The sequence below is a fragment of the Diceros bicornis genome, chromosome 4 (assembly GCF_020826845.1).
Source record: "Diceros bicornis minor isolate mBicDic1 chromosome 4, mDicBic1.mat.cur, whole genome shotgun sequence".
Taxonomy (NCBI): Eukaryota; Metazoa; Chordata; class Mammalia; order Perissodactyla; family Rhinocerotidae; genus Diceros; species Diceros bicornis.
This window is the reverse complement of record NC_080743.1, coordinates 73157313-73229401: the sequence shown is the minus strand read 5'-3', so window position 1 is coordinate 73229401 and position 72089 is coordinate 73157313. Positions and strand designations below refer to the sequence as shown.

Sequence of the window (72089 nt, the reverse complement as noted above, 5' to 3'; positions counted from 1 at the left end):
TAAAAGCAAGGACATATAAAGGAAGATGGACTAAGGAATTAATAAAGAAAATAAATTAATAAGAAAGGAAAAAAGAAACAATAGAAAAGATAAGTAAATCTAAGAGCAGGTTCTTCAAAGTGGCCCATTAAAGCAAACAGAACTTGGCCAGTTGTAATTTCACAAGACAACAACTCTGGAAATACACATGAATGAGAAAGGAGATATCACCATACATATGGAAGAGATTTAATATTTTCTAAAAATACTATATCTTCTCTATCTTAATGAAGTTGAAAATATCCATAACGTGTGCCATTTTGTAGGAAAAATACAATTTATCAGGATGTACTTAAAAACAGGTAGATCAGCTGATAAACCCTTATCTGTTTGAGTCTCTGTTTTCAATCTTTCTAGATATACGGCTAGGATTGGAATTACGGGATCAGATGGTAAATCTATGTTTCACTTTTTGAGGAATCACTGAACTGTTTTCCACAGAGGTTGCACCATTTTACATTCCCACCAGCAATGTACAAGGGTTCCATTTTTTCCACATTGTCACCAACACTTCTATTTTCCATGACATCTTTTATTAATTTCTGTTACTTTACTAAATTATCATATAGCTTGTGGCACTTCTCTGGTTGATTCTCAGAACATCAAGGAAAAAGATGAGACTCAAAAATGTCCATAAAGCATTGGGGGAAACCCAGATAACATATAAAGATCAAGAAGCAGAATGGCATCAAACATTGCAACAGCCAAATTAGAACTAGAAGACAGTGGAGCCATGCCTTAGAAATTCTGAGGGCAAAGCATTTTCCATCCAGCTATACCCATGTGGAGATAGAAGACATTTTCTTTTTATTTGTTTATTTATTGATTGATTGAGGTCACATTAGTTTATAATATTATATAAATTTCAGGAGTACATCATTGTATTTCAACTTCTGTATTGACTGCATCTTGTTCACCACTGAAAGACTAGTTTCCATCTGTCACCATACATATGTGCCCCTTTATCCATTTGACCTTTCCTCCACTCCTTTCCTCTTTAGGAACCACCAATCTGTTTCTGTATCTATGTGTTTCTTTGTTTATCTTCTATATATGAGTGAAGTCATATGGTAATTCTCTCTCTCTGACTTATTTTGTTTAGCATAATATCCTCAAGATCCATCCATGTTGTTGCAAATGGCACATTTTCATCTTTTTTATGGCTGAATAGTATTCTATTGTATATATATACCACATCTTTGATATCCATTCATCCATTGATGGGCACTTAAGTTACTTTCAAGTCTTGGCTATTGTGAATAATACTGCAATGAACATAGGGGTGCATATATCTTTTTGAATTAGTGTTTTCATGTTCTTTGGATAAATACCCAAAAGTGGAATAGCTGGATCATATGGTAGTCCTGTTTTTAATTTTTTGAGGAATCTCCATACTATTTTCCATAGTGACTACACCAGTTTGCATTCCCACCAGCAGTGTATGAGGGTTCCTTTTTCTCCACATCCTCTCCAACCCTTATTATTTATTGTCTTTTTAATAACAGCCATTCTGACGGGTGTGAGCTGATATCTCATTGTAGTCTTGATTTGCATTTCCCTAATAATTAGTGATGATGAACATGTTTTCTTGCTTGTTGGCTATGTGTGTATCTTCTTTGGAAAAATATTTGTCTATATCCTCTGCCCATTTTTTGATTGAATTTTTCACTTTTTTGTTGTTGACTTGTATGTGTTCTTTATGTAATTGGGATTTAACCCCTTATCAGATATATGATTTGGAAATATTTTCTCCAGTTAGTGGGTTGTCTTTTTGTTTTTTTGATGGTTTCCTTTGTCATGCAGAGCTTTTTAGTTTCATGTGGTCCCAATTTTTTACTTTTTGTTTTGTTTCCCCTGCCTGAGGAGACATGATATTCAAAAAGATACTGCTAAGATTGATGTCAAAGAGCATACTTCCTACTTCTAGGAGTTTTATGGTTTTCTTCCTACTTCTAGGAGTTTTCTTCTAGGAGTTTTATGGTTTCAGGTCTTACATCCAAGTCTATAATCCATTTTGAGTTAGTTTTTGAGTATGGTATAAGACAATATCCTACTTTCATTCTTTTGCACGTGGCTGTCCAGTTTTCCCAACATCATTTATTGAAAAGACTTTCCTTTCTCCCTTGTATGTTCTTGGATCCTTTGTCAGAAATTAGCTGTCCCTTGGGACCGGCCAGGTGGTGTAGTGGTTAAGTTCGTGCACTCTGCTTCAGTGGCCCAGGGTTCACAGTTTCAGATCCCAGGCGTCGACCTATGCACTGTTTGTCGGGCCATGCTGTGGCAGGCATCCCACATATCAAGTAGAGGAAGATGGGCATGGATGTTAGTCCAGGGCCAATCTTCCTCAGCAAAAAGAGGAGGATTGGCAATGGATGTTAGTTCAGGGCTAATCTTCCTCACACACACACACAAAATTAGCTGTCCATCCATGTGTTGGTTTATTTCCAGAATCTCAATTCTGTTCCATTGATCTGTGTGCTTGTTTTTAAGCCAGTACCACGCTGTTTTGATTACTATAGCTTTGAGTATATTTTGAAATCAGGGAGTAATACCTCCACCTTTGTTCTTTTTTCTCAGGATTGCTTTGTCCTTTTGGGATCTTTGGTGGTTCCATATAAATTTTGGGATTCTTTGTTCTATTTCTGTGAAAAATGTTGGGATTCTGATTGGGACTGCATTGAATCTGTAGATCACTTTAGGGCATATGGACATTTTAACTATGTTTATTCTTCCAATCCATGAGCATGGAATATCTTTCCCTTTCTTTATGTTTTCTTCAATTTCTTTCAATAATGTCTTATAGTTTTCAGTGTATAGGTTTTTTATCTCCTTAGTTGAATTTATTCCTAGGTATTTTATTATTTCTGTTGCAATTGTAAATGGGATTGTATTCTTGACTTCTCTTTCTGCTAGTTTTCTGTTAGTGTATAGAAATATAGACTGATTTTTGTATGTTGATTTTGTACTCTGCAACTTGATTGTATTCACTGATTATTTCTAACAGCGTTTTCGTGGATTCTTTAAGATTATCTATACACAGAGTCTTGTTATCCACAAAAAGTGACAGTTTTACTTCTTCCTTTCCAACTTGGATCCCTTTTATTTCTTTTTCTTGCATAATTGCTCTAGCTAGGACTTCCAATACTGTGTTGAATAAGAGCGGCAAGAGTGGGCATCCTTGTCTTGTTCCTGTTCTTAGGAGAACAGCTTTCAGTTTTTCACTGTTAAGTATGATGTTGGCTGTGGGTTTGTCATATATGGCCTTTATTATGTTGAAGTACTTTCCTTCTATAACAATCTTATTGACAGTTTTTATCACAAATGGATGTTGAATCTTATCGAATGCTTTCTCTGCATCTATTGAGATGACCATTTTATTTTATTAATGTGCTGTATCACGTTAATTGATTTGCAGATGTTGAATCATCCCTGCATCCCTGGAATTAATCCTACTTGATCATGGTGTATGATCCTTTTAATGTATTGCTGTATTTGATTTGCTAATATTCTGTGTAAGATTTTTGCATCAAATATAATCAGCGATATTGTCATGTAATTTTCTTTTTTTTGTGTTGTCCTTGTCTGTTTTTGGTATCAAGGTAATGTTTACCTCATAAAATGAACTCGGAAGCATTCCATCCTCTTCAATTTATTGGAAGAGTTTGAGAAGGAAAGGTATTAAATATTCTTTGAATGGTTCATTGAATTCACCAGAGAAGAGGTCTGATCCTGGACTTTCATTTTTTGGGAGGTTTTTGATTACTGTTTCAATCTCTTTACTTTTGATAGGTCTCTGAAAATTCTCTATTTCTTCTTGATTCAGTTTTGGGAAGTTGCATGATCCTAAGTATTTCTCTTTTTAAAAAATTATTATCACAGCTATCCTAGAAGGTGCAAAGTGGGTTTGATTTGGATTTCCCTAATGACTAATGATGTTTAGTATCTTTTCATGTGTTTATCAGCCATTTGTATATCATCCTTGGATAATGTCTATTCAAGACCTTTGCCTATTTTATAAATTGGTTTGTTTTTTGTTTTTTTTGTCGTTGAGTTGCGGAAGACCTTTATAATTTTGTTTATTAAACCCTCTTAGATAAACGATTTGCAGATATCTTCTTCGAGTCTCTGGGTTGTCTTTTCATTCTCTTGATAGTGTCTTCGATGTTGACTGGGGCTGCAGTCATCTAATAGCTTGACTGGTGCTGGAGGATCCACTTCCAAGAAGGCTCATTCATGTGGCTGTTAGCAAAGACTTCGGTTCCTCACCTCAGGGGCCTCTTGTAAGGGCTGCTGGCTTCTCCTAGATGAGGAATCTGAAAGACATCATATTGCCTTTCTGACCTAGTCTTGTAAGTTGCTCACTATCCATTACATTTTATCTTATTCACCATAATCAAGTCACTAAGCCCAGCCCATATTCAAGAGGAGAGGAATTAGGGTCCAGAACTTGAAGGAAGGTACATCAAAGAATTTGTGGGGCATATTTAAAGCTACCACAAAGAAGTGCCTTCAAATAAAGAAAATGGCCCAGTTTTTTAACTTCTTTTAAACTTCAAGAAATAGATAATAAAAATATTATGTAAACTGTTACAAAGCACAGAAACACAATTATGTCCATATTAAAGTTTGCCAAAGATTGCAAATAAAACAAAATATATCTCTGGCTCATTTTCTAATATAAATGCTAAAATCCTAAATCAAGTGTTAAATACAGTCATGCATCACATAATGATGGGGATATGTTCTGAGAAATGTGTCGTCAGGCGATTTCATCATTGTGTAAACATCACAGAGTGAACTTACACAACCCCACATGGTATAGCCTACTACACACCTAGAATATATGGTACTAATCCTTACGGAACCACTGATTTATGTTCTGTCATTATGCAGCACATGACCACAAAATATAAATAGAATTATGCAAAGTGAACAAGTAGGGTTATTCCAAAAATGGTTCAAAATGAGGAAATCCAAATTTTGTTTTATAATATTATAGAAAAATATATCTTTGTTTAAATGTCATATAAATATACTCTACGATGCCAAAAAAACCCACATTATGATTAACGGCTAAAATCTAGAAGCATGCTTGAGGCATATACTAAAGTTAAGAGAAGGAAAAGAACACTTCACATCCTTCCTATTTTTCAAAGTTTTTGAAATTCTAACTAATAAAATGACAGATCTCTCTATAAGTAGATATTGAGAAAAAGAAGAAAAAGTTATTATAGTAGATGATGAATGTTTACCTGAAAACCTAAAGGAATTAACAAAACAATTATCAGACCTAATTGGAGGAATTAGTAATATGTCTAGTAAAAAATAAATATTCACAAATTAATTAATTCTTTATATAGTTAACAACCAAGCGGGATATAGTGGGAAAAAATACCATTCACAAAAGCAACAAAATCATCTAGAAACAAATTTAACAAGAATTATGTAGGACATGTAAGTAGAAAATTTAAACATTTTTTTGGGAGACAAAAACATGCTTGAAGAAATGGAAGATAAAAATTTTATTTAAAAGAGGGCTTAATGTTGTGGAGATGTTAATTATCTCAGAATTAGTATGCGTTATACGGTAATTCCAACCAGAATTCCAATGGCATTCTTCTTTTAATTTGACAAGATGATTGTAAGTGTCTTGTGACTGATGAACAGAATTTCCTGAAATAGTAACAAGAGAGGTGTTTACTACTAGAACATATTGCAAAACTGAAGTGATGCTAAAATTTATTTGAAAGAATAAAATAATTGATATGATGCAGGAATAGAGGCATAGATCCATAGAGCAAAACACAGAGCCCAAGAAATAGCACAAGTTGTTGTAAGAATGTGGCTGTGATAAACATGGCATTTCAAGTCATAGAAAACCTGAATTATTCATTAATAAGGCAAACATCTGAAAAGACAAGTTAGATCCCTGCCTCATGTCATACATGAAAGCAAAGTCCATATGGATTAAGGGTTAAATGTTAAAATTAAACTATGAAGGAACTAGAGGAACATTTAAGCAAATATGTTTCTGATTTGAAACCTCTATAGGTGTATAGTAAGGAAAAATTCTACCATGGACAAGATTGACAAAAGTGAATACTAAGAAAAAACACCTTTGTACATACAAAAATAATTTAAGGATTAACATCAAATAGGAAAAATATCAAAATAGCTCTTATACATCAATTATAAAAATAAATACCCAAGTAGAAAAATGGTAAAGAATCATGAACAAATAATTTACAAAAGAAAAATGGAAAAAGTCAAATAAACATACGAAAAAGTTTAGCATCACTTGTAATATGAGAAATACACTTTAAAAATGGAATTCTGTATTTGCCTATTAGGCAAATTGACAAAACTCACAGTAATATAGGGACAGAGAAAGGTGCACTGCCATGACATACGAGTAGGTCATGGTCAAAGTTTTGTGGAGGGCAATCTGGAAATATGTACCAAAAAGGCTTAAAGCTATGCATAGTCTTTCACCCAACTCTACAAATCTTCTCTCTTTGGTGGCCCTTAAGATCTGAATCCTCAAGCTTTCTTTGAAGTCTTTGAAGTCAGTGAAGTTTCTGTCTCATTTCTTTTTGCGTGTACAAGAATGTGCATTGTCGTGTTTTTTCCTAACAGTCAAAATGAGAAATTAATTTCCAGCTAACGATAGGAAATTCGTTAGATAGATGATGGTCCATTCAAGTAATAACCAACAAACAGCCTCTAAAAATGATGTTGTGGAGTAATAAATACTAATGAAGAAATTTTTCACAATATACTCTATAGTTATTAAAGAAGTTATAAAACCATGTAGAGTATGAGTTCAAAAATTTGGGTTTAAACACTAACTATAGATGTGTAAAGGTTTAAAGAGGTTAAAATCTTACCTATTCTCTTAGGAAAGGAACTCCGTTCATTTGGGAAACTACTTGGAGAAAAAGTGGGAACTAAATATAGGTAGAACAGTTCTGTGACAGATAGGTGTAAGATATTTAGTATTCCAGAGAGGGAGGCTTAGGGAAAGAGGAGCCAAAAATATGGCTAGAGACGCTCTTCAAAATATGACCCCCTCCAAATGTTCAGTAAAGGAAATAAAGTCATAAAATACTTAAATGTGAGTGGATTTTTTACAGAAACGCACAAAAGGATTTGGCTTTGCAGCTGAATATTGTACATAGAATCCTGAGCCACCAGATGAGGCTATAGAGGCATAGAAACAGAGAGAAACATGAGGAAGTCAGCCCTAAGAAACCTGAGAACTCCTGGTTGGAGGGGTGGTGAGGGCAGACGGGAATCTGTACTTTACAGATATGGAATTGGTGCTTGAGTCCAATTTAACCAGCTCTTGCTTGAAAGGTAACAGCCCAGCTGACATCTGGATGACATGTATTTTTAGATAAAAAGGCTAGAAGGATTCATAGCAAAAACTTAACCATGATGAGTGGTAGACTATGGATGGTGAATTTTTTGATCTTTGGGTTAATCATGACTTCTAAATTTGTGTAGAATGAATATATGTTAACTTTTATAATCCAATAAAATTCTATTTTAAATTTCTTTACATAAAAGAGGCCTGTTGCAGAACCATATCTGTGAGCTACCTTTAATAATCTGCAGCCTATTAAATGTCTTCATCGATTCCTTCTGTTGGAAAAAGTTCAAAATGCACAGACAAAGGGAAAAGATATATATGGCACCACATCCAGCCCCTAATTCTCCCATCCAGACCTTTACCTAATGGGCTGTATATGTTTCGGTATACTTCTCCACAGTGTGTTATGTTGCCTACAAGCAAAGGAATCTCATGGCTCTTCTTGGACATTGGTTTAGCTTCATGGTTACCCAAATTTCTAATGCCCAGGGGAGCTAAGAAGTAGACTCCAATGAAAGAACTTCACAGAGATGGGAAATCAGGTCAGGAGAAATTACAACATAAACATTACTGTGGCATATCACTGTCTTACAGCACCTTGAAAAATATTTACTGTTTTTTCCGGCTAAATACAGGCTAGAAACTGCTTTGCATTTTTCCTCCAACTGTCTACATTAGACATAGTGAGCATGCTAAGGGCAACCTCTATAAGGTCAAAAGTCAGAAAACATCCATAATCCGGTGCTCCTAAGACAACTTTTAAATGTATGATAGGAGACAGACAGAAGGAAATATATACGTAGTGGAGGGATTATTATCTTCTTTCTCACTCTAGTGGATCTCAACTTGCTTGTTTGCAGAAATTTTAAAGATTAAATATTTGCTTGCCCCTTGAAAAGATTTTACAATACAGCCAATAAGAAAACAAGTTAACAATAAGTAAAATTCAATCACTACTTAAATACAAAATAGACTCAATGTGTCTACAAAAATATTCACTGTCATTGCTATACCCACATGGTTCCTGTCATCTTTATATCACTGTTTTGGGAAGAACTGATATATAAGTTAGGATTAGATTAAAACTATAAAAGACAGAAAAACACAAAATAACAGGAGCTTAAACAAGATAGGAGTTTACTTCTATCTCAGGTTAAGACCCAAGGACTGTCCAAGGCTCATATGCTGGCTCCATGATGCACAGAAACCTGGGATTCTTCCATCTGACTCATCTCATCTCATGGTCCAAACTCCAGCCAGAAAGACGAAGAATGGAAGAAGGGAACACTCATCCCTTTAAAGACACTTTCCAGACACTCCACTTACATATCTCTAGCCCTGCTGTTGTAGTCACGTGGCTATCCGAAGTTGTAAGGGAAGCTGGGAAATGAAGCCTTTACTGAAGGTAGACATTGGCCCAGTAAAATAATACAGAGTTTTGTTATTAACAAAGAAGAGGAAAGTAGATACTGGAGATACCAGTAGTCTCTGCTACAAATGGTTACTGCCCTGATCACGTCTTAGGTAATCAAGAGGCAAAGTTAATACCTGTTCCAGTACCTACCTCACTGTCATTGACATTGCACTATACCCCTTAGCTTTTACTTGATCAAGTTTAGCCCTGCTGTACACTGGAACATGTGAATAGCTTAGCGCTGCATGCTTTGTGACATTTCTCACAGTAACAGTATAGATACCTAATAAATAAAAAATAAGTGATGATGAAATGTTCCAAATTTCGCAGCGTATTTTGAATGATTTTATGGCACAGTGAGTAAGTATTCCTACCTTTTACATTTCAAGTGTAAAGATGATTAGCTCTTTCCTCTGGCTCTCATTTACTGAATCTTCAGGGTAAGGTGACCCTTCATTTTTACAATCAACAAATATTTTTTGAGCACCCCACACTTGAAAGTCTCTAGGCGAGGTGCTAGAGAGTGTATGTATTTCAATAAGACATCTTCCCTGCTAATCAAGGAGGTTATAATTTCCTGGATGGAAGTACACATGGATAAAACAACTCTGTGAGGTTCCCTAAAGACAAGTACAAAAATGTCCCATCATGAATAAGAGAACTGTTGCATTGAGTTGTGAGAGACTTGGAATGAAGATAGGTTAAAAAGGTAAGAATTTAAGCTTGTCCTTAGAAAGAAAGGACTAATTTGCAGATGGAGATGGGGTTGCTTTCTTGAGGTCTCCCGTGTTTTAATCTGTCCTGTAATTTGTAACATCTACCTGCTATTGTTTTTCTAGTGGTGACTTAAGTGTGAAACGTGTGTAGAGTACAATCATTTTTCTTTCTTTGCTTCTAGGTATTGCCTCATTGGCTCCCCATCTGCTGCTTGTCTCCTCTCAGGCAATCAGGTTACTTGGGATAAGGAGGCACCTCTTTGTGAGACTGAGTTGAAATACTTTTCCCCATAATTCCCTCCATTTGATCCAGATTTGCCCCTGGAGTTACAAAGAAGAAATCCAACCCATTTCACACAGAGTCGTCTCTCAGATATCTGAAAACTGGAGTCATGTGCTGCATGGTTCTTCTGGTGTTTTTCTATTTTAGGAGGTAATTTATCTGAATCTGTGGACTTGAACTCAGACATAATTGCCCTACTTTCCTCTTTTGATAGTAAACTCTTTCCAGTATCAAGATCATTCTCCTAGTGACTAAACTTAAAAGACATCAGAGAAAACTAAATTTGTCTCTGCCACCTCTTAATAGTACATTATAATTCCAGGAAGTAGATTGCTTCCTTCCTTGTTATTCTTACTCTGAATGATGAAAGAAGATCTTATAATTCTTAGCGATTCCCTCAAGCCTCTGGTCATTCTGCATTTCATTCTTTCATCAAATTCTTCCAGGATCATGCCCTAGTTGTATTTGTTCTTCATTAGTTGACCGTCCATCTTGTCAATGAGATATTGTAAAGTGAACTTCAAAATATTGAGGAACATGGAAGAATGACTGATTACAAATTAGTACAGTGTTAAGGCTGTGACGAAATCAGCATCATACGCAGAGTTGATGCCAGTAAAACTGAACAGAAACTTCTGGAAGGCTAATGAACAATATATACCAAAGCCTTAATGTAAATACCCTTTGACCTAGCAATTCCATTTCCCAGAATTTATCCCGAGAAAATAATCATGGAATTTTCCCATGATTTTGGTCCAAAGACACTCAATGCAACAATATTTATGACAATGGAAAATGTTAACAATTGAAATGTTCAGCATGGTTTGAAAATAACTAATGGAAGAAATAAGGCTTATTAAAAATGGGTATGAAGAGTATTCTTAACAATTAAATTGTTAAGAATAGTTATTTTGGGACCACTATAATTTCTTCTTTTTATTTGTCCATATTTTATCAATTTCCTACAATGAATGTGCTCATTGTATTCACAAATATTCACCAAAAGAAGCTAACATTGGCTTTTACAGATTCAAAGAAATGAATGAGAAGCTCTACAAGCTGCCCCCTTTCCCTGCCAAAAATTTAAAATTCCCTGAAAAAATTCAAATTAGCAAGGTATTATTAGTTTACTATAAAAATTTTTCTAGGTTGGCACCTTCTTTAGAGGTTTACCTTCAATTAAAAATGTTTCCGCTTCTCTATAGGTCCATAAACATTTAACCGAGTCAATATTGGTTATATATGTTTATGTGAATATGTGTCTAACCAATTATACGAATATTTTAAATTTATTATATAATGATAGAACATAGTTTTCATTTATAATTTTATTACCCCAAGATTTATTAGATCTATGATTATTTAATTTCTCATGCCTTATCTTTTACATTTTTCTTTTCTCTATTTTTCTTGCTGAGTAGTGCCAGAGGTGGTATAATTAACCTGCAAAGATCTTATTAAATGATCAATAAAAATCAAAGAAAAGTAGCCCAGCAGTGAGTAAATAATTTAACAATCTATGATAAAATCACATAGATTATCCACTTAACATCACAAATATGCAATCCATAACAAGACATAGATATTTTTACATAAAATAATTATTATGGACAGAACCCCCATATCACACACACCTAAATTTCAACTATGTAGACAACATGTCTGATTATTAGCAAATATTAGAAGAAAATAACACTATTGTAATTAGTTATAGTTTAGGAAGTCATTTGATTCTTTGTTATTTAAATTCAGAGTAAAATAAATTCACAGTAAAAAAATAATTCTGGAAAAGGCAAAACTATGGAGACAGTAAAAACATCAGCAGTTTGACAGTGGTTTGGGTGGGGAGTTGGGTTAATAGGCAGAGGACTGAGGATTTTTAGGGCAGTGAAAATACTCTGCATGATACCACAATGTTGGTTACATGTCATTATACATTTGTCCAAACCCACAGAATGTGCAACACTAAGAGTGAACCCTAATGTAAACTATGGACTTGGGTGATTATGATGTGTTAATATAGGTTCATCAATTGTAACAATTATACCACTCTAGTTGGGGATGTTGATAATGGGGGAGGCTATGCAGGTGTAGGGGCCGGGGGATACGGGAAATCTCTGTGCCTTCTCCTCAATTTTGCTCTGAACCTAAATAGCTCTAAAAAATAAATTGCTGGGGTCTGCCTCATGGACTAGTGGTTAGGTTCAGCACGCTCCACTTTGGCGACCCAGGTACGCTTCCCAGGCGCAAACCTACACCACTCGTCAGCGGCCGTACAGTGGTGGTGACCTACATACAAAATAGAGGAAGATTGTCACAGATATTAGCTCAGGGAGAATCTATCTCAGCAAAAAAAATAAATAAATAAAAATTGTCTTAAAAAAATTAAAAGCTAGGCTATTGTTTACTACACTCTCCCTTACTCCAGGTGTATCTTGTGAACCACCCCCAGCTGTATCCAATGGAGACTACTACAGCAGCAATAGAAATGTCTTTCAATATGCAACAGTGGTCACTTATCGGTGTCTCACTGGGCCAGATAGAGAAAAGCAGTTTGACCTTGTGGGAGAACGGTCAATATCCTGTACCAGCAAAGATGATCAACTTGGTGTTTGGAGCAGCCCTCCTCCTCGGTGTATTTCTGCTAGTTAATACACAACTCTAGAAGTTGAAAATGGAATTAGACTATCCAGAAATAGGAGTTTATTTTCCTTAAATGAGACTGTGAGATTTAGATGTCAGCCTGGCTTTGTCATGAGAGGCATTGTGCAGTGCTGGGCCAACAATACACGGGTGCATGAGCTGCCAAGTTGCTCCAGGGGTGAGTTTCATCCACTGAGACTCTGCTGGGGACGTGAGGGGAGTGTAAATGATGAGAGTTGTTGAAATTAAGGAAGAGCATGTGAGAGTGTGTGTGCTTGCACAAGGACTATTAAGCTGGTATAAACACTAAACATAAAACTAACTCTTCTATGTTATCTCTGATAATAATAATTGTCAAGAAGTAATGATTCACTCTGTGTCATCTATAACACGCACATTTTATAGGCATTCTTTAATTTAGTACTTAGAGCAAATATATGAGGTAGGAACTATTCTTATTCCCATTTTACATTGAGAAATCTGAGTCTTAGAGATGTTAAATAACATTTCCCAGGTCACAGAGCTAGTAAATAATAGAACAAAGCCTGGAATTCAAGAGCATTTCTGATTGCAGAGCCTACGGATAATGTACAGCAAAATGTATGATGAATATAATGTATGATAACAATGCCATACATCTATCATTGGAGGGGGTCAGTAGGCAAATGAGCCCTGGGACCTAAACAATAGCATCAGATTAAAAAGGCCTTAAGCTTCAGTCATTCTCTTCCAAACTCCCCATGTTATTACTGAAAACTCTGAGGCTCTGAAAGGGGAAATGACTTGCTCACATGCAAGCAAAGATTTTTTTCATTTTTATTCAATTATAGTCATGCATCACATGATGATGTTTCAGTCAACAATGGACTACATATATGATGGGGATCCCATAAGATTAGTACCATACAGCCTGGGTGTATAGTAGGCTATGCCATCTAGGCTTGTGTAAGGACACTCTGTGATGTTCGCACAACAACGAAATTGCCTATGACACATTTCTCAGAACGTATCCCCGTCATTAAGTGACTCACGACTGTATATATGGCTCAGATTGAGGCTCAAACGTGTTCTGATACCCTGAGCACACATCCACGGGCTATGGATGGAGGTAGCCAAATTTGAGCCAAAATATGCTCTGAGCAATATGTTCTCTCTTCAGAAATTCTATGGCTTTCTTTTGAGGGAATTTTGTTCTTGATGTCTTCTCTTGTCTTCTTGTGCTAAAATGGCTGGCTTAGCAGTGGAGTGGGAAGAATTCACGCTGGCACATAGGGACTGAGAGGAGGCTTACAGTTCTGTAAAGGGAGCTGAGAGGGAAAATGAAGAGGGACGTGTCACTGACTGTACAGTAGGCTAGGTGAGGGGGTCTGTTTGATGAGACTTGGGCAAAGGAGTCGCTTGTTGTTGCCAGAGAGGCTACCTTTCTAGGAAGCGTAAGAGCAGAACAAGCTGCCAGCATTCATTGCTCTGTACTGGATGGCAGTACTGGAAAGCAAAAAGAATATTCTGCTTGTAGTCTTAGGAACTACTTGGTTACTAATAGATGGGTCACTGTAGTCATACTTCTTTGTTTAACTGAATGTCTTTCCTTGTGTTTTGGGGGGAACTTTTCCTTAGCATGCCCACATCCACCCAAGATCCACAACAGGCATCACATTGGAGGACACGCATCTCCGTGTCTTCCTGGGATGACTGTCACCTACACTTGTAACCTTGGCTACCTGTTGTTGGGAAAGGCCTTCGCTTTTTGTACACAGCAGAGAACCTGGAGCCAATTTGACTATTATTGCAAAGGTAATTCTCTTTCTTGCTGGGTTTATGGAAAATTGATGCACGAGGCTAAGAAGGCTGAGAGATCATATCAGAGAGGATCGTGAAATGAGTATCAACAGAAGAGCAGAAAAGCAGAACAAAAATAAGGAAGGATCCTCAACTCTACTGAACAAGTAGGAAGAACTAATGGAACGTCCAGTAATATGATAGACATCAAACACCAATTTAAAATGCTTTATGAGCTTTTAACTAATAAAAGGTTTCAGCTCTAAAGGACCTCAGAGGGTCACAGGTGACCCTCACAAATAGCCGTAGAAGGGAAATCAGAGACAAGAAGCGCACTTTGCTGTGAGGAAAATTGAAGCCTGAAGCAAGGTTGAGAGCAATTAATTCCTAGAATTACTGGATATGGAACCTCACTATAATCTCCAAGCCCAAAGGTGAGGTGATTATTTCATCTCTTCCTTGGACTAGTCCCAAGGAATTACTTTATTCCTGTCTATGTTGGTGAAAATGGCACCTGACTTAAAAATCTCTGTTGGCATTTTTCTCAACAGCTACAAAATGTGAATATAAAAATAATATTCTCTGACTAGGCCTGGTACTGAGGTCTTTACAAAAGTTCTTTGTGTTAGTCTCCAAAAGAATCTGATGAGGTGGGATTATTATCTTGCCATCTTCCAGAGGAGGACACTGAGGTTTAGAGAGATCCAGTAACTAGTCCATGGTCCACAGCTCACGAGTGGTGGTGCCAGGATCAGAGCCCTGCTCGGCCCCTGCTTTTGAACACGGCACTGTGTACTGTCCCCTTTTAAATGTGGTTCTTTTGACTTTGCAAAACTACAAGTTAGTGTGTGCTTTGTATCTTTCCTTCTCTATTCTTTGTTTTTAAAAATACTAGGCTTCAGGCAGGGATGAGGGAGGAGAGATTTCAGACCTGCCTGTGTTTCTAATGTTAAGGAGCAGTTAGTCCTATAGCTGTTTCAATTACAAGATCACAGGCCCCTCCCCAACCTAAACATCTCAGAAATCCTTCTTGTCCTCAGAGCGCTCCGATTTTAGAGACAGAGAAAATGAGGCCCAGCACAGAGATGGTAAGTGACTCCTGTGTTTATTCGCAAGATGGGACTACACACACTACAGAGTCCCTGTGGCTCTGCAGACACCAGAAAGCTCACCCCTCCTTGCTTTAGTTACATAAAGAAGCATGAAGATTCAGGGAAGAGTTCAAAGATCAATTTACATAAACTAAGACTCTAGGAAGGTTCTTCTGAAAACAAAAGAGTAAAATTCTATTCTCTTGTCAGCTGTTTTGAAAGTCAAACCATAGAAAAGCTAAAGTAGGAAAAAAAATATATATATATATATATGAAACAGCTAGAAGAAGGCCAACTTTTTAAAGTTTGTGATATGATAAAGAAAATCATAAAAGGCAAGCAAATTTGACTTAGAACTTATGTACTTTGAAAAGTAAATATGCAGGCAGCAGACAGATGGGAGAATATGTGAAAAATATAACGAAGGGTTAATAGTGTTATCATACAAATAGCAGGAGTGGTGGTTGTGGTGGTAATAGTCATACAAGTTAACATATATTGAGCACTTAATGCCACTGTTCAAAGTTTAGATACAGAGATTCTAATTTAATGCACACAGAAACCTATGAAGAGGATAATCTTTTTATTACCCCCATTTTATAGATGTGGAAACTGAGACACACAGGGTTTAGGTAATTTGTCCAAGACCACAAAATAGGGTAGCCTGGGTCCAACCAGGCAATCTACCTATCTGTAGAGCCTGTGTACTTTAACAATAAATCAATGGACAAAGGCCTTAAATACACAATTTAACAAGAGAGAAAATTCCAGTGTTAGTCATGAAGAAATGGAAAGCTATTAGGCCAAGGTCTCACACACCAGACAATAAGCAATTCTTCAGATTCATGAAGGAGATATACACAAAGTATTAGAATGGGTGAAAAAGCTGTTAACCAGCAGATTCCTGGAACTCAGACCTTAGTGTAGACTCTTCAGGAATTGGGCTCGACCACATGTGAACTCCTTTGATCCCTCTGGGCTCAGACCCAGACTAAAAGCAGGTCCCCATGCACTCTTTTTCCTAGTCTCTTTACCCTACCTAATCTTGGTCCTTGAAATCTTACCACTCTGTAGTGAGAAGAGGTAAAGAAAGGTCAGACCATGCAAAACAGAGAAAAAAGACAGTATTTTCCCCTACGGCTTAAGACAGATTGCTCAAAATACCAGTCCTAGGCCTTCCTAAAAAGGAAGCTGAGGAAATAGATTGGGAAGGTGTTCCAGGCTTGGAATAACACACTATATGGAGTTTTGAGAGAAAATAGCAATCCAATAAGAAAAAGAACCTCTGAGTGCTAGCATCATCAGGGAATGAAAAATATCTTGGAATTCTCAAATACGTCACAACCCTTATTTCAATGGCCCAATTATGCAAGAGGCCTGACTCATAGCAACATCTTCCTCAGAGTAAGAGGTGATCTCAAGCTCCCCGTTAAGACTAGAACATGCTGCTAACAATATATATAACCCATATTTAACTGTGCTGTCTCAAGACTAGCATACCATAGTATTACCTGATGGCTAAATAAAGTCAACTCCAGAAATAATGTAAAAACTAAGAGAAGACTTTATTGGAATATATCAAAGAGGCTCAGAGAAGGATTACACTATGTGACACTCATAAAAATGTCCTAAAATCCACTTTACCCATTTTCAGGTAAACCCCAGTGTTCCGTTCACTAAAGCAACTGCTTTTCTAGACCCTAGCTTCTCTCTCTCCCACCCAGACTCTCTCTCAAAAGCTCCAGCTCAAGTCAGCTTGTCTGATTTCTACTACTCCCCTCACTGTCTGGATCTCCTAGCTCATGAAAGTCTCCATGACATTTCTAAGGTAAATGGAGTTTCTTCTGCACAGTTCAACACAGCACAACACTGAAAGAGGAGCAGTGTAGATGCTGTCTTAGAACGCAGGATTGGGAGAAAGGGTGTAAATATATGTTTACCCTGTACATAAATGTCTAGAAATGTTTAACCTCACTAAAACTGAAGAAATGGAAAAGAAAACAAGGCACCATTTTTTTGCCCATTAAATTAACAACAATAAAAAGTTCCTATTTGAACACCCAATAAAAAGCAATGTGTGATGGAACTGATATCCTCATATGTTGAAGGTACTATTATAATTGGCCATAACCCTTTGAAGAAAAATTATGCCATGTAAGTGAGGAGTAATACAAATAGGCATGCCAATTAGCCCTCCAGGAATCCAATCTCATGAAATAATGTAAAATATGAAAAATATTTCATGGATTTTTATCAAGGGTTTCATTACAAATAGAAATAGAAATGGGCTGGCCTGGTGGCACAGAGGTTAAGTTCGGGCGTTCTGCTTTGGTGGCCCCAGGTTCTCCGGTTTGGATCCTGGGCACGGACCTACTTACTGCTCATCAAGTCATGCTGAGGCGGCATCTCACATAGAAGAGCTACAACTCTAGAACTATGATACACAACAATGTACTGGGGCTTTGGGGAGAAAAAAAAAATAGAAAAAGAGGAAGACTGGCAACAGATAGTAGCACAGGGCCAACCTCCCTCAAAAAAAAAAAAAGAATATTTTAAAAAAACCTGGAAACAACTTAAATATACAATAGAAATCTTGGACTACACTATGACACATGCACTAGAATAGTTTACATTAGTTTGCCTCTGTCATAATTTGCATTTTTATTGTATAACTATATAAAAACTTAGATGCATGGGAAAATGTACCAAAAGGGAATGTACCAAAACATTTCAGGGTGGTAGGATTATGGGTGATATTTTTCTTTTCTTCTGTTTTATAAGTTTTCTGCTGTAGTTATATTACTTTTATGATAAAATATTGTTAAAAAGAAAAAAAAAAACAGGGGGCCAGCCCCATGGTGCAGTGGTTAAGTTTGGTTTGTTCCACTTTGGCAGCCTGGGTTCATGGATTCAGATCCTAGGCACGCACCTACACCACTCATCAACTACGCTGTGGCAGTGACCCACATATAAAAAATAGAGGAGGGGGCCATCCTGGTGGCACAAGTGGTTGGGTGCATGCGCTCCACTGTGGCGGCCCAGGGTTAGCCGGTTTGGATCCTGGGTGCACAGCAGCACACCGCTTGTCAAGCCATGCTGTGGCGGTGTCCCATGTGAAGGGGAGGAAGATGGGCACAGATGTTGGCCCAGGGCCGGTCTTCCTCAGCAAAAAAAAAAAAAAAAAAAGAGGAGGGTTGGCAGATGTTAGCCCAGGGTCTGATCTTCCTCACAAAAAAAAAAATACAGGAAGATTGACACAGATGATAGCTCAGGGCTAATCTTCCTCAAACAAAAAAAGAGGAAGATTGGCATGGATGTTAGCTCAGGGCTGATCTTCCTCACAAAATAAAAAAAGAGACTAAAGTGACCACAGCAGAATCATGCAGCTGAGCCTTACAACCAGCTGGCCCAAAGACCAGCCTAGCCTAACCATACACTTGCAGCAATAGCAACCCCACCACAACAGAAGGGCACATGTAGCCCATATAGGGGACACTTCTCGAACATTTGGAATAGGTGAGAAGAGGGAAGCACATTGCTGGGCACCATATGGCATCTCTTACATGAGGCCACATTTCCAAGATTGAGAGACATAGCTAATCTACCTAATACAAAGATATAAGCACAGAGAAGTTGGAAAAATGAGGAGACAAATGAATATATTCCAAATAAGGGAATAAGACAAATCCTCAGAGAAAGAACTAAACAAAACAGAGATAAACAGTCTACCTGATAAAGAGTACAAATAGACATTAGGATGCTCAGTGATCTTGGGAGAGGAATGGATGAACACAGTGAGAACTTCAGTAAAGAATTGGAAAGTATAAAAAAGAACCAATCAGAATTGAAGAATACAATAATGGAAATGAAAAATTCACTAGAGGGAATCAACAGCAGAGTAAATGACACAGAAGAATGGATCAGCAAAGTAGATGAAAGAGTAGAGGAAATCAACTAAGCTGAACAGGAAAAAGAAAAAAGAATTAAGTCTATCCAACTAGTGGGACAACATCAAGCGCACTAACATCCGTATTATAGCTGTCCCAGAAGGAGCAGAGAGAGACAAAAGGGCAGAGAACCCATTTGAAGAAATAACAGCTGAAACCTTCTCTAATCTAAGGAATGAAACAGATGACCAGGTACAGGAAGCACAAAGAGATCCAAATAAGATGAACCCAAAGAGGCCCACACAAAGACACGTTATAATTAAAATGTCAAGAATTAAAGGTAAAGAGAGAATCATAAAGCTGCAAGAGAAAGGCAACAAGTTACATACAAAGGAAACCCCATAAGGCTATCAGCTGACTTCTCAGCAGAAACCTTACAGGCTAGAAGGGAGTGGCAATGATATATTCAAAGTGCTGAAAGGAAAAAACCTACAGCCAAGAGTACTCTACCGGCAAGGTTACCATTCAGAAAGGAAGAAGAAATAAAGAGTTTTACAGACAAGCAAAAACTACAGGAGTGTATCACCGCTAAACTGGCCATAAAAGAAATGTTAAAGGGACATATGTAAGTGGAAAATAAAAGAATAATAGGAATAAGAAAATTATCAAAGAAAAAAAATCACTGGTAAAGGCAAATATACAGTAAAGGCAGTGGATCAACAACTTATAAAACTAGTATGAAAGTCAAAAGACAAAAGTACTAAAAATGTCTATCTCCATGTTAAGAGGATAAGGGATACACACACACACACACAAGAGGTAAAATATGATATCAAAAACAAAAAATGTTGGGGGAGGGGAGTAAAAGTGTGGGGCTTTAGTAAGTGGTCAAACTTAAGAGACCATCTACTTAACATAGATTGCCGTTTACGTAGGTTATTATATATGAACATCACGGTAATCACAAACCAGAAACTTATAAGAAATACAGAAAAAATAATGAGAAAGGAACCCAAACATAATACTAAAGAAAGCCCTCAAATCACAAGGGAGGAGAGCAAGAGAGGAAGCAACAGAGAAGAACTACTAAAACAACCATAAAAAAAGTAACAAAGTGGCAATAAGTACATGCTTCTCAATAGCCACTTTAAGTGTGAATGGACTAAATGTTCCAATCAAAAGACACAGGATGGCTGAATGGATAAAAAAACAAGACCCATATATATGCTGCATACAAGAGACACACTAGACCTAAAGACACTCACAAACTGAAAGTGAAGGGATGAAGACACTCCTTGCAAATGGAAATGAAAAGAAAGCTGGAGTAGCAATACTTATAGCAGACAATACAGAGTTTGAAACAAAAACTGTAACAAGAGACAAAGAAGAGCACTACATAATGATAAAGGGAACAACCCAACAAGAGGACATAACACTTGTAAATATCTATGTAACCAACATAGGAGCACCTACATATATAAAGCAATTATTAACAAACACAAAAGTAGACATTGACAGTAACACAATAATAGTAGGGGGTTTTAACACTCCACTGACATCAATGGATAGATCATCCAAACAGAAGATTAATAAGGAAAAATGCTGTTATCTGCGCATTTGATATTTCACTGTGTATTTACTACATCAAGAACTCATGACAAATGTTAAACAAGATAAGTCTGCACACATGACTGAGGAATAATACCATTGGCCTCCTCCATTCAGAGCCCATTTATCCTTGCCTCTTGTTCCTGCCTCTCATCCATTCCCATTTCTATACAAAACAGCCTTCTTGTTCATAGATAAAACTTGAAAGACGTCACTGGTATGATGCTTGGAGTGACAACACTATTACATCCACTCTCTGTAAAGCCTCCCTGCATTAGCCTGTGTCCACACTAACCACCATTAACCAACCGAAGGGCCATTTCTTCAGCATCCACTCATTAGGGTGGTATTCTCACACCCCTTGTACCACTCATCATCCACGGCAGCTTTCAAGACATTCCTCTTGGAACCACTTAGTCACTGTTCCTTGGAAGCCCATGCCACCTGGCTGCACAACCCTGTACTCTGCCTCATGCGTGGATCTCAAGTTTGCACTTCCTCATGCTGTGAACACCGGCTCCTGACTCACAGTCTTCCTCTGTCTCAAGTGGTGCTGTCCTTCTAATGTCCCTGGTGGGTAGAGTGACCGAGTAATGAGGAGGTACTGGCAAGTGGTGGAGTGAGTTAGCTCTTTGTGTCTCCATTCTTAAATCCCTAAATCCAACGCATACCTGAAATCTAAATGTATTTGTATTCTATTGTTTATCATTTCATTTATGTAAAATGAAGTGCTTATTAAATAACACCCACAGAGGCAGAGTAGCAGACCAGGTAAGACCATGGCCTTTGCAATCAAGAAGACCTGTGTTCACACTCACTCACTAGTTCTGAGACCCTGAGCAAGATACTGATCCTCTCTAAACTTAATTTTCCTTGCCTGTAAAATAGGGATAATAGCTCCTACCTCACTTGCACAGTGCCTCAATTATGATGAATGTCAGAAAATGTTAGCTGTTGTTATTTACACGTGAGTATTATTACTGACATTTAAAAGTAATTAAATACTTCCTTTTACTGTCAGTTCTCATTTACTTCATGACAACTTCTGCTGCTCTCCTAACTGTAGGTTTTAACTGTGCAGAAAACAGAACTTATATCTTCACTACAACGGAAAAGGAAGCCCTGTGTAAGACTGCAGTGCAAAGCTACTTATATTGTGAAGCTTAAATGTCACAGTCTTGTGGTAAACAACATTTACTAATCAAAATTTTTTTGGAAATGGTGAAATGTGTTCTTTTAAGTCACGGACACTTGTCTATAAGCAATTTAGAGTCTTCTGACACAATGTATAGAATAGCATTATTTAGCATTTAGTATTATTTTCTAATCTAAGTTTTTACTTAGTCTTGAAAGGTGGGATTTGGTTATATCTTTCCTTTTAAATACTCCCAAAAATTTCAGAAAATTGAGGCAAATTATGCCCTAAATTTCAAAAGGAAAGCTACTAATTTCTTTCAAAACTGAAACTTATATAATTAAGATATTTTCCAATATTTTTCCTCTATCAATTAGCAATAATAGAGATGAAAAATCTAAAGAAGTGATTATCCGTTTACATCCCCAAGAAGGCAGCTGTGTTCATCCTCAAACTCCGCAAACAAATCAGGAAAATGACAGGTACCTAATACACATATTAAATTTAAAATGTTTTCAACAGCTGGAATATCAAAAATGGAAACAGGATTTGACTATGGTATTGCACTAGTCGGATCATTGATACCAAAGAAGTTAGAAAGTACTTCAGGAGCTGCACACGCCTTGTTTTTTCTTGGATTATGTTGTTTCCAGTGATTTGAGGTGATGACTCTGTCAGTGCTGTGCACAGGCACTGTTTTTTCAAAGCCTCCATATATTTTCGTGCATTTATGCTGTAAACATTTGAGAAGTAGCAAGCTTTTCTTTTTCTGGTGGAACCCAAGCATTTGCCACGTGGCTGTGCCTCCAAGGCCTCCAGCTCCCCTTAGATGTGCAGCATCTCTTAGGGACCCTGGGGAGACTTTGACTTGACCTCCTCCCCTGCTTTCCCACTTTCACGGAATTCTCGACCTCACCCAGCCTCCTATGACTGCTTCTCCTTTCTCTCCTCCTCCACTTGGATTTGTTCCCATTCCTTATCCCTTCATTACACCTATCCACAGCAGCCTTACCACAAGCTGTTGTGTAGTAAACGTTTAGCTGTTTGCTAAAGGTTTGGAGTGAAAAGGGAAATTATACTTCGATCCAAGTGGCACACAACATGGAATTGAATATTAGAAATCACTGAACTAAAAAGTAACTGTTCTGGAAAATAAAGTTTTACTGGACACAGCCACACCCATTCGTTGACCTATAGTCTGTGGCTGCTTTCACACTACAACAGCTGAGTCGAGTAGACGCCACAGAGATGCACACACCACATGGTGCACAAAACCAAAGTACTTACTATCTGGCCCTTAAGAGGAAAAGTTTGCTGACCCCTGAACCCTATCACACTCTGAGGATCTTCTCACTGCTGGTCCCTCTTTAGGCCTTGGCGTTCCAGCCTTTCCCAGGCCTCTCTCACGTTAGACACTTGTCCCTTTTGTTCAAACCTTTAATGCACTCTCAGGGTATCTCACTTCCACTCTGGGTTTTCTTGTAAATTCAGAACTTCATTTTTCTTTATCATACAGAGCAGATCACCTGGGCCTTCCTGATTCTGGCCATGCTCAGAAGTCCTAAAATTCCCATCCAGAAGATCCTCAGGGCATTGTCAGAAACAACAGCACAAAAAGCCCTCGAAAGAGATTAGGTCGCTCCTGTAGAAAGCAGAATCAAAAAAAACCCCATATTTTTTGGTAAATTTCCTTTCTTTCTGTCCTACCTCTTTTCCATATCAATGTGCATTAACATTAACCCTGCATTTCATATCTACACACATGTCAGAAATCTGAAATTCAACAGAGTACAGTGGCAGTGGCCACAGAAAAAGATAAGAGGATGGGAGAGGCATTGGAGAGTTAACCAAGATATAGGCAATTCAAATTTTTCCAAGCAAACAAAAGGACAGATTATGTCCTATTCTCTCCTAAAAAGAAATGAATTTGCAAAGCTCTATGTTTATTATCCGGCTTTTAGTCACTTTGCTTCTGTCTAATAGCTTGTTTTTCATGATTGTTTATGAAAGCAAATGAAATGTGCATTGCTTTTTAAACATTCAGAATTGGTAATTTACTTTTTGAAGGTTTAATGATCATCTAGCTTGATCCTTCTCAAAGGGACATTTGCATATGTCTGGGGATGTGTGGCTAGTTTACCAAGGAGATATAAAAGTCTTGAGTGAAAATGGCATGGCTTCCTAGGAGAACATTTTTTCTAACATTATTCCAATAGTTTGAAGGGAAAATACCGTTATTTCTATATTAACACAAACACATAGATAAGTGAGCAGAAGGCAAATAATGCAGGAAATTTCAAGATAAAATCAGGCAGAATATTGTGCTTTCAGGGATGCTTTAAGTTCTGCCTCCAGGGTTCCTGGGGTGATGCATTTGCTTCCCTTTACTAGTGGGGTCTATGATGGAAAAGCTGTGCAAAACTGACTCACAGCCGGCCGTGCCGCCACCACATATAACCAGACACAACAACAGCAGGCTGTGAGGGCAATGGTTGTCTTTACAAAACTTCATCTAAAAATATTCCATATCACTGGCTTTCACCTCATTCCTGCCAGGTTACCTGCCGAAAACACTTTGCCCCCTTTCTTCCCATGCAAGTTGCATTAACCCAGCTCAGATTCACTCTCCCAGGAGCTCTCCCGAAGAACTCCAGTCCAAAAGGACGTCTCTGTGGAACTCACAGCACTTCCTGTCTGTACCATTTTTTAAATAACCATTTTTTTTAAGAGTAATATGTGCTCATTATTGAGAATACAGAAATTACAGAAAAATATAAAGAATATTAAAATTACCTGTCATAGCCTCCACCCGTGCTTAGTATTCTTAAGCTTCTTTGCATATCACTGGACATTTGCAGGGCTGTACCTTCAGATTATATTGTCTGTGTAATATTAAATCCTGGTTTTATGTCACCAAATGACAACCATTTCCTCCATCATTAAAAGCTCTATCTAAACACAGCCCATAATAGTCAACATTTCATGTGTTGTTTTTTGCTTATTAACTTTATTGCATTCATTCACTTGCTCATTCACTCATTCTTCAAAGGTCAATTAGTCACTTATAATGTACTGAACATTGTGCTTACGTGTTTTCATTCCCATGAAAATTAACTTACAATAAGGACCACTTAAAAAAAATTTTTAAAGGCATCAGAGAGAAGGTAACTTATATCATTTTGCTGGCAAAGATTTGCCCTGAGCTAATATCTGTTGCCAATCTTCCTTTTTTTTCCTTCCCCAAAGCCCCAGTCCATAGTGGTGTATTCCAGTTGTAAGTCCTCTACTTCTTCTATGTGAGCCATCGCCACAGCATGGCTTCTGACAGGCGAGTGGTGGCACTGCAACCAGGAACCAAAGCTGGGCCACCAAAGCAGTGAGAGTGTCGAACTTCAACTACTAGGCCATCAGGGCTGGCTCTTTTTAAATTTGCCAAAATTTCTGAGTATAGACTTAATCAAATGAGAAGCATATATTCAATATTTGAGAATGAATTTATCAAAATTTCATTTATCCTCAAATTTTTGGAAACATCAAAGTGCATCTCAAATGGTGTACATCGTTGACCACCTTTTAATAAAAGGAGGAAGTTCTTAAGGAATTTGTCTCAGATTTCTCTTTTAAGATTGGAATTTTGTCCACACTGTTCCACAGGAGCAAGATTAAGCATTTGTGGCTACATATGGCAGACAAGGAATGAGCTAGAGACTGTACCAAGCTTAAGACCTGTGTGCCCAGGCCAGGTGCAGCGGAAGAGAGGGCGATACAGGTAAAGAGGCAGACTCTGAAGACACAGCCGTGTGCTGAAGGACATGGGAGGGTTCAAAGATGATGCAGGTAACAGACAATGTTGGGAAGTCCTGTGAGGCAGAAAGGGAACAATGATGAGGGATCAGGTAGCAGTGACAACTAGGGGTGCCAGGTGAGCTGATTGCCTCATCAGGGGTCTGTCCATTGGTGGAAGGACAGAGTTCCTGGCCTTAAGGAAGAAGAGAGGCTTCAGCATGGCCAAGGAAGCATTGGGATATCTTGGACTGTACAATCCTTCTTTCCATCTTGACTGTGATTAGGGGAGGAGGACATGCTATCTGAAGCTGACCCTCCTCCAAACCACCAGCTCTTCTTTACAGTCCCCTGTCACATCCATAGTACGGAAAAGAGACTCAAGGAAATATTTTTTGTGTTATGAGGGACTTGTATGTTTTCTGGAACAAGGCTCTTTTTATTTGGTTGCTCAACTCTGAGAACACTTTTCCTTTGGCAAAAGAAGCAATGAGGAAAGGTCAAGTTAGTCATCAATCTCTCTCTTAAATAATCGATGTCTCAATTTGTGCCATAATTTCTTGTGCCTAACAAAGCAACTACGACAGAGATCAAGAAACACTTCTTTTGAATTTGTAATATATGTGTAATGCTAACTTGATTATCAGCATAAAATTCTAGGTAGTTCAGTTGTCAACCATGCTGTCATGTAAATTAAAATGTCCTGTTATTTCAGTGTCCTTACTCGAAAGTGCAATATAAGGCTGGAGAACATCTCAAATTAAAATGTTAGCCGGGGGCTGGCCTGGTGGCATAGTGGTTAAGTTTGAGCACTCCGCTTCAGCGGCCAAGTTAGTAGGTTCAGGTCCCGGGCGCGGACCTACACCATTTATCAGCCATGCTATGGTAGTGACCCACAAACAAAATAGAGGAAGATTTGTCACAGATGTTAGCTCAGGGCGCATCCTCCTCAAGCAAAAAGAGGAAGATTGGCAACAGATGTTAGCTCACGGCAAATCTTCCTCATCAAGAAAAAAAAGAAAAGAAAAGAAAAAAAATGCCGGGGCCAGCCCAGTGGCGCAAGTGGTTAAGTGCGCGTGCTCCACTGCGGCAGCCCGGGGTTCGCTGATTCGGTTCCTGGGTGCGCACCAAGGCACCACTTGTCAAGCCATGCTGTGGTGGCATCCCATATAAAGTGGAGGAAGATGGGCACAGATGTTAGCCCAGGGCCAGTGTTCCTCAGCAAAAAAAGCAAAAAAAAGAGGAGGATGGGCAGATGTTAGCATAGGGCTGATGTTCCTCACACAAAAAAAATAAAAATAAAAAAATAAAGTCTCCTGTTAAAAAAAAAAAAGGAAAAGAAAAGAAAAAAATGTTGGTTGGAATGGAGCCAATTCATTTCAACAGAAGATCTGAGACTCATAAAATCTTTGAAGTGACTTCACAGAGATGCAAATATGCGCACTTGAAAATGCTGAAGCTCTCCCACTATCTGGAGAAGCTACCTTATCCTTGTTAGGATATTGTCACTCCCTCACCCTCTTTCCTTGTGCTGAAAGCACACAGCATCTAGTCAGGTGAAAAGATTGCGCTTAGGATATATAAATAGTCTCCATTACTTCAAGGCAGAAGCTGTTGCCTAGGATTTCTTTTTACAAGTTTGTAATTTTTTCCCCTTATTTTAAAAGCTTTATAATATGGAATGGCCTTATTAAGGAGAATTTGGAAAATGCAGGAAGAAGATAAGAAAAACAAATAAGTCACATATAATTACACTACCCAGTGGTAACAACTGTTAATATTTTAATTCATTTTCTGCTAATCTTTCTTCATAGATGTTTCTTTATGCACAGACACGTCTGTCTTTCTTAAATAGTCTCTTTTTCTTTTATAGGGCAGAATCCAATCTTATTAGATATTTTGGAGTAAAATATATTCTATATCAGTTTTCACTTTCTCTAGGAGAAAAGTAATTTCTGTTTATTAAAAAGGCATTAAATGATTACGGAGGAGAGGGGTCAAGAGAAATATCTGGAAAAAAATTAAGCTTTGGATATTTCCTAAGCTCTATTTCAAAAACACTGGTACTATGCTCTGTATAAAAAACATACTAAAATATAAATGAAAGAATAATTTTTATAATAAAGTAACTAGCCTACTTTCCTATGGATTCAGAATACACCAAATTAACTAAGAAAGCATGACTTTTAAGAATTTATAAAATTAATAAAAATATATTGACACTTTCTAAATAAGTGGTCCTGGAGTCTTTAATGGGCCCACATCTTTACAGATTAAAAATTTATTTGGTACATGGGCCGGCCCCGTGGCTTAGCAGTTAAGTGCGCGCGCTCCGCTGCTGGCGGCCCGGGTTCGGATCCCGGGCGCGCACCGACGCACTGCTTCTCTGGCCATGCTGAGGCCGCGTCCCACATACAGCAACTAGAAGGATGTGCAACTGTGACATACAACTATCTACTGGGGCTTTGGGGGAAAAATAAATAAATAAATAAAATTATAAAAAATAATTTTTTGGTACAATATTATGCGCCACACTAATGATCACTAGAAAATATCAGAATTTTTCCAGATATTTAATAGATTTGTACATGACTACTGCTAACTTCTGTGTAATTCTGGGTTTTAATAGCTGCTTTTACAGTGTATTCTGTCATATTTACCTTGATAAATATAGAGTGAGCTGGATATCAACTGGAATTTCAATGAAAAATCACGCAAGATAGAAAAAAAACAGCATAAGCAAAGTCGACTTATTTCCTGGATTTCTGAAGAAGTAACTGTGAAAGGTGCCATGAGGGGAGCCATATTGAAGAAGAGCCAGAGCAGCCATTTCAGATGAGTTGCCTTGTACTTTTTTTATCTTCTAAACTGGACCAGACCACCAACATTCCAAGAAGTCAGTGAGCACAAGAATATCCTGTTCATAAGGACTGATGAAACTGGACTTTGCTGATGACCAAATGGCTAACCAATCAATGAAGTACAGATCTAGCCCTTTGCCTGATGACTGAATCTCAAGCCAATCTATGAAGTACAAACCTGGCCTTATCTCATCCAGGACCAATGAACTCTTCTTTAATACAGCTTACCTCATCTTCCTTTCTTTTTCCCATTAAAACCCTGAGCCCCTCTTCTGTAATCAGGACACTTATTTGGGTTTCTACCTAAATCTGTGCTCTCCAAATTGCAATTCTTTAATCCCAAAAATGCTTGGGAATTGGCCTTTCTTAGAATTAAATTTCTCCATCACAAGAAAAAATCTTGGCTTTTTTTTTCCAGAATTGAGTATGTCACTGATCAATATGATTAACAAATATCTGATGCCTGTGACTTCTTAATTACAAGAAATCCATGAGATTTTTTTTTTTCTATTACTACAATTATCTATGGGAAGTACTGTTTATACTAACTAGATGTAAAATCCTATATTGCCTAACTTAACTTGCATATTTGAGCAATTCTCTTAATTTCTGGCCTTAACATTTTTCATCTGAAAAGCAGGGGCTGGACAAATGGTCTCCAAAACTATTCCTAGTGCTAACATTCTAACTTTGTTTGTTTTGTTTGCCTATTTGTACACTTAAGGGTGAAATGTAAGTTAGTTTAAGTCTATGACATTTAAATGAAACTTGCAGTCTCCACCATGATAAAGAGAAAGAAATAAAAGGTTTTATCTATGCAAATCTACTTCTCGAGTACGGTTTGTAGTCTATTTACTTTTTACTATTTACTTTTTAAAGCCTTCAAGAGCTAAGAGGAAATAAAATGAATATGTATTCCTTCTGAGAAATGCCCTCCTTTCTGTACTTCATTGGTTTCAGAATCCTTGCATAGGGTGTGGCATACCACAGTAATGCACTGACTGGGAACAGCTAAATATGAAGGTCAATTGGCTGTCAGGGGCTTACCAGGTGTAAATAGAGATGGCAGGGCTCCCAGGGCCAACATCAAAAAGTGGCTTAACTATCCTCTGTTTAGCCATTCTCTTTCAGGTTTTCACAAATACCTAATGCGTAATTCACCATGACAGTGGAAAGCCTTTTCTGAGAGCATTCACAGGCCCATTCATTCTGCTACCCCTACCTCTGAAAAGCATAATGTAAATATACTAATTGAGGAGGCAAAGAATCATCTAACATTAGGTTTTATGTGAAAGAAGTTGGCCTCCGTTGAATGACATCCCCACACACCTACCTCACCCTCCTGCCATTCATAAAGCCTAAGGAGATCCACCACACAGCTCAAAACCAGGTCTATAAACATGCGTATTCTCTTCTCTCCTCATTCTCTCTTTGGCAGTTTGACAATATCTTGAGGGGGAGTTGGCTGAACCACTAGTATTTACTCCCCTACTTCACTCAAAGGCTTGACTCTTGAGTTCTACTCATGTCAGGACCTTAGGAAGTTCATGGTGTACACTCTCCCTCTGAACTCAGTCACTAAAATGATCTAAAGTCTAAAGGAGAGACAGTAGCTCCACTTCATAGGTCAGCTTACAATGCCTGGTTTAGGAGAGCTTTCTGTGTAGACAGCTGTAGCTCATTCCTTTCAGAGACAAATCCCACTTTGTTCCTAGTGCCTAAAAGTACTAAAATCAAAATCTCGCAGAACTTTCCCAGCGTTTGGTAAATCTATGCTGGGGTTGAATTGTCAGAGACACGTTAAATGCACTTGACAGCAACATCCATTTATTTCACTCAGGATTTAATACATAGTGTTAAAAAACAAAATTCCACTAAGTAAATGTGAAGATCTAATTGGTTTTATGAAATGATTCATGAATCGAGCAGCATTCCATCCAGAAAGTAGAAGGGTGCTCTGAGGGGTTGTACAAAATGGAAATTTTTTATAGGAAGAAGGGTGGAGCAAAGGAGCTACTGGCAAAAGAAAAGAAAGGACATTTTCTTTTTGGGGGGAAGGGAACTGTCAAGGGTTTTATCATGCAGATTGTCTCTTCTTCCTCTGAGGGGTGGAGAGGGTCTACTTGATGGATTACTTTACTGGTATTTGACCAGAAAATTCCAGACTGGTAGATTCAGATGTCATTTCTGGGAGCAGGTGAAACTGCAGTGAGATCAGTCATTAAATCTACATTTGGTATTGTTACCACACCAAGAGCACGATCTGCTCCCCCCGAGACAAAAGCCAATTGTCAAGAGGCAAGGAGGTAGGAGAAAAAGGACTTTTTTATTATAGCTTGCTAGCAAGAGGGAAGATGGCCAACTCATGTCCAAAAGAACCATCTTAAGGAGGCACAAATTCTTAAAGCAGCTATATAGGCCGGTGGGTTATAGGGGAGGAGGTTAGGAATGTTGACCTTCCGGTGTTACAGACTGGGATTCACCACACCACATCTTTCAGTTTTCATTGATGATGGCCATCAGCATAGACTCTCTGTTCGGGGGTCACCACATTCCTCGGGAACTCAAAAGAACAAAGTTATCATCTTATGGCAGCTGGGAGGTACATGCACAACCAGGGGTCATAAACTACAGGGCAGTTAGATCTCCTGGAGGGTGCATATCCAGCTGGGTTAGTTTGTCAGAGGGCATTCAAAGTTACAATGGGGTTTCTTTTCTACAATATGGCTTCCCTTAGGTCAACCTTGTCTTAAGCCGGTATCAGTATCATGGTCTTTTGGCAAGAGTGACACCATTTTGGGCCTTTGGTTTTCCTTTTAACAATAGGTATTTAATATGAACCTACTACAGGTCTATATCAGTCTCCTCACTGGAGATACAGTAAGAAAACTCTATGTCTGCCTCATGGAGCTTGTCCAGAAAAATAAGGAACAAGGCTCAGAACCTTTCAAATGGAGCCTCAGTTGGGTCAAGTCAAAATCGTTAAAGAAATCAATGCGAAAGTCTTCAATTACATTCAGAATGGCTTGATGAACCAGGTATAAACATTTCCAACTCCAATCCTTGAATCTAATCTAGCACTTGTGACTAGGAAATCAAACACTAGCCATATTTCTCCTCTATTTTGTAAATTTTCTTATAAGAAAAATAAAACTTACTTCAAGTCTAGAAATAGACGAGAAAGGTTTTTTCAGCTTTATTGGGATATAATTGACATATAACATTGTTGATCGTTGGTAGCAGAGAACAATAAATAGATTCTCTGTTTTCACAAATAAGTGCCAACATTGAGCCCCAGAACTTTTCTGTTCTATCACTCTTTTACAACTGTAAGAAGCAACAGAAATAATTCCCCCTCATTGAGTTTCCTATTTGCTGTCTCCTTAATTATACCTCCTTCAATTAAGTGTCATCATGGCGTGTCTGGATTTTATAGTCCAAGATACTAAGGTGTTTATTTTATACATCACATCCACAGTTCGTGTCTATATGCTCTACCAAGAATTCAAACACGGCATTGGTCTGGGAGGAAAGGGAAATTCCATGGTTTTTGTAACCCAGAAAGACTTTAGTACATCACAGATATAGAACTGTTTATATATATATAAAATTTTATAATTACGGAAGACGCATTTGAGGTTTATTAGGCGAGCTTCCATTTCCTCACCATCCTCGCATACCTGAACCCTGTGAAATACAGGCTCTAGCTTCGCCATTCTATGAACAAAATAGCAGTTGATATACAGGATAGATTTAAAAATTTTTTTTCTTTACCTGATCCCAAAGGTAATGTACTGTCACTATAGAAAACTTAAGAGCACAAAGCAAATGAAATACCCATAATCCTATCAACTATTACTTAATTTTGGTATATTTCCATCTGATCTCTTTTTGTGTGTATCAATAAACTACTTTTAATAAAAGGAATGCTAAAAGGCACATTCTGATTTGGAACTGCTTTTCCCACTTACGAATATATCATAGTTTCTCACATTGCTATTTTTTTTTTTTACACCTCTTGCTGCATAGAATTTCATCCCATAAAGCCATCTATCAAAAATTCCTTATATTTTTGCTACACACTGAAGAGTTTATATTTTTTCCTAAATTATACATCTATGCTCACAGCTCTGATGATTTCTTTGGAATAAACTCTAAATGGAACTGGTGATTTAAAAATCATGTCACTTTTAAAACTTTTAATACATGGAAATTATGTTAAAAATCCCAAGTCGGAGGGGGCCTGGCCCCCAATGTGTTTACTCACATTGGCTGACGTTTTTATTCTTTGCCAACTAATAGGAAGAAAACGTCGGCTCCTTTTGTTTGTTCTTTTAATACCAGTCACGTTACCTTTTTTTTTTTTTTCACTTTTGTAGTCATACAGGTTTACTCACAACTCTACAAATAAATCTTGCTCTTTCTTAATTTTCCAGCACTGAGAGACTGTTTCACCACAAAACTTCTCCCTCTTACCAACTCCTACCCAAGCCAACAATAATGGCATTCATTGCTTCCAGAAATTTGGCGCTTAATACACCCTCGTCCTTACCTTTTTCATACATGTATATTTCTTCTTCATAAACATTTAGTTGCTGAAGGGCAAGGGCCCATCCCATTGAGTTGAGGGGCAGTACCTAAGGGCCCAGTGTTCTTTAATAATTTACCTTCCCGGGCATCCCTTCAAGCGAGCAGGGGGAGAGTAATTTGCATTAGGGGCTGTGAGTGCAGAGGCCAAGTCTTTGTGGATTTGAAGTCTAGCAGGCCTTGATGGGATTCAGGAGCAGAGGCTCAACCACGGTTCTCAAGTGTTGTCCCCAATTATGCCTGATTAACGCCGAATAGTGACCAAGGGCCCAGGCAGTCCTGACACATGGAGCGCCCTGGACAAAACTGAAGCCCTGAGGGGTGTTGGCCCGACGGTGACCCGCTCCTGGGCGCCGGGTTTCTATTTTCAGGTCGATGCGCTTTATTCTTCCATCCAGCGTTGCGGAAAAGGGACAATGATGACCCCGCCGCTCTTGTTTCCTTTCCACCCTTCCTGAGTGGGGTGTTAACCGTTCTTGAACGCGGCGGTGACCCAGCGTTTCCCGCAAGCCTCCTCGGGCTTCCGGGCAGGTCTGCGGAGGGTACGCCCAGAGAAGAGTCCGGCTCACGCGGGAGGGGCCGCCCGCCAACGCCAGTCCGTCAGATGCCAGTCAGGGTTACGCCGCGTCCCCTCCGGGCCTGACGCCCCGTCCCCGCGCCGACGCCCCGCCTCGCAGCCGCCAGATCGGCCCCGCCCGCGCACACCCCCGGCCCCGGTAGGTCGAGGCACTTCCGGGCGCGGTAGAGGCCACGCCCACCTGCCGTTCCGCGCTGGACTCTGTGCGAGTGTGGGAATTGTTGCGTCCGGTGACCAGACTCCAGAAGGTCAGCTCCGCCGGCTCTCAGGACTTCCGCGGATCTCCCCGAAAATGACGGCGTCTTGCGCGCCGCGCACGGCACCTCCCTGCCGCCCCGAGAGCCACTTCTCTTCTCGGGGCCTCGTTGGGTCCTTTTGGGGGCCCTAGTGCTCCTGCTGCCCGTGTTCTCCGGTAGGAGCCTGGAGAGGGTGTGCGCTCCGGCGGCGAACGGAGCGGGTCGGGGAGCGGGCGGACCGGAGCCGAGGGCGGGGGAGCCTCGCTCGGTGGGTCGGGTGGGAGGCGCGGGGCTGGGTCGAGCCGGGCCGTGCGGAGTTGGCGCTCCGTGGCCAGGCTTCCCCCCGGGTGGTGCTGTGCGGGGCTCCGGGGGGGTGAGGACCGCGTAGTGCGGGGGGCGGAGGCGTGCTTGGTGGTCGGCACTGAGCGGGGCGGGGTGGTGGGTGCTGCCGGCGTTTACCGGGGCCAAGCCGCGTCCCTGGCCAAAGCTTGCAGGGCGGTGCCCGCGCTGAGCCAAGTCGGGATGGGCGCGCGGACCGCTGCTTGCGGCGAGGGCTTGCTCTTAAGTGCCCGGGTGCGCGGGGGTGTTGCTAGGACTCGGGCTGTGCCCGTGGGCAGGGTTTGTCCTTGTTCCCTGGGCAGGGTGGTGCCTTGTTGAGAAGGGTGTTTGTGCCCCGCTGGGCTGGGCTGGGCTGCGGAAGCCCCGGCGCGTGTTATCGGGTGTGTGCTTTATGGAAGTGGCCAGCCCCGCGGTGCCGAGTGTGGGGCAAGGAGGCTCACTGCTCGCTGTGTAAGGGGGCTGGGAAGTGCATGGTGTGCCTGTAGCGCTGGGGTGAGAGCAGGCTCTGGGGGCCTGGGGTTTAGAGGGTTTGGAAAGGGCGCTGTGCTTTTGTTCCTGACGTTCACAGGCTCCTTGTTGCCCATGATCTTATTGGTATCCATTTGCAGGCTGTTGCTTTTTTTGCCATGTAGTTATCTTCCTGTTCCCATCCAGTACAGACAGTATCCAGTTCTATTACCAAATGGCTTTTTGACATTGTTCCGTTCTTTTCATTAGGTTGGATCATATTTAAGGGGAATTGGAACTAACCTCAAAAACATTGGTAGCCAAACCTAGTAAGAAATAATTATCCTAAGAGATGAACGATATATAGTATTAATCTGGTTTTCCCCTTCAGCTCAAAAACTATAGCTGAAAGCCCATCTACTAAGTTTGTTTCGTGTTTCATTGAATGGAAATAAGTACTTTAAAAATATGTATGGTAAAAAAGACATGTTATTGTATAAAACTTACACAATTAAAGGACAGCCATTTTTAATACTGTGGTATATTTCCTGTGTCTTTGTATGCAGGTGTGTTGCTATGCCCAAGTTATTTTCAGCGTCCTCTGACATATACTGTTTGTATGCTTCATTCTTTATTTGTCTGTTTGCACACACACACAAACACACACACACACACACACGAATATAAGCAGGGACTGTGTTTTGCTCATTGTTAGATCCCCAGTAGGTAATCAAGAAATAGTTGCTAAAATTTATTGTGAGTGGCAGACAATTACCAAAACATAATACTAATGAATATGTTATAACCCAAGAGAGGTGCTCTGGAGGAAAGGAGCATGAGTCTCTGAGAGTAGTTAACAAGTGACTGGAGGCAGGGAAGACTTTTCTGCTCTTTACACAGGCCGACTCTGCCACTTTGGGGCTTCTGCACTTGTATTCCCTCAGCCTTGGAACACTCTCCTCCTGCCTCTTGCATAAGTGGCTCCTTGTTATTCTTCAAATTCATTTGAGATGCTACCCCCTCAGAGGGACCTTCTCTGACCACCCTGTCTCCGGTAGACACCCACACACACTCCAGCTTAAACTCCTCCTAACTTGTAGTCACCCTTCCAAAACTATCTTTTCTGTTTTTTCCACACTAGAATGCAGAGATCTTGTCTGTCACACTTGTGGTTCCAAATGCCCACTGTTTTTGCCTCCATATCAACACTCTTTTATTACTATTAAATACCAGAAAAGTGAATATGCTGTTCAGTGGGGGCTTAGAGCTCAGGCTGATATTCCTCCGGGAGGAAGGTTCTTTAAAGTGCCATGCTTAGGATGGCCTTTCAGTAGTGCCTAAAAAGCTGAGGCTGGGACAGCCAAGGGTCAGAGAAGTTCTGTCTTCCCTGTTAGTAGACTCACCAGGGCTCACAATATCCCAGTCTTGCTTGTTACAGATCATTAAAAACCTTATTTCTATGTAGGAGGGGGTGGATGGTGGAACAGTGGTGGTAAAAAGAAAACAAAAGGAATTTTTAAAGAAGAATAATTTTTAGAATAGGCTTAAAGCTAAGAGTTTAAGGAGACTCTGAAAGCTAATTAAAATAGAGGAAAATAGATAAATGAAATGAATAGGACGCATCATGGACGCATCATGGAAGGTAACAAAACTAGAAATGAAGAGGAGGAAAAACAGGGTTAAGGTTAAGGTTGAAAGGTAAAATCAGGAGATGTATGAGAATTGGAGGAGTAAAATGAGAATTCACTATGCTGGGCAGGGAAGAATGCGGATAAAATAAACATTTCACTTTAAAAGCTGCTTATGAGGAGAAGGTTTTGTAAGCAGACACTGTCGTGCCTGGGAGGCTTGTCATCTCAGAGGTAGTTGCCAAATGTTACGAGGTCACAGAAGGGAACATTTGTCGACTTCTGGGAGCAGTCTCACTCCTGCAGAAGGACAAAAGCCACAATTTCCTATAATGGATGGTTTTTCCTGTCTACTTTAGGTCTTTTTTTCTTGCCAATGAAGAAGCCAAGATCAATAAGTGCTTACACAGTAGTTACCTAGTTTCCTTCCTCTGCATATTACAGTGCAGAGAGCAGTCCTTATCTGGTCAATTGCTAAGTTACCAGAATCCTGGGAGATGGGCAACAAAAGAAATTATGTAGTCAAATCTCTCTCCAGTGCATAAAGCTTTAAGATGATTATCTTCGCCTCCAGAAGATGACAGTTGAGCAGGAGTTGCTGCTGAGCAGGGAGGAAGGGTGTTCCAAGCAGAGGGAGCAGTGTGAGCAAAGACTTAGAGATGTGACAAGGTTCAGGGATTCATGGACTGCCAGGCTACCCAGAGAGGCAGCAGTAGGGCCAAGGAGGCGAGAGAAAGGAGAGGACTAGATCACAGAGTGAATAATTGTGAAAAGCAGCAGGATAGTCAGGAATGAACAATCACCATCATAAAATTCAGACACGATGTTACTACCTGTCCTTTTAGGGCTCCTGGAGCCCTTCTGTTTGACTTAGCACAACGCAGATCTAGACTAGGGTTGCTTTAATTTCCCAGGCTCAGTAGAAGACCGTTTCTTGAGGACTAACTTGCAGACAGAGTGTGTTGGTGTAAGCACGCGAGGGTCCAGATGGGAGGCCGGGCCGGGAAGCAGTGTTGGTAGGAACCAGGCTGCCTGGCTTGGCTCCTGGGTCTGCTCCTACGGGAATGTTTCTTGCGCAAGTTACTTCACCTTACTGTGCCTCAGTTTGCGCATCTTAAGGAGGGGGAAATAGGACCTGTGGAACTATTATGGAAGAGTAATCTCAACTCATAGGATGATTATGAAGATTAAGTTAGTTTAAAAGCATTTAATGGTTGGCACAAGTAGTGCTTAAATTTGCTATTTCTAAAATTATTACTGTCATCACTATTGTTGTAAGAACCAACTACTGGAATCTTGCATTACCATACTTTAGGCAAAAATATAACCCACAATATTTGGAGTTTACCTTTGATAATGTTAAAATACCATTTCATATAATAGCAGTAATGAAGAATGGGTTCATGATAAAATAATACAGTATAAATATTTTGACATGTAAGAAATATAAAACTCAGATAGAGGGATTTTGCTGTAACTAAACCAATGAAATAAAATTTAAGACAGGCATAGAAACAGCAAAGAAAAAAGTCATGGTTTGCAGATTCATCTGGATCAGGTTGGCTGACCAGTAAAGAATTTGAATTTGGCCATTAGAGTGTATAGAACTGAGACCCGTGCTCAGTCAGCTCTCACCCGACGTCCTAGAAATGGCAGTGATGAGTGAGACATGGTCCTCAAGAAGGTGACAGTCTCGCAAGGAGTGTCAACAGTAAAGAATTACAATATGAAAAGTGCTATGAAAGAAGTAAGTTAGGGCAGCATGAGGACACTTAGCCCAGTTTTTTGATTGAGAGTCGTCAGGAGGTTCAAGGAAGAAGTGGCGTCTAGGATGAAACTGATGGCTGAGTGGGGTGGGAGGAATGGCAGGGTCTCTGGCCAAAGCTGGAGTAAAATGGTACATGGAGGCCAAGAGTGCTAATGTCCTTCAAGTAACTTGACGGGCACTACGTGGAATGGAATATGGCTTGAGAATAGTGTGCAAGAGTGAGCAGCGTCCTGAAAGTGACAGGTTTTAAAAGTCTGTTAGCCGTGTTAGGGAGGCTTAGACATTATCTTGAGGGCAATGGGGGGCCATTGACAAGCATCTGACTTGGAAGAGTGTTGGTCACTGTATCATATCAATATTATTCTAGTTGCAGTGTGAGGAATTGATGAAGTAGAAATGTCATTATTCTAAGGAGAAAAAATCCCACTGCCCCCGGAAAAAAATCAAGAAGTAAAAAATTCATCTAAAAGCATAGCAATATAGTAGCTTTACTGTAGGGATATATTGGATAAACAGCTCAAACAGGCACCTCAAGGAGATTCTGAGGGAATGCATGATCCATAGATCAGTAAAGGAAGTTTAAATTATATAAAATAATGTCCAAGAAAACAAAATTTTTTACATGTAAGGCTATCAAAGTAGTACATTTTGATATTTACATGGCATCTGTTCACTTAAAAAATATTCAATTCACTAACATGAAATGAGTTCTTATATTTTGAAATACTTCAGTCCATATTCATTTTGATCCATGAAATCCACGATGCTCATTTCATCATCGCCTCTTACCGTAGCATTTCGTGAGCACCCGCTGGGTACAGGGTGTAGTAGAAAAAGAAGGCGTGTGGTCCCTGACCTCTAGGAACTTGCCTTCTGAGAGGAGACTGAGCCCAAAGTGACAAGTGATCATGAGTTTGTGTTTCCATCTATGGAAGAGTAATCTCAGCAGAGTGTTACATGCTATAGAAGACTTCTTAGAGGAGCGGTGAGTTTTAGAATGAATTTAGGAAAAGTGGAGAAGGATGCGTACCTATAAATATATTTTAAAACCAAAACCATTGATATTGTCTCTTCAATTTACTGTTGAATGGAAATTCACCTTATTCCCCAACAAACCAAAAGCTAATGGGATGTTATTTAAAATGAGCAAGAGACATCCTCCACAATTATCACCAGTTGGGTAAAAGCCTGGGACAATCATTTAATGTCTTGCCAAGAACCTTTCCATTTATTCTGTACTACCTACCTGCTGCCAGTCTCGTGAAAGAGATAAAGTACTTTATTTTCATGTTCTTATTCTCTTCTTCCTAGATGCCTGTGATGATCCACCAAGATTCAATTCTATGAAGCTGAGGGGTGTCGCTCAAGCCACTTATAATCCTGGGGACACAATAGAATATGAGTGTCGTCTAGGATACAAGCTCAAGAGACCTCCTCTTGCCACCTCTGCTGTCTGTCAGTCTGATAGCACATGGACGCCTCTCCAGGAGGCTTGTACAAGTAAGCAAACAAAACTTTTTTTGTTATTTTTTGTTGCACTACAGATATTCACACATTTTATGGTGCATATTCCACTGCTACACTCATGGTTTTCTTATGTGAATGTAGTTTTTAGAGAGCAATGTATTTTTTCAGGCTTTAAAAATCTCCAGGGAATCATTTTCTGGGTAGTTGGTTGCCTAGGGACATGTGAATCTTAAGTCTGGCCTTATATAGTTAAAGAAAATAAATAATAGTCCCATGAATTCAAAAGAACAATGTAGAATTTTGATTTTGATTCAAATCTGTCTTGAAATTCGTATAAAACAATGAACTTGAAAATTATCTTTTAGGAAAATTATGTCGACATCCAGGAGAACCCACAAATGGCCAAGTCAAATATGTAAATGGAACTTTAGAGTTTGGTTCACAGATTCACTATGCTTGTAATGAGGGGTAAGTAAGTTGCTCCTTAGAGGAAATTAGGTACATGTTATGAATTCCATTTTTGTTTTGCTTCTCTTCCTAAGCATTCCCATGAAGTTGATTCCATTTTGCTTTCTATGTGACAAGTTGTACCTGAAACCAAAGAACTCTTGGTTTTTTTATGGAGACTGAAAAGATGTATAATTAACAGAAAGAAATTTAAATTGAAGGAAAGTAATATTATATAATACTATATGTAATAATAAGCCTATCACAAGCATTAAAATGTAGTAACCATGGTTATTTTATCCTTTGTATCAAAGTGCACCGTATTTAAGATGGCCAACTCCCAGAGTTGAAGTAGGGCTTATGGAAATGGGAGGTAGAAATGCCATCCAAAGATATTCTTATATCAAGATAACTGTAAGGTGTTAGCAGACCAAAATTGCCCTGCTTAGCCTGGACCATAACATTGATCAAGATCTCTTAGTTGGAAAACCTTATCTTTGAGACTGTTGCAAAGGAATGAAGCATCTCAAAATGAGTTACTGAGCACTTAATTATAACCTTTGTTCTATGGGGCTCTTTTAATAATATGTATTGGGAATACTGGGCATTTGTGAAAACTGTCCATTTAGAGGGTAAATGTAATACACCATAGAAATGCAACTGATTTTTTGTATCAACTTTGTATCCTCCTACTTTGCTGAACTGATTTATTAGTTCTAATTTTTTTGTGTTTGTCTGTACATGTAATGTTTAGAGTTTTCTACATATGAGAACACATCATCTGCAAACAATGGTAATTTTACTGCTTCCTTTCCAATTCCGTTGCCTTTTGTTTTTCTTTCCAAATTGCTCTTAGAACTTCCAGTACTATAGAAAAAAATAGACATCCTTGCCTTGTTCCTGATCTTAGTGGAAAAGCTTTCAGCTTTTCACCATTGAATATGATGTTTGCTGTGCGTTTTCCATGTATGGTGTTTATTATCTTGAGGTAGTTTCCTTCTGTTCCTCATTTGTTGAGTGTTTTTATCATGAAAACATACTGAATTTTGTCACATGCTTATTTTGCAGGAATTGAGATGATCATATGTTTTTTTCCCTCTATTCTGTTGATGTGCCATATTACATTGTTCGATTTTCATATGTTGAGCCATCTTTCCATTCAAGGAATAACTCCCATTTCGTCATGGTGTAAAATCCTTTGAATATGCTGCAAAATTTTTTGCCAGTATTTTTTTGAGGATTTTTATGTTAGTGTTCATTAGGGATCTTGGTCTGTAGCTTTCTTTTCTTGTAGTGTCTTTGTCTAGCTTTGGTATCTTGGTAATGCTAGTCTCATAGACTGAGTTTGGAAGAATTTCCTCCTCTTCAAATTTTTGGAAAAATTAGATAAAGAGTGGTATTAGTTTTTCTTGAAATGTTGGTAGAATTCTCCAGTGTAGCCATGAGGTCCAGGGCTTTTCTTTACTGGGAGATTTTTGATTACTGATGCACTCTCCTTACTAGTTATAGGTCTATTCAGATTATCTATTTCTTCATGATTTAGTCTTGGTAGATTTTGCGTTTCTAGAATTTGTCCATTTTTTCTAGGTTATTCAATTTGTTGGCATAAATTTTTTCAAAGTACTTTCATGATGTTTTTTATTTCTGTAGGATCAGTAGAAATGTCCCCACTTACATTTCTGATTTCAGTAATTTGAGTCTTTCCTTTTTTCTTAGTCCATCTGGCTACAAGCTTGTCAATTTTGTTGATCTTTTCGAAGAACCAGCTTTTGGTTTCATTGATTTTTCTCTAGTTTTTTTCTTCTCTGTTTTGTTTATTCCTGCTCTAATCATAATTGTATACTTCCTTCTGCTACCTTTGGGTTTAGTTCTTCTTTTTCTAGATTCTTAAGTTGTAAAGTTAGGTGGTTGATTTTAGATCTCTCAATTTTTTTTGTTTTTTTGAGGAAGATCACCCCTGAGGTAACATGTGATGCAAATCCTCCTCTTTTTGCCAAGGAAGATTGGCCCTGCGCTGACACCTGTGCCCATCTTCCTCCACTTTATATGGGATACCACCACAGCATGGCTTGCCAAGGGGTGTGTCAGTGCTCACCTGGGATCCAAACCTGCGAACCCTCGGGCCCCCACAGTGGAGCGTGCGCAGCTAACTGCTATGACACCATTAACTGCTATGACACCAGGCTGGCCCCCAAGATCTCTCCATTTTTTAATGGAAGAATTTATAGCTATACATTTCCCACTTAGGACTGCTTTTGCTGCATCCCATAAGTTTTGGTATGTTATGTTTTCATTTTCATTTATCTCAAAGTATTTTCTAATTTTCCTTGTGATTTGTTCTTTGAGCCAGGGGTTGTTTAAATGTGTGTTGTTTAATTTTCAGACTTTTGTGAATTTTCCAGTTTTCTTTTTTTTTTTTGTGAGGAAGATTTGCCCTGAGCTAACATCTGCTGCCAATCCTTCTCTTTTTGCTGAGGAAGATTGGCCCTGGGCTAACATCCATGCCCATCCTCCTCTTCTTTATATTGAACGCCGTCACAGCATGGCATTATAATTGGTGCGTATTTCCGCATCTGGGATCTGAACCTGCAAACCCCGGGCCGCCGAAGCGGAGTGTGCGAACTTAACCACTACACCATCGGGCTGGTCCCTCCAGTTTTCTTTTTGATATTAATTTCTAATTTCATCCCATTGTGGTTAGAAAAAATACTTTCTACAACATCTATATTTTTAAGTCTATTGATTAATTAATATTGGTAGTGTACATAATTATGTTGTTATTTATGTATTAGGTTATATATTATATAATTAATTGTATTATTAATAACATTAATTTGTGGCCTAACATATTGTCTATCTTAGAAAATGTCCCATGTGCACTTGAGAAGCTTATATATTCTGTTGTTGGATAGACAACTCTATATGTGACTGTGAGTCTAGTTTGTTTATTGTGTTGTTCACGTCCTCTGTTTCCTTACTTATGTTCTGTCTAGTTGTTCTATTCATTACTGTGAATGGGGTATTGAAGTCTCTAATTACTATTGTAGAAGTACCGATTACATAGAAATGTGTATTTATCCCTTCAATTCTGTCAGTTTTTGCTTCATATATTTTGATAGCCTGTCATTGGGTGCATAAATGTTTATAATTGTTATATCTTCTTGCAGTACTGAACCTTTATTAATATATAATGTTCCTGTCTCTTGTAAATTTTTGGATTTAAAGTCTATTTTTTCTGATATTAGTATAGCCACCTCTGCTTTCTCTTGGTTACTATTTTTGTGGAATACCTATTTCCATCCTTTCACTTACAACTTGTTTTTGTCTTGGGATCTCAGGTGGGTCTCTTGTAGACTGCATATAGTTAAATCATGTATTTTTATCCATTCTGCCAAGCTCTGTCTTTGATTAGAGAGTTTAATCCATTAATATTTAATGTAATTACTGAGAAGGAGGGACTTACTTCTGTCATTGTGCTATTTCTTTTCTGTATGCTGTGTAGCCGTTTTTGTCCCTCATTTCCTGTAATACTGTTTTCTTTTGTGTTTAGCTGATTTTTGTACTGAAATGTTTAAATTTTTTTCTGACCTTCTTTGGTGTATATTCTGTGTCTGTTTTCTTTGTGGTTACCATGAGGATTATCCTGTAGTTATACCACTCCAATTTGAATTTATACCGACTTGATTTCAATAAGTTATACAAATTGCTCCCCTACAAATCCATCCCACCCCTTTTAGATTTTCATGTCATACTAGCTTCTACATTTTATAACTGTAATACTAGATTCTACACTAATAGTTTATTTAAAAAGATTAGACTCAAATCATATAGCAAACAAAAATTGCATTTAAGGACCATTGTCACAATAATACTGGCTTTCATAATTGCCCATATATTTACCATTAGTGAGATCTTTATTTATCCAAAAGGCTTTGAGTTACTGTCAAGTACTTTCATTTCACCTTGCAGGACTCCCTTGAACATTTCTTGCAGGGGAGGTCTAGTGGTAGCGAACTCAGTCAGCTCTTGTTTATCTGAGAATGCCTGAGTTTCTCCTTCACTTTTGAAGGACAGTTTTGCTGGACAGAGAATTTTTGCATGACACTTTCTTTCTTTTAGCACTTTTAGTATATTGGCCAACTGTTGATGGCTTCCAAGTTTCTGATGAGCAATCTTCTGATGATCTTATTTAAAATCCTTTGGATGTGATGATTCACTTTTCTCCTGTAGCTTTCATTATTCTCTCTTTGTCTCTGGCTTCTGCAAGTTTGGTTATTATGTGTCTAAGTTTGGGTCTCTTTGAGTTCATCTTATTTGGAGTTTTTTGAGCTTTTTGGATATTTATATTCATGTGTGTCATCAAATTTGGGAAGTTTTCAGCCATTATTTCCTCAGCTATTCTCTCTGCCCCTTTCTTTCTATTTTCTCCTCCTGAGAGTCCTACAGTGTTTATGTTGATCTGCTTCTTGGTATCCTGCACAGACCTTAGGCTCTGTTCACTTTTGTTTAATCCTCTCTGTTCCTCAGACTCAATAATTTCTGTTCTCCTATCTTCAAGTTCAGTGATTCTTTCTTCTGCTTGCTCAAATCTGCCTTTAATTCCTGTAGTGAATTTGTCATTGCAGTTACGATACTTTTCAACTCCATTATTTAATTTTGGTTTCTTTTAGGTTTTCCGTCTCCTAATTGATATTTTCATTGTGTTGACTCATTGTTTTCTTGGCTTTCTACAGTTCTTCTGATATTTATTTGAGCATCTTTAAGACAGTTTTTTCTTTTCTCTTTCAAATTTTATTGAGGCCCCAGGGCCTTGGGGCTCGGTCAGGAGGCCACCCTTCAGGCAAAAGAGGAGCCTACAGTGTAGAGGCATTATTTGACCTCCTTTGGGGGCACAGGTTGTTGATGTGGCCACACGTGTTACAGTAGTTGACTGCACATGGGTATAGGTGAGTATAATACTTGCAGATCATCCTGTAGCAGCAGTGTTTTGGGTGAGCTGGCAGAGGAAAGGCTTCATGATGCCGCCCCACAGGTGAAGCACCAAGTACACGGTGGTTTCTTTCTGGATATTGTAGTGTGTGAGACTGCAACTATCCTCCAGCTGTTTGCCTGTAAAAATCAGACACTGTTGCTCAGGTAGGATGCCATTCTTATTTTGGATTTTGGTTTTGACATTCTCAATGGTGTCACTGGGCTCAACCTCAAGAGAGATGGTCTTGCCCATCAGGGTCTTCATAAAGATCTGCATCTCTATTTCTGCCGCTCATCCCCTCAATGAGGAAAAAGAGGGTGACAGTAGTGGAAACCTCCGTTTTGCCACCAAGACCACCTGCCAAAGACAGTTATTTTAAAGTCTTTGTTTAGTAAATCTACCATGAGGTCTTTTCAGGTATGATTTCTATTGATTTAATTTTTCTTTGAATGGGGCATGCTTCCTGTTCCTTTGTATACCATGTGATTTTTTTATTGAACTGGACCTTTGAATCTAATAATGTGGTAACTCTGGAGAGATTATCCCCCTTTCCTAAGGCTTGATGTTTTATTGGTTTTTTTGTTTGTGTTTTTGTTTGCTGTTGTAGGGTGCCTCTGTGCTGAGGATCAGCCTGACATGAAACTGAAGGACTTCTCAGGTTTTTTCTGAGCCTTTTCCTGGGTGTGCATAGTCACTTTCTAATTTTCCCTGTGTATGCAGTTGTTTCTGAATGTCCTAGTTTTTAATGTCCGGTCCCTGGAAGGGGAAAAATTGCAAAATGCAGGAGCGGCAAATGGCGCTGAATCTGTAAATCCCTTGAAAGTCACTTCAGCTGGCGCGGAAGGGACTTGCAAGAGTAGGGGTAAGTGTGACAGCTGGCTGCCAACCCCTTTGTCAGTTTACCTGTGATCAGAAGCAGTAATCAGTGATAAGAGCACGGATCCCCGATAATTGGAGGACAGAGTCCTTTTTGCCCAACCAGGCTCCTACAGGCTGCTTCTAAGCTGCTCCAGGGACACATGCACAGTTGCCTGTTGAGGGTGGGGGATGGGTAGCTGCCACTGTGCTAGGAGCTGAAATTGACTGAAATTAAGACAGATTACCTGTCTGATCTTTCCCTGGAAACTGCAAGCTGTGAACAGACTCCAAAGTTCCAAAATACCTACATCAGGCAGTGCAGTTGTTTTCTAGGTGAGAAACAGATTCCTGGTGCTTCCTACAATGCCATCATCCCAGAATCCCCTCCTAATATATGCGAATACGGAATCAATGAGTGAGACTTGGTGGAAAAGTCGGCTGGAAGTGTGTACAGGCAGTCTCACTTATTTTTTAACTTGACCAAGTAAAAATATTGGAACTTCCACTTAATGGTTTTAGAGAGAGAGCCTGCTAGGTGCTTTGGAGGATACCACAAGTTTAAGATAAGAGACTCTTCTCAAAGAAGTTGTAGCCTTCTTGAGAAACACAGTAAATCTGGAGAGGTTTCAAAGCAAAATAGTAAATGAGTTAAGTACCAACTACATAGAATTATTCATGATCATTACAGTACCAGTCCAGAAGGAGGAGAGAGTACTGTGAATTTAAATCATCAGAGAAGATTTCATCCAATATTATTCTTGAGCTACTCCTAGAAAGATATTCTCATCTAAAGAATATTAATAAGAGCTAAAACTTACCTGGCACTCACTGTGTGCCAGATGCTAACTCATCTAATCCCCAGAACAACCCCCTGAGGTATGTACTATATCCCCTCTTCATAGATGAGGAACCTGAGCAAGAGAAACATTAAGGGACTTGCCCAAGCTCAAATAACAAGTCAGTCATGGAGCTGGGACTTGAATCCAGGCGGGCAGGCTCTAGGGCCTGTTCTCTCTACTCACTCGTTGTCCTTACTGAGCAGATGGCGTGAGCAAGGGCATAGAAATGAATGTGTAATGTGATTACCAGAGATAGGAAAGAGTCCATACCAACAGGTATAACAGATTCATTTAGATCTATTTCCTCTTGGCCAATGTGTGTTCAAATGCAGAAACTCTTTAGTTAAGTTACATATTTTATTAGCAGTTTCATTATTTTAGAAACTTCTCAAACTACTGTCGTGCAGGAAAACAACCATATAAAAATTTTCTTCATTATTATTTGCATCTTTTTAACTCTAAAGAACACAATTTTTCTTTTTTCTTTTAGTTTTAACTTAATTGGACAAAACATTCTATATTGTGAACTTGTTGGAGAAAATGTGGATTGGAGTGACAGTCCCCCATTATGTCAAGGTAAGTGTATTCTCTCTTTAGAATTTAGAGCAGCAGTTCTCACACTGTTTGGCCTCAGAACCCCTTTCCCCTATTAAATTGACAAAGACCCTGACGAGCTTTTGTTTATGTGGGTTCTATCTTGGTATTCATTATATTGGAATTAGAACTGAGGTGTTTTTGGAGCCCACCCCATAGCTTAGCAGTTAAGTGTGCGCACTCTGCTACTGGTGGCCCAGGTTCAGATCCCAGGCATGCACCGACGCACCACTTGTCCGGCTATGCTGAGGCAGCGTCCCACATACAGCAACTAGAAGGATGTGCAACTATGACATACAACTATCTACTGGGGCCTTGGGGAGAAAAAGGGAAAAAAAGGAGGAGGATTGGCAATAGATGTTAGCTTAGGGCTGGTCTTCCTCAGCAAAAACGGGATTGGCATGGATGTTAGCTCAGGGCTGATCTTCCTCAAAACAAAAGAAAACGAAACAAAACTGAGGTGTTTTAAATAATTATTTGTTAATTCATTTTTAAGAACAGTAAGCTCAATACATGGTAACATGCAACATATTTTTGTGAAACATCAGTTTTCCAAAACAAATAGAATAGGGGCATTGTTTTAAATTATCACAAATCTCCTCAATATCTTTCTTAAAGGGTGACATCTGGATTCAGTCTGTTGCATTATCACATAATTTGTAGCCTCTGGAAAATTTCACCATACACTCATAAGGATGAAAGTGAAAAAAGACAATAATATCTTGGTATTGTGAACTACTGATGTACCAAATGGATATATTTATAAATTACAAAGCATTTCTCAAGTAGCACTGTGTTTTATTTTTAATTACAAGCATATTTTATCCTTATATTATCAGCATCTCTTACGATGAGAAGAAAACGTAGCATGGCCTTGTAGATAAATGTAGATATTTCATATAGATATTTTGTATACATATTTAAGAAAATAGGTTTTATTTTGAAAGTTCATTTCCATGTTAATGGTTTAAATTGGGGATAATACAGTTTCTCAAAGAATCCTTCTTCTAATTGGATATTGGATTCACGACTAGATTGTACAAATCATGTGTTATATGAATCTATTGAAGGAGTTCATAGGACTTGACTAACGCTGTCTTAATCTTTTACCTTTCCTTTTGCCTTTCATGTCCCCTTTTTTTCTCTTTTTAAGTGATGTCTTGTAGTCCACCTCCAAAAATACAAAATGGAAAATACACCAGAAGGGACCAGGAGGAATTTACATACAATGATGAAGTAACTTATAGTTGTGATCCTTCAAATGGACCAGATGAATATTCACTTATCGGAGAGAGCAGGCTTGTTTGTTCTGGGAATGACAAATGGAGTAGTGACCCTCCTGAGTGTAAAGGTAAAACTATTTCCATTATTTCCTTCTTCATTTGTAAATACTGTAGAAATACTTTAAAAATCGTTTTACCTACAGGTAAACAAAACAGTCTCGTGTGTGTTCTCCTCCTGTTAAATTGACAACTAATTTAATTTAATACAGGTCAAATTGAGTCAAAAACAGTTTTAGTTACAGAGTTTCCCACCCCTCACCTCACATGTTCTTGGCATCACAGTTTTACATTGTGAACTACTGTGTGTATGCCTGAGTTAGGATTTTTTTGCTTGAAAGCATCAAAAAACAACACACACTGGCTTAAAAATGAGAACGTTTTAGCTTGCATTACAAGAAGTCTGAGAGCTGTGGCTATAGGAAATGGTAAACTGTAAAATACTAGCTCTCTTACTGATAAGATTGTTAAATATGACAGAACATATTTAAAAAGGAATATTTCAGGCACTTGAGAGTGACCAAAAGCAGGGAGACATTCGAGGGGATTTGACTCTTGAAAGAAAGGAACAACTGAATCACAACGAAATATTTACTTTCTGCAAGTGCACTTGAAACGTTTTATAATATCATATTCTAGGCAATAAGATAATTTTTTTAACAAATTTCAAAAAGTTGACATCATTCACAGTACATTATCTGATCACAATGGGATGAATGTAGAAATCCAATAAAGATACCATAAATTCCCCAAATATGTGAAAATTATGCAAGACACTACTGCCTAACAATTGAGTCAAACAGGAAGTCACAAGGAATATTAGAAAGTGTTTTGAACTGAATAAAAATGAAAACACAACATATCAAAATTTGTGGAATATAGGAAAAGCATTGCATAGAGGATATTTATATCATGAAATACTTAGATTTGAAAAAGGTAAAAGTCTCAAAAGATTAAACTTCTACCATGAGAAAATAAAGAGAAGAGCAAATTAAACGTAAAAGAAGGAAACAGAAGGAAATAGCATAGAAATCAGTGGTACTGAAAAGAGAAGAAAATAGAGAATCAATGAAACTAACACCTTTTTCTTGGAGATCAGTAAAATGAATAGACCTATAGACACGAAAAAAAGAAAACATAAATCACCAGTATCAAGCATGAAAAAGAGCATATCACTAAATATTCTGCAGACATTGAAATAAGGGAATAAAACAAACAACTTTATGCCTATAAATTTGAAAACTTAAACTTCTCACAAAGAGAACTACAGGCCCCATGTGCTCACTGGGTAATTCTACCAAATGTTAACGGAAAAAGAATAGCAGCTCTACAGAAATTCTTCAAGAAAATAGAAGAGGAGGGAATACTTCTTAAATTATATCACGGGAAGGGCATTGCTGTAATACCAAAACCAGACAAAACCATCACAAGAAAATAACAAACAACATCTGTAATGAATATAGAACTAACTTTCTTAACAATATGTTAACAAATAAAATCCTGTCATATATAAAAATAGGAATATATCATAATCAAGTAGAATTTAATCCATGAATGCAAGGTTGATTCAAATTCAGAAATTAATTAGTGTAATTTACCTTTTCAAGAGACTAAAGAAAAAAATCACATGATCATCTTAATAGAGGCAGGAAAAAAGCATTTAGTAGAATTCATCTTTTCATAATAAAACTTCTCAGCAAACTAGGAATAAAAGGGAACTGTCTGAAGGTGATAGACGGCACCTGCAAAAATCCCACAGCTAACATTATATTTACTGGTAAAAGACTAATTTATTTCCCACTAAGGTAGGAACAAGGGTGTGTATTCTCACCTCTCTATTCAGCATTGTATCTGAGGTCCTAGCCAGTACAATATGGGGAAAGATAGAAATAGATAAACATTTCAGAAAGGAAGAAATACAATAGACTTTATTCACTTATGACATGATTGTGTAGAAAATTTGAAAGACTAAAGTTTTAGCAAGGTTAGAAGACACAAGATCAACATACCGAAATCAACTGTATGTCTATACACTAGTAATAAACCATTAGGAATTGAAATTTAGTATTTACAGCAGCTCCAAAATACACAAAATACTGGCATGTGAATCTAACAACATGTGTGTAAGATTTGAGTGTGAAAAACAACAAAAGATGTATAAAAGAAATTAAAGAAGACCTTAATAAATAGAGAGTAATTCAGTGGTCATGAATTGGAAGACTCAGTATAATACAGGTGTCAGTTCTCCTTAATTGGTCTATAAATTCTGCACAATCTCAATAAAAATCCCAGCAGAACTTTTTGTAGAAATTGACAAACTCATTCTAAAATTTATGTGAAAATCCAGAAGTAGAATAGTCAAAAGAATTTTGAAAAAAAATTAGAGGACCCATTCTACTTAATGTCAAGACTTATTATAAAACATAACTATAAAGCATGTAATCAAGACAGTGTGCTATTGGTGCAAAGATAACCATATAGAGCAATGGAACAGAACAGGGAACCCAGAAATATACCCTTTCAAAAATGTCCAGTTGACTTTGTCACAGGTGTACAAACAATTCAGTGGAAAAATGGTAAAGTACAGGCACAATTGGACATACATATGCAAAAAAAAAAAGAACCCATGTTAGCACCATGTACATTTACTCAAAATGGATCTTATAGTTAAATGTAAAACCTAAAACTATAAGACTTAGTAGAAAACGTTTGTGACCTAGTGAAAGATTTCTTAAATACAACCCCAAAAGCATGATCCTTTAAAGAAAAAAAATTAATGTTAGGCTTCTTAAGTAATCAAAACTTCTACTCTCAAAAGAACACCATTAGAAGAATGAGAAAATGGAACCATAGACTGGGAGAAAATATTTGCAAAGCACATATCTGATAATGGACTTCTATTTACAATATATAAAGAATTCTCTAAACTCAATCATAAGAAAACATCCCAATTCTTAAAAAATGGACAGAATATTTGAATAGACCTATTTCACCAAAGGAGATGTACGGATGGCAAAAATGTACGTGAAAAAATTGCTCAATATCACTAGTAATCACAGAAATGTAATTTAAAACCACAATGAGATACATCTATGTACCTACTAGAATGGCTGAAAGTAAAAACAAATACAAAAAAGTAAAAATCCCAAGTACTGGCAAGGTATGGAGCACTTGGAACCTGCATACATTGCTGGTAAGAATGCAAAGGAGTATGAGCATTTTGAAACACAGCTTGGTAATTTCTTATAAAGTTAAACAGACACTTAACACACAACTCAGCAATCCGAGTAAAATGAACACATGTTCACAACGAAACCTGTATGAGAATATTCATTGAAGCCTTAATCATAATCAACCCACACTGGAAACAACCCACATGTTTTTCAACTAGTGGATGGATGAACAACTGTGATATATGCATACAATGGAATAAGACTCTGCAGTAGAAGAGAATGAGCATCTACTCTATGCAGCAACAGGAATAAATCTCACATGCATTACCCTAAGTGAAATAAGCCATACTCGGAGGCTGTGATCGCATTCTGACGTTCTGGAAAAGCAACACAGTAGAGAGAGAAAACAGATCAATGGTTGGCTCCTTGGGGCAGGTGGTTGGGGGTGTGTGGAGGGTTGATTATAAAGTGGCATGAGGAAATGTTGGGGGCTTATGGAACTTGTCTGTCTTTATTGGGGTGGTAATTACATGATTATTTGCATTTGTCAAAACATATACAACTGTACACTTAAAAGGGTGAGTTTTATTGTATATAAGTTATAGCGACTAAATCTAACTTAAAGAAAATCATTAGTGCAATTAACAGAGCACAGCAGAGAAAAGCATAGTGAACTGGGTGTCAGGGCAATAGAAATTCAACATGCTTTGGAAAGAAATATAAAGAAAGAGAGGGAGGTCCTTTGAGACCTGTGGGAGAGTAGCAAGCAGTCAAACATACACGTAACTGAAGTTTCAGGAAGAGAGGAGAAGGAACAGTACAGACAATTATTTGAGTAAATATGGGCCAAACATTATCATATTTGATGAAAAACAAAAACTACATACAGGTCCAGGAAATTCAGTGACCTAGCAGGATAAATAAATTCTTTAAATTTACCAGGAAAAACCACTGAACTAAACACATCCTGGTAAAACTAGTGAAACAAAAGATAAAAGAAAAAGCAGCCAGCGAGAGGGGAAACAAATCCATTATCTCCTCCCCCTACCCTCACAAGGAAGAATGACAGCTGCTTCCCTTAAGGAACTGTGGAGGAACTGTGGACACCAGAGGACAATAATACCTGCTAATGTGCTGAACGAGAAAGAAAACACCTAACCCAGAACTCTCTGTCGAGGGAAAGTCTTCAAAACTGAAGGTCAAATAAATAAAAACATTTTCAGATAAACAAGAGCTACGAGGATTTGTCACTAGCCAACCTGCACTACAAGAATTGCTCAAGGAAGTTCTTCAGGCTGAAGGGAAATGACACCTGAGGGAAACTCAGATCCAGGGGAAAGGAGGAAGAGCGCTCTTCTGTCTCACAAGCCTCTACACCATCTGGCCCTGAGCTATTGCTCGGGTTTTTTTTTTTTTTTTTAATTTTATTTATTTATTTATTTTTCCCCCAAAGCCCCAGTAGATAGTTGTATGTCATAGCTGCACATCCTTCTAGTTGCTGTATGTGGGACGCGGCCTCAGCATGGCCAGAGAAGTGGTGCGCTGGTGCGCGCCCGGGATCCGAACCCGGGCCGTCAGCAGCAGAGTCCGTGCACTTAACCACTAAGCCATGGGGCTGGCCCTGTTGCTCAGGTTTAATCTCAAAAGATGTTGTCTTGTATTCAGTGCCCAGGCCAGATGTTTTGTTTTGTTTTGTTTTCCAAATTCTGCCAAGCCCATTAATGGGTCCTGAAATCAATCTAGAGGTTCATGACCAGCGTTTACGTCTTCAGAAGTAGAGTGGAATGGGAAGTACCAGAGTGCACTGGTATGGAGGCTAAGTACTCACTTTGTTGCAGGCCTGTGTGCTTGTATACTGGTTTACAACGTAAAATGTGTTTCTTGGTCTCTGGGTTGCAGGCCAAAATGTTTGGAAAACACTTCCCTAACTCCACTGGCCTTTCTATTTCGTGAACATCCCAGTTCGGGTATGTTGTTGCCTCTGAACTTTGTCTTTTTTTTCTTTTTTAATTTTTATTTATTTATTTTTTTCCCCCAAAGCCCCAGTAGATAGTTGTATGTCATAGTTGCACAGCATTCTAATTGCTGTATGTGGTACGGGGGCCTCAGCACGGTCGGAGAAGCGTTGCGTTGGTGCACGCCTGGGGTCCGAACCCGGGCCGTCAGCAGCGGAGCATGCACACTTAACTGCTAAGCCACTGGGCCGGCCCTGACCTTTGTGTTTGCATATCTTTGCATGTCTAGCTTCTTTGCAGCTTTTAAATTTGAGCTCAATATTCCCTTCTCAAAAAGTCTTCCCTAACTTTCTCAAAAAGCAGGGTACCGTAACCAGTGTTTGCATGCTTAAAAAAAAACCCTAGAGCTAGAGAGCTAGAGAGTATTTTGGGGGGACGGCCCAGCGGCATAGTGATTAACTTGGTGTGCTCCACTTGGTGGCCCTGTATTTGCTTGTTCAGATCCTGAGATTTGATCTCCGCACCGCTTCTCAAGCCATGCTGTGGCAGGCGTCCTACATGTAAAAGTTAGACGAAGATGGGCACAGATGTTAGCCCAGGGCCAATCTTCCTCAGCAATAATAGGGTGAGGATTGGCAACAGATGTTAGCTAAGGGGTAATTTTCCTCACCAAAAAAAAAAAAGTTGCTTTTGAATTTACCTGGACTTTGTGTATGGTAGTCTGACCTTTCTAAAAACTTGTCAGTAATGAAAAAAAATGTAGGAAAGCCAAAAAAGTATAATGGTAGTCTATTCTAGGTAGAAAAATGTTGTTAGATTTCTCTAAATCTGTTTACCTGGAAATAAAATGCCCACATAAAGTTTTGGTTTTTTTAAATTAACATCTTGCCTTTCATTCCATGTCTCTTTGTTCCCACTGGAAATTGCTACTTTGCACTAGTTTTTCTAGTGCTCTGTTAAAGCATCTTTCCATTTATTCTGTAATTTCTCCACTTTTCAGTGGTCAAATGTGAACATCCAGTACTCGAAAATGGAAGACTGGTATCAGGATTTGGAAAGAAATTTTACTACAAAGCGACAGTCGTATTTGAATGCAACCGGGGTTTTTACCTCAGTGGCAGCGACACAGTTGTGTGTGGCGCTAACAGTACTTGGGAGCCTGCAATGCCAACCTGCATTAACGGTACAAAGTGTCTTCTTCCTTCTTGTTTTGTTTTCTTTCTCAGATTTTATTTCTTTGATGTTAAATATCAATGGTATGGAATAATTGAAAAGAAATAATTTTAGTATTTTACTCTGTCTTGTATTCATTTCTGTGACACATGTATGACAAAATCCACAAGGAATTCTTCTGTTCTGATTTTGCATGTTTTCATAGGGTCTTAGCACCTTATGTACATCACACAGGTGTATAAATCTCTAGTGTTCTGCTTTTGTATGTGTACAAATGGATAACAACCATTTTTGAGAAAATTGAAGCATGGGAATTTTTACCTAAATAAGTCAAGAATAAAAAGCATAATTCATATAAATAAAAAGAAAGCACTAATTCCCAAGTGGGTGATCCAGTCTACATTATTTTGTTTTCCAGTACTGATTGCTCTCAGTACCAAACCTCTGATTTTGAATCATTCACGTTTAGTAACTCCTGGTTCTGTTTTTCAGAAATCTTTTCAATTCCTGGTGCAAATGCCAGCAATCACTCCCAAGTGTTTGATCCAGTCTACATTTTTTGTTTTCCAGTGTCAACAATTCCCAGTACGAAACCTCCAATTTCCAGTGTCTCAGGTTGATTAACTTTCTGCTTATATTTTTCAAAATCCTTTAAGTTTCTGGTGATTTTTTCAAAATTCTTTAAATGTCTGGGGATTTACACTCATTTATCATTGTAGTATTTCTGCTGTTGGGGACTGTACCACACCTCGCTCATATTCTTTATAGTTATCGCTGGTGCTAGCTCTCTACCTGGAACAGGCCCTCTGTTTAAATTCTAATTCTATGTATCATGTTTTTTTGAACTATTCTGCTATCAGTGGTCATTTGTATGTGTAGAAGTTTTACAGTAATAGGTAGTTGGATGTATTGATCTTTTCCCTAAATGCTATGAGTATTATGTCTTTCTTATACGAGCTTTAGATCTTTCCCATGCTAAATTATATAAACATTTCAGCCATGCATTCTGATTTCATTCCTTACATTTAAAGCGTTGGTACATCTGAAATTCATTATGGTACATGGAATGAGATAGGTTTCCTCTCCACTCTACCGACCCCATCGTATGGCTAAGTGCACACATTGTTGAATAAGTTTTTCTCTCCAACTATTTGGAAGTGCCAATTTTTATCGTACATTAAATTCATAGGTGTTCCAGTCATCTTGCTGTTCCCTTGAACGCTGTCCAATCCTGTGCCAGCACCCAATTGTTTCTTTTCACTATAGTTCTATGACATGTTTTAATATCTGGTAGAACACTTTCTTTTCAGAAATGTTCAGGCTACTCTATTATGTTAATTTTTCAAGATCAACTTTTATTTTAATTTTTACTGTTTTAACCCTTTTAAGTATACATATCAGTGGCATTAAGTACATTCACATTGTTGTGCAACCATCACTACTTTCTATCTCCAAAACTTTTTCATCATCTCAAGCTGAGTCTTTATATCCCATAATAAGAACTCTTCATTCCCCCAGGCAGGTAACCACTATTCTACTTTCTATGTCTATGAATTTGACTATCCTAAGTTCCTCACAGAAGTGGAATCACTTCTGGCTTATTTCACTCAGCATAACATGTTCTGGCTTATTTCACTTAGCATAACATGTTCTGGCTTATTTCAGTTAGCGTGATGTTTTTAAATTTCATCCATCTTGTAGCATGTATCAGAACTTTATTTCTTTTTATAGCTGAATAATATTCCATTGTTTGTATATGCCACATTTAGTTTGTCCATTCATCTTTTGATAGACTCTTGGGTTGTTCCCACATTTTGGCTCTTCTGAGTAATACTTCTCTGAATATTGGCATTCTAGTATCTGAGTCCTTGTTTTCAATTTTAGGGAGTATATACAGAGGAGTAGAATTGCTGGATTATATGGTAATTCTGTGTTTACTTTTTTGAGGAACAACTATCCTGTCTTCCACAGTGGCTGCACCATTTTACTGTCCCACCAGTGATGCACAAAGGTTCCAATTTCTCCGCCTCTTGGCCAACACTTGTTATTTTCTGTTTTTTGGTAATAGATAGTAATACATGTGAAGTAGTATCTCATTGTGGCTTTTATTTGCATTCCCTAATGATTAGTGATTGTCTTTTCATATGCTTATTGGTCTTTCCTATATCTTCTTTGGAGAAATGACTATTCAGTCTTTGGCCTATTTTGAATTGGGTTTTTTTTTTTTTTTTTTTTTTAACTTTTAGGGGGTTATCATATATTTTGGATATTAATCACTTATCCAATATATGATTTGCAGATGTTTCCTCCCATTCTGTGGATTGCCTTTTCACTGTTGATAGTGTCCATCGATGCACATGTTTTTTAATTTTGAAGAAGTCCAATTTATCTATTTTTTCTTTGGTTGCCTATGCTTTGGTGTCACATCCAAGAAGTCATTGCCAGGTCCAACATCATGAAGCTTGTCCTCCATGTTTTCTTCTAAGAATTTTATAGCTTTGTAAGTTTAGTTCTTTGATCCATTTTGAATTAATTTTTGTATATTGTGTAAGGTAAAGGACCAAATTCATTCTTTTTCCTATAGATATCCAGTTTTCCAAGAACCATTTGTTGAAAAAACTACTGTTTCCTCACGGAATGTTCTTAGCACCTTTGTGGACAATCATTTGACCATATATGCGAGGGTCAATTTCTGAGCCCTCTATTCTATTCCATTGGTTTGTATGTCTGTCTTTATGCCAGTACCACTTTGTTCTGAGTACTGTAGTTTTTTATAAGTTGTGAAATCAGGATGCGAGAGTCCTTTCAAGTTTACTCTTCTTTTTCAAGGTTGTCTTGACTGTTCCTAGTCCCTTGAGATGTCTCATGAATTATAGGTTGGATTTTTCTATTTCAACAAAATGCACGTTCAAGATGTGATAGGGGTTGCATTTAATCTGTAGATTGCTTGGTATGGTATTAACTTCTTAACAAATTAACTCTTCCAATCCATGAACACAGGATACGTTTTCGTTTATTTATGTCTTCTTCAGTTTCTTTCAGCAATGTTTTTTGTAGTTTTTGGTATATGAGTCTTTCACCTCCTTGGTTAAGTTTATTCCTAAGTATTTTATTCTTTTTGATGCTATTATGAATGAAATTGTTTTTTAATTTCATTTTTGGATTGTTCATTGTTAATGTGTAGAAATGCAACTGAATTTTGTTTGTTGATTTTGTAGCTGCAACTTTGCTGAATTCATTTATTCTAACAGGTTTGTGTTTGTGTGTGTGTGTGTGTGTGTGTGTGTGTATGAGTATGTGTGCACGTGCATATCTTTAGAATTTTCTATGTAAAAAAATATGTCATCTGAAACAGGGATCATTTTGTTTCGTCCTTCTCAATTTGGGTGCTTTTTATTTCTTTTTCTTGCCTCATTGCTCTGACTAGAACTTCCAATATTATGTTGAATGGAGGCAACAAACACAGGAATCCTGTCCTGTTCCTTATCTTAAGGGAAAAACTCTCAGTCTTTCACCATTGACGATGATGTTAGCTATGGGTTTTTTTATAAATGAACTTTACTATGCTGTAGTTTCCTTTTATTGCAAATCAACTTCTAAATGGTTTATTAAGCCCTCCTGTATCTTTTCATTTTAAGGAAAATCACATTGAGTCAGTAGGCTAATTTTGACAATACACTAATGATAAATTTTCTTGCTGTACCACAGAATTGTCACAGGAAATGTTACTAGACAGAAAGAAGAGTGCTAATGACATTAAATATAACTTCATAAGACTTTGTGATACTACTTTTAATGAGAAGCATTAATATAATTTATATATGAAAATGAAGTTATGAAGGTTTTTGTACAAAGGCAAAAAGTCAAACCTGTGAATTTAACTGTCTTTTAAGCCTCATTATTTTTTATTCTTCTTATTTTTTTTTCTTTTTACTTATTTCCATTTTTTTCTTTTTTTCTAGAACATTCCAGTCCCAGTGATGAATCACCACCACTTAAAGGCTTGAAAACTTTAGGTATTATTTTCGTTACTAATAACCCTGCATTGTGAGACCCTAGAGTTCTTCATGGAAATATCATATTTCAGTTTTCTGTAGTTAGAGAAATAACAATGTTTCACAAATTGGTGATAATTGACATTTGTAGTTATTTTAATAGTGCAGAAACAATGACAAATGGAAGTGGTAGTATGTGTAGACACATGCAGATCATACATTTCTTCAGAGGTCCCCCACATTAGGATTCCTAGCAAGGCAAGATAACTTTCTTAAATGCTATGGTTATATGTAGGTTAAAATATATAAAACATAACTTGCTTCTCATGTGATAGTGTTACTTTGAGATGACAATTTGTAGATAAATTTTCTTTCTATTCATGCCTTGTGTACACAACCTTAAAATACTATAAGTTGGTGAGGTTTTTCTATAACCAGCTGGTGTAGCACACTTTCTGTAGGCTCACATAGTTCACACAATTCGTGTTAAAGAAAATAATGAAGTATAGTTGTGACAGTTAAATGAAATACAAAGATTTCTTGATGAATAAATTAAGAAAACTCTCTATTACTTTTATTTACATTAGATGAGCTTAGTAAGGTTAATCCTTTTATAAAATGCACTTTAGACTTGTTATATTTTCCCTCTGAACACTGTGGTCAAATTGTCATTGTGCCAGGAACTCCAGTGCCATCTTAAGATGTGAAATAGTTGATGATTTTTTCTGAAATGAAAACAGCAGAGTTAACATGACATTTTACGCTTTGACTTATAGAAATTTAATAAAAATAATGGCAGTTTAGAAGGAGTGGTACTACTGACCAACATTTCTGCGAATCAAGATTTTGTAGTATTATTTATTGCTCTCTGGACAGTTAGAACATGTTAACTTAAATGCATGTTTAAGTTTCTCTGCATAATTTTTATCCATGTGCCTGATGTTTCATTTTACATTCTCAGATTTTCCTCGGTAATTTGGACTATGTCTTAATTTTTTGTTGGGGTGGGGCATAAGGATAGGTTGATGATAAGATAAGATATTGTTTGTGAAGACTCAGCAAATAGCATCTTTGTGATCGATTAATGGAACTTTATATATGACTTATTCCACAGACTCACTTTCGGGGAGAAAATATGAATTAAATTCCTAAAAAAATCATTAGAAATGATAGAATGAATAGTGAACTAAACCAATTGTTTTTAAAACAATTTTCCTCCAATCTAGTGAATTCTAATTGTTGTAATAACCTTTACTAAATAACCTGGTGTGGTAGCTACAGCACCAAACAAGGAAAAGTGAGGTTCCTATGACGAGTTTCACAAGTTGGACCCTAAACCTGGAATCTGATTAGAAGGGTTCTGTGATCAAAATGACCTAGATGCACTAGCAGGCACGTTAAAACTAGATTGATAAATTTTTCTTTGCTGTAGTTTTTAGGTGATATGACCAGAATGAAAATACAGCTGCTATCTGGAGGTCCCTATGTGCTCGATTATCTTCAAACTTTTCATTTTTTCACAGGTGTAGGAATCAAGGCTCTGATTGTTATCTGTGTACGTAAGTATCCCAGTCTTTCATAGTACTTCAAATATTACTGTGAAGAAGTACATTATTTTCTTAATGATTTTTCGTTTCTATAGTTTTTATGGCTTGAAATGAAGTAAACCAGTCTAGGAACCTGAGCTTTTCTATGATATACTACCTCGTCTTGGTGATTGTATATTCTTTTATATTCTATATGTCCACTTAGTAACAAACCCTAAATAATATATGTTTTTTCAAGATAATTAGTCATATGAGTTTGCTTCCCACATATACTTTGGGTAATTTTCTAAATTAAGCAAGGCCTCTTCTCTGACTTACTGTGGACTGTTCAAGTGATGCCGGGAAACTGGATTTAGATGCTAAAGAGTCCAAATGGAATATAAATGTATATGTGCTTAAATAAAATAACCTTTTGTGGCCACTGAAATGTAACCACCATTTATTTCTTCTGCTAGATTTTCAATCATGGTAATTAGTTTTCAGTCACATGTCACTTGTTTCCTGGTTTCTTGTAGTTGGTGGAGGAATTGGTGGCACCATCCTGTATAAATATCGCACCAGGAAGAGAGGGTAAATTAAAGCATGCTTCTTCTAACTTATTGGTTCTTCTTATTCTTGACATATGTCTGTGCAGCTTTTGTTTGTACTTTGCATTGCATGCTGTCTTCTTTAAAAATGTGCCTGCATGAGTGTGCCATTGGAATTGTATTTCTTTACTAAAAATATTTTCAGCTGCTTTTAATATAATTGTAACAAGAGTAACCTGTGCAGAGTTGCTTCAGCTATTATGACTGTACAAAAAATCTCTGTGGGATTTGAGGTTTAAGTTCTGCAGTGAATCATGGACCATCATGGGGCCCTCCCTACCCTAATGGGGTATACCCCATTTCCTGAATTGGACTAGTGGCCAAGATTAAATTTAAAATAAGTCACTGTGGACTTGGACAGTTGAATTCACAGGAATTTTCATGATGAAAGTTCCTTTTGTCAGTGTAACGTAGGTAGTTGTAAGGAGCTCTGTAGTTGTCTCCTTCAGATACACTTTTGATTTCTTTTCACGTTGAGTTGTTATTTATACATGTGAAACTGGGGAATTAGAGCAACAGTACTTGATTTCCCTCTTATGTTCTCTTAATTTACTAGGTTGCAGTAAAACTGATGGGGTTAAACTTAAAGTTGCTGAGAGGGGTAAGATTTACAAGGCACATTAACTTTGGCTTTTTATCTATAAAATGAAAAAGGGAGAGGAGGTTAGAATAGAAAAAATGTACAAGTACATGTCTTCTAAGGAGAATAGAGATTTTAAGCGGCAAACTTAAATTTTAATGAGATAATTTAGAATTTAATGAAAGAATAAATCCTCAAGTACAGACCAAGATTAGGTGCTTTGGAATTTCTGATTTTTAGTGAATTTTTTTTCCCTGTTGCTTTGGAAATAGCTTTGAAATCAAACTAAGAATTTTAAGACTTTTGCTATTCATGGTTTTGTGATATACTTTCCTTTGATATTAATCATTGGGTTTGGACTATGCCATAAAAGTACATTCTTCACTCATAAAAAGCTTAAACTTTTTAAATATTAACTGCTTATCTTTTTAAAATACTCATGATGCCTTCATTTGAATCTTAAATCTTATATTTGTGGAATACATGGTATGCATATTTGATTTCACTATCAATAGGGTATTTTTAAAATTACATTACACAGCAGTCTGACTAGGAAATACTATCAGTGGGATATTTTTACAAGTCCAAAATGTTCGTGTAGAAATGACTTCTCAAGAAAGTAAAACAAAAGAACTGTCTGCTCCTCGCTTTCCTTCTTTGTTTAAAACATCACTGCGTCAGAATCCTTAAAGCTCTCTTTGTTAAGTGCTAATAAAACTCTTTCTAGCTACTAAAGGACCCTTTAAAGCTGAACAGTTATCTGAGCGTTGTTCCCCTAGATTAAAGGCTCGATAGCATCAGCGATCTAAGATTCCATTTCTGATGAGCTCCCAGGTGACATTGCTGCTGGGCCTGGACTTCACTTCCGCTGCTCCGCCAGCAGCGGAGCGTGCGCACCTGACTGCTAAGCCACGGGGCCGGCCCTATGTGTATGATTTTTAAATGGGTATGGGGTAATACTCAGCTTTATTTTGATTTTCTTTTCTTTTTTTTTTAAATTATTTATTTATTTATTTATTTTTTCCCCCAAAGCCCCAGTAGATAGTTGTATGTCATAGCTGCACATCCTTCTAGTTGCTGTATGTGGGACGCAGCCTCATCATGGCCGGAGAAGCGGTGCGTCAGAGCGTGCCCGGGATCTGTACCCGGGCCACCAGCAGCGGAGCGTGCGCACTTAACCGCTAAGCTACAGGGCCGGCCCATTGATTTTCTTTTAAAAAAGTCAAGATTTTTATTATATTCTTTGCATTATTTAATGTCCATAATATTCTCCCCAAATTGGCTGTTGTTGCCTGAGAAACTCCTTTACAAGACTATAAAATGTATGCAGTTACTTCTCTGTTTGTAGGGGTAACTCTGGAAGCAGGGCACCAGACACAGATAATCCCAAATTGCTGTTAAAACTTGGTTCAGAATGGATTTGATGTAAACTGTACTTATGATGATTTGGTAACACAATTGCCCTTCTACATCCTTCACAGCACAGTACAAAAATAGTATAAGTAGTCATTTTAAGATCATTAAACATATTTAAAGTACTTGATAAAGATGGCCACAAGGTTGAAGTATTCTGCTATAGTTTTCTGTTTCTTGTTTTTCAGCTAAGAATAGAGTAGGATCACAATTGGTCTGAAATGCACCCCATCTACACGCTCGTTCCTTTTCCCCTGCAGTGTCTTTTCTTACCTAATGTTTCTACCAGACTTTCTAGTCTTGGGATCCACAGCCCTTCCCTGTCCTTTGCTACTGCTTGAGTCCTGTTTCCCATGTCATGACTGTGTGATTCCCAAAAACAGATGCCTTTAGTTCAATGTTTTCACTTATTTGTAATGATTTTTCTTCCATAAATGCATGATTTTCTTTACTCTGGTTAAATCATTCCTGGATAAGTGAGAGTTCGCTAAATTCTTTAGAATTATTTGCATAATTTATGTATTTTATTACCTGTGACTAAATAGGTTTTATTTTTTTCCATCAAGGTTATTTATTATTTGTTATAATTTAAACCTGTTTTTAATGTTATATTAATAATGACTAATTCAATAACTTTGTAATTTTTAAGCTATCTCCTTAAATAAATGTTACAACAGTTTTTTGGATTTAATGTATATATAGTGGCCAGTTCCGGTAGTGGGAAGTGTAATGTCATGGGAAAAAAAATTGAAAGATGAAATTAACTTGAACATTTTTCTACTTAACTCTCAAATTCTTGAGCATTGAACAAACTCTTCAAAAAATTTGAAAGAAAATTAATAAATAAATCTTTTGTAATTAGTTTTGATAGCAAATTTATGAAATTTAGATCAGTCCCAGAAAAATGGGAGGTCATGTATTAAGTTTTACAGGGATCTTCCTCAGGTTGAAAACAAATGAGCCTGGGAAAAAACCGTACTCAGTGCAAAAGTCCAGATGCATCTGAGAATGTATGACGTCATAAAATTGATGTCCAACATGGTATTACATGGATTTAATATATGCTCTGTGTATTCCCTCAAAATAAGGTGCTGGAGTCTAGGACCCCTTCTCCTCACACAGTCTGTTTTCTGAGAGAGAGAGTTTACAGTATTCACTTCAGGCTAAATGGTTTCAGAGGTAAACAGATTGCACAGAAATTCAGAATCTGTTCATCTGCTGGGTGATCTATAAGACTTCCAAGTTAAAGTAGCTTCTTGTACAAACTTCCTGTTTCAAGTTCCTAAGTGAGAATCAGTAAAGTCGTAATTTATGAACCTAGGGATCAGCTTTACCTCCATTCTCTGTCATTGATTTGACCCTACTTATTATGCCACTCTCGCTACCTTTGGGTTTGATGTCACTATTATATTCAGCCCTTTTCCCTTCCTCCGTTCAGCACATACCTAACTGGTGAGAGCCATAGAGAAGTAAAATTTATTCCCCTCTGAGAAGAAGAGATGAGAGAAAGGTTTGCTTTTATCATTAAAAGGTATCTGCTTCCTGTTGTGTTTCTTTTCAGAGATGTCATTTCTTTTGAAGAATATTCAGTGAATATTGAGACAGCAATGACCTGAGCTAAGATATGTGGGCAGGAAACATCAGAGGACACTCAGAGTCCTGTTGCCTTTGCTCAGTGATTGGTGTCTTCTGCCATTCCTGTTCTAAACGTAACGTGAAGTGTCCTTATGGCTTTTGTCAGGCCTCCATTAGAGTAATGTCCCCCTCATCCTTTTATCAGACTATCTAGCTTCCTGTACTTTCTACCAGCTGTGAATCCAAAAGTCAGGAAGTTTTTTAGCCAAATTGGAAATAATCACAGAATCTGTTCATTTTAAGTACAGGGAGAAAAAAAGTCCTTTTACAGAAACCAAAATAAATTTTACTTAATTTTGTAAATGTTTTCAATGTGATCTTGTAAATAATTCTGTAAAGGCATTTATCTGTTTCCTTTGACCAGAATATTTTTAGCATATGAAAGAGAAACCAACAAAAAAATCGTCAGGTTTTGAAAAATTATGACTTGTGCTAACTTAAACCCTTTGACCCCAACCACCTTCTGTCTTTGAGTGAAATGAATCAGAAATGTTCCTTTATTTGTGCCAAAATGTGTGTCTACATAGCTAGAAAGAGAGGGAGATGTGTATCCCACCACTCACAACGTGAGGCGCTACCCGAGGTTACAACCAAGAGTTTGGGAGAGATTCTGCAAAGGGCAACAGGAAGGGCAATTTCTTGGTAAAAGCCGAGTGGTGTCTGTGGTCACGGGAAAGGGAGAGACAGAACATACCAGCTAGAAGGGCAGTCTGGGCCCACCCAGCCCTGTGTGTCTTCCTGGGCTCCCAGCATTCCTTTGAGGCTAAAGCCAACCAGGAAAGTAGTTTCCACACTGTCGTGAGCTTCAAGGTGTCTATTAACATTTGAAGTTAGTTAAATGAACGCTGAACTTAATAGAAAATATCTGTAATTAGTGATTCAGTTTCAGATATTTACCATCTTTAGATAGCTTCATTGTTTCATCAAGTAAATATTTCTTTAAATTTATATTAATGCTTATTTATCTTTCTCATATATTGGATTTCTATTTAAAGAAAAGGATTCCACTACTACGGAAACAAAAAACTATATTGACTTCAAAAATAGAAAAATAGAACAGTCTTGAAGAAATACTGACTGGCCTAATTAAATCACTCACCACAATAGTCCTTAAAAATTGCTATCTTGCAAGTACAGTACTGTGCCAGTGATGGTTCATAATGATGGGCTCTGCCACAAAGAGAAATATTCAAGTATCCGAAATTAACATGGTTAGCTGTTACATTGGTAGGCATCCCTGAAGTGTTTGCTGTAGGAAGCATGACTAGCCCAAATTTAGTTTTGGTCTATTATAGTGAATTTACTAAGGCAGGGACTAGAACTACATTTTCCAATTCAATAGGCAATAGCAATGACTGGCTAATGAGGCGCTTCAAAAGTGGCTAGTCCAATGGAAGATGTGCTAGAGGTGTAAAATACACTCCAGATTTCAAAGACTTAGCATGAAAAAATGTAAAATAAATGGGAAAATGTTAATATTTTGACTGTATTGGGCTAAGTGATGTATATTAAAATTAATTTTGCCTGTTCTTTTACTTGTCTAAATGTGGCTTATAGAAAATTTAAGATTACCTATGTGATTCACAGTATATTTCTCTGGATAGCACTGGTCAGAATAATAGATTTTAGAAAGATATCTATTGTTACAATCAAAGTGTGATGGAAACTTTAGTTATTTAGGAGAATCTCTTACTGGAACACAGGATTTCCTTGACAGTGAGGTGTAAATGAGGCATTATTGAATTTGAACACTGTGGGAATCGTTACCTTTTTAAAAATTTCGTTTCAGAGCCAGATTTAAAATTGTGATATTAGGAAAACACGTGTTTCTCTCCAGTCTTTCCCACTGGCCCTAAGTTAAAACGAGAAAATATTTACTAAGTACTTTATAAGCGATTGCTCTATTTCTTGTTTTGGAGGGAATCAAAAATATCATACAGGGATAGGAGAAATGTTTCTAGAGGGAGAGTAGTTGAACATTTGAAATTACTTTATTTCCTAGTTCAGGAACTCTTGATACTATAAATACAGGGGTTTGTTTTTAATTCTCTGTTTTCTAAGTGGGATTCTGAAATTAAATTTCTGTGCTTAATGATGTTTATCTCTGATGCTGTCTTTTTATCTTGCCTTGTAGGGAAGCAGAGGTTAGCACTGCATACAGCACTTACCAGAATAAATCAACCATTCCAGCAGATCAGGCACCCTACATGGTTTCCACAAACCAGTGCATCAGTTTATCTTTTGATTCTTTTAAAATGTTAAGATCTATAGTAAATTCATATAGCTACTATGGAAAACAGTATGGAGGTTCCTCAAAAAATGAAAAATAGAACTACCATATGATCCAGCAATTCCACTTCTTGGTATTGACCTAAAAGAAACTAAATCACTATGTAGAAGAGCTATCTTCACCTCCGTGTTTATTACAGCATTATAATAATAACCAAGACATGGAAACAACCTAAGTGTCCATTGACGGATGAATGGATAAGCAATATGGTATATGTATATATAATGGAATACTATTCTGCCATAAAAAAAGAAGGAAGTCCTGCTATTTGTGAAAACATGGATGGACCTTGAGGGCATTAAGTGAAATAAGTCATAGAGAGAGAGAGAATTACTGTGTAATCTCGTTTATATGTGGCATGTTAAAAAACTAAACTCATAGAAAAAGAAATTAGATGTCTGGTTGCCAGAGGTGGCAGAGGGTGGAGAGTGGGGGTGGAATTGGGTGAAGTTAGTCAAAAGGTACGAACTTCCAGTTATAAGATAAACAAGTACTGGGATGTAATGTACAGTGTGGTGACTATAATTAGTAATACTGTATTGTATTTTGGCAAGTGGCTAGGAGAGTAGATCTTAAAAGTTCTGATCACAAGGAAGAAAAATATTTTTTTGTAACTATGTGAGGTGATGGATGTTAACTAAATTTATCGTAGTAGTCATTCTGCAAAATATACATTATCAAATCTTTATGCTGTACAGCTTAAACTCATAGAATATGTCAATTATATCAATAAAACTGGAAGAAAAAAGGATTTACAAAAGTTATTCTCTAGTTTCTTTCACTGTCATGAATGCAATTGTTAAGATTAAGTCACAACATTTTAATGTGGTTTGAATGTAGTCACCATCCTTTGATGCTTCTTTGAAACATGTATAAATTTGGATGTGAACATCTTGCCTGTTTTCCCATATATAACAGTTGCATTTATAGGGCAAGTCAAAACAGTATCCCTGATAGCATTAAGGTGGGGAAATGATGTTTTTTAGTAAAATCTTCATTTTAGAGAAATATAGTTCAAAATGAAATTACATTTCATTCATAAAGTGATTTTCAAATCTTTTTTGTTCAAAGATTAATGCCAACTCTTGATTCATTGTTTCATCAAATCTAAAGTGGGGTTTATATATTGTTTATTGTAAAAAGTCTTTGCAAATATGTGTATACTTCTTCAGAACTTAAGCATTAAAAACAAGAACACTGAAAGCTGGGATTTTGAATAAGTTTGACCTTCCTAAGACTATTATTGGAAAATAGTCTTAATAGGGTAAAATTCCACTTTTTAAAAAATTATTTGTAACTTCTTGGTGATGTAAAGAAGCTGTAACGTTTATGGACGGCGTTTGTTCTTCACCTTTCTTAATATCAATAAACCAGTCTAAGGAATCAGTAAGGATTCAGAATCAGTTGCTACTTCTGTAAAAGTTAGAGAGCTCTAACCCCCATAACAAGACGCCAGCCCGTGGTACAGCGTGAGCACTGGGGCCTTGTGGTTTTCTTAGAGAGAACTCCATCTTTAAGAGAATTAGAATCCACTCTAAATTCTGGCTATAGGTGGTTTTCTGTCCCTACTTGAATAAAACGACGTCTTGTTTTAAACATGTCATCTAAGAGTAGGCTGTTTTGTCGGGAATAAATTCATCAGATAACCTCCAGTTGTATCATATCAGAATCTTAGTCTTTGTGTGCACCTCACCTCATCTGCTAAAAGGCAGAGTAAGAATGAAGCCGTGCATTTCAGAAAAGGAAACTTAACTTTGTGTGTTTGCTGTTGGTTGTAGGAAGGGACTAAAAAAGGGAACACAGCTCAGGTAGCACTTTATGCTCAGGTGGAATAGATCCCCCTCTTCTGAGTCCTCACACCAGGCAGGGTCTCTCTCAGATAAGCCAGTGGGAAAAGGAGGGACCGCCACACTAATTCAAATTACATTTTTACAAGTTTTGTTTTACACTTATATTTAATAGCACAAATTGGGCCAAAGACATATTGCCTGAGGAGGATATGAATTGGGGACTCGAGTGGACCGGAGTAAATATTGTTTTACTCTGTAAAGACACGTTTATAATGCACTGTAAGTGCTCCTTCCCTTGTAATCTCTGATGACATACTTGGGGAAGATAAGTTTGAGCAGAAATAAATAGGAATTCTGAATTAAATATAGAGTTGAAGTTTTGCTGTACCCATTTTCACATACTTTTCAAGAATGTAGCACTTGCTTAGAAGCAAAGGACGGCTATACTATTTATTTTTTTAAAAGCTTACTTAAAGTGTTTTTCAACCAAAGATTGTTATGCTTACCACAATAAATTGGCTTTTATAGTAGTTTCATTCAGATTTAGTTTTTTTAATTTGATATATTTATATGTGAGATTGATATATTTGTGAAAATATAAATTATGTGTCAATTACTTAACTATATAAGGGAGACTAGTTTTCTCTAGAAATGTTTATTTCAATGACAGGGAAAGAAGCATATTTGAATTTAAATGTTTCTTAAAACTGCAAGAATGTATTTGAAATAAGTCTCACGTATAGTGGTCTTTATTGTTCATTTTTTGAAAATTGCATCTGCAAATCTGGTATAAAATAAAATGAAGCTATGGAGAATTTTCGTTTGCGATGATGTGTTTATTTCCAGTGTGTTTTATCTCAAATCAGAATATGCTTCTAATTGGAGCCCATCTTCTCTAACCTTTCTGCTCCCACAATCATTACTCCTGCCGTCACATCTCAGAGCCTTAAGCATGTCCGGGCTTCTCTTCTCCACTCCCAGCCCCACAGGTGCCTCTCCTGCTCAGAGGGTCAGTGACACCACATTACCTACAGCGGGAAGTCCAAGTCTCTTAGCGTGATGCTTGACGGCTTTCTACAATTCAATCCCAACTTTTCTTCCCAAGCCTTCTCTTTCTGCTCCATTTCTTCAAATAACCTACTCGCAGTCAAGCCAGACCATCTGCCCTGTGCTCTCGGCTGTATTCCTAGTTCACTGTTGCCTGAAGCGCCTGTGCTCCTGTCCAGATCCCGGGCGTCTTCCAAGGCTCAGCTCAAACACTGCCCATTCGGTGAAGCTTCTCCTGATTTCTACCCAGCGCTCATAGCCTCTGTTATTACCTAACCTTGAGTTAACCACATTTAAGTATCTATAGGCATGTGTCTAGTAGAAAACATATCTTCCACATCACTTTAATGCTTGAGTATAGATAAGTAATTAAAAACACAAATCCCAACAATAAAGCATAAAATTTGATTTCCATACTAACAATTTAATTCATTTTTGTTTATGCAAAAAAATAAATTCTTGCTGTCTTTGCAGATTTGCATTAAATCAGATTGCTAAACCTCTGAGATCAGGCCTCAGTTTCTGAACCACGGCTGCAACTGGAATCACCCGGGGAGCTTTACTGCGGCCCGGGTCCCACCTCCCAGAGGTTTCTCTTGTAATTGATCTGGGATGTGGCCTGGGTATAAGGTGTCTTTAAAGTTTCCCAAGTGATTCTAATGTGCAGCTAAGGTGGAGAACCTCTGCATTAGTGATTCTCAAGCCCCACAGTCCATTTCTACACATAAACGTATAAAGACAGAAGATAAGGCTTATATTTACAAAAGAAACTCATAGTTTATTAATTCAGCCTGTCCCAGTGGCAAGTCCTGTGCTGAACTATCAGAAACAAACAAGAGCTCTGGCATCCTGGTGCTTAGGGCTTATGGCTTTATTGAGAATTCTGGAGACTCCTGTCATTGAGATGAGCACTTATTTGTAGTATTCAGGTAAAGAGTCTGTCATCTGATCACCCACTGCTCTCTCTCTGATGAGAAAATCAAAATATCACAAAATATAAGGGAAGATACAGCAATTGAGAATGAAAGAAACCAATTGGAGAAATCAGAAAATATTCCGCTAAAATCAGTATACTCCAATAAACAAGGGAATAAACTCAAAACGGGATATGTGTTTGTAACATGTAATCTACAAAATTTACATATGGATAAACACATGGGAGTCTTAAAAACAGCAATAATCAGGAGATTGATTCCTGAAAAAAACTCAAAGACATCATGAGAAAACAGAATTAAATTCCCCAGAATTAATCAAGGACAAAACTGGAATTATGCACACATACACATAAATGCACTCACATGCACATCTAGATTGGAGAAAAATAAAAGCAGAAAGAGGTGAAGCATTAATTAGCACATAATTGAACACAGATTCCCAGACCAGAAAGAAAACAACTAGGTTGTTTGAATCTTAAAGGCTTACTAAACAAATGCAAGATTAATGATAAGAGGTGCAGGACCTACATGGAGGGAATTTATGACTTTCACATATTAAAAAAAAATACTGCAACTATGTAGAGATAAACAGAAGAAGAAATTCATATTGGCATCAAATGTCTCTTCCACACAATACATAGCAGAAATTAGTGTTTTGAGAGAAAATACTGTGCCATAAAATTTCTATACTCATCCAAGCTATCATTTATCTACAAGGCATAGATATATGTAGCCTTACATGAGAAAGAACCCAAAACATACCAATTAGATATACCTCCTGAAAAAACATTCCCACAAACCCATGAGTAAATTTTTTAAAGAAGAAATCAAAGAAATAGTAATGAGGCACAAAACTAGTTAAACAAAGTCACCAAAATTGTTACTTTTAATATGGATATGAAACTAAATATAATGGCAGGACTAATTCATGGAATATGAAAAGAACAACAATAAACCAGATATAAAATAATACATTTTATCACTACAACTTGGAAGTTGAGGATGAAGTAAAGAAATAACTCTGCTTAACTTATAATACAAAGGGAATAATTAGATAACACATATTCTTGACATGAAAAAGTAAGGAGAAAATGATATTCCATACTAGTATAAGATCAAAATATGTCACTTCAAAACCACTTGGTCCCTATCACAGACAGGGTGAGAGAAGGAAGAGCAAGGGAGCTTTCCATCTCTCTTGCTGGAAACAGCATCAGCAGAGCAAGAATGGGGTCGGTCTTGTACAGTGCGGAGTTCTAGCCCTTGGGATTATTAAATAAATAAAAGGGAAAGAACCCTATAAGCAAGATCAAACTGGT

At 37.8% G+C, this 72089-nt stretch overlaps 1 protein-coding gene across 1 annotated transcript; it reads left to right on the top strand.

Moving 5' to 3' along the window:
* Positions 1-34001: 34001 nt before the first annotated feature.
* Positions 34002-67414, top strand: LOC131404736 (membrane cofactor protein-like). Its single transcript, XM_058539739.1, is given in 12 exon segments — positions 34002-34143; positions 34146-34187; positions 39505-39693; positions 40026-40128; positions 47267-47352; positions 48524-48721; positions 54779-54961; positions 55522-55566; positions 58914-58967; positions 60470-60505; positions 61009-61063; positions 66843-67414. Coding segments are annotated over 12 exon segments (1263 nt in total). The 5' UTR covers positions 34002-34067; the 3' UTR covers positions 67039-67414.
* The last annotated feature ends 4675 nt before the right edge of the window (positions 67415-72089 follow it).